Genomic DNA, 72,089 nt, shown 5'->3' with positions numbered 1-72,089 from the left:
AATTAGTGGATATAAACTTAATTCTCGAACCACCTGGAAAAAAAAAAAGAATAATAAAAGAGAGGGGACTTACACCTCACCTCTTGAGAAATGAAAAAAAAAATAAGAAGAGGAGGAGGGTCACAGAACTGAACGCCTCTAAAATTATATATATACTAAAAGAGAAAATGAACTGAAACACTGTTCATAGTACAGTGGATTTCTGATTTTACCCCTGATTATTTTATGGTATTCCGAGTTTGGCCTTTTGTCTTGCTGTCAAATTGGGATGAATTATGTGACACGTGGGACTCCCAACTTCCTCCACCTTTTCCGTCGCTCACCGCTTTTTCCACCTTTCAAGTTTCAACCACCGCTACCCTCCCACGCCTCAGCTCTCTTTCCTATCTGTACATCAAACCAACTCCAGTTCTTCTTCTTCTTCCCTAAAATTCTTCAATTTCCCCAAAACCTTCCCTTCCAAATCCCCCACGACCTCATTCTCCCTCGCAAAATCAGATTCCCCCAAATCCTTCCAACCCAAGGGTCCAATTTTTCAATTTTTACTCCAAGAACTAGCCGTGAGCATCCATTTCCCATTTCGAATTTCGATCCTTTAGGTCAATTTTTGAACCTATAGTTATTGTCATTGATTAATGTAGTTGTAATTTAAAGTTTGATTTTTGGGTAAATTACATAGTAGCCCCTCAGGTTTGAGCTTTATTGCAATCTCATACAACATCTTTAAAACATTTCATTTTCATACCTCAAGTGCTATTTTATTTCAATTTCATACAACCGTTAGATTTTCCATCCATGGATCTGTTAAATGCTGACGTGGCTGCCACATATATGACACGTGGCTGCCAAATGTCTGCCACGTGGCAAATAAAAATAATTTTTTAATTTTTTTAAAAAAAACCTGAAATTGGAAGAAAAAAAAAAGGTCCGAATCCAGAAGAAGAAGAAAGAGAAAGAGAAGAAGAAGAAGAAAGAGGAGGGAGGAGAAAGAAGAAGAAGAAGAAGAAGAAAAAAAAAAGAAAAAAGAAAGGGGTCCGAACCCAGAAGAAGGAGGAAGAAGAAGAAAGAGGAGGAGGAGGAGGAGGAGGAAGAAGAAGAAGAAGAAGAAGAAGAAAAAAAAAAAAAAAAGGGACCGAACCCAGAAAAAGGAGGAAGAAGAAGAAGAGAAGAAGAAAGAGGAGGAGGAGGGAGAAGAAGAAGAAGAAGAAGAAGAAGAAAAAAAAAAAAAGGTCCGAACCCAGAAGAAGACGAAAGAGAAAGAGAAGAAGAAGAAGAAGAAGAAGAAGAAAGAGAAAAAAAAAAAGAAGAAGAAAGGGACCGAACCCAGAAGAAGGAGGAAGAAGAAGAAGAGAAGAAGGAGAAGGAGGAGGAGGGAGAAGAAGAAGAAGAAGAAGAAGAAGAAGAAAAAAAAAAAAAAAAGGTCCGAACCCAGAAGAAGAAGAAAGAGAGAGAAGAAGAAAAAGAGAGAGAGAGAAAAAAAAAAGTGGCAAATATGTTATTTTTTAAAAAAAAATAAAAAAATTATTTTATTTGCCACGTGGCAGACATTTGGCAGCCACGTGTCATATATGTGGCAGCCACGTCAGCATTTAACAGATCCATGGATGGAAAATCTAACGGCTGTATGAAATTGAAATAAAATAGTACTTGAAGTATGAAAGTGAAATGTTTTAAATATGTTGTATGAGATTGCAATAAAGCTCAAACCTGAGGGGCTACTATGTAATTTACCCTTGATTTTTTTTCAGTTTTGTTATTTCCTGTGCAGGACAGCTTTGATCTTCCGGATGACTACTTGGCGTAGCTTCCGAATGATTTCCGTCTTGATGTGAATTTGTTTTTTCAATCTATGTTAATTAACCAGTTGTTGAATTTGATAAAGAATGTGATTTTTTAGATGGCAAAGTTTTCTCAATAAGAAACAAAAGATAGGTTCATGTAGAATATATTACATAGCAAAAGTTGGGGATTAAGCTAGTTGCATTATTTGGTTAGGAAATTGCTCAATGTTGTGCTTTTTGTGTGATTGTGTTTATCCATTAGGTTTGCAAATATCATAGTTTCAATATTTCATATGATTTTGTTGTTGGGCAGTTCTTTCAAATAAGTTTTAGCTCTGTTATTCTGTACTTATTTTGGAATTTGATGGTGTTTAGTACAGTTGCAGGTGATTAACAAAAAATCTCTTTCGAGTGCACAAGTAGGGAATAGTCCTTACTTCTCTGCTTTAAATCCTTACTAATTTATCATACGTAATGATTCAATTGAGTTGTGTATTATGCAGGAGGATTTGTGCAGACTGATGGACTTGGTATTGCTTAGGGAGTAACATGCTAGGACTTTACTTACTTGTAAGTGTGATCCCGTTTATAACATGGTGGAATAAATATTGGATGCCTGATGATCAAAATAAACGGAGGTATGTAATTGGTCTTTGTCCTCTATCTTTTTACTATTTTGTTGATTTGTGATTGTGTGAATTTAGATATGAATATGCGTTTTTAAGTTATTCAAACATTACAATTATAAATGTAGGATTAAAGCAGGTTTGGTTCTTCAAGACTCCAGCAAAGTGGGGAAATAACACGGCATTCTTAGGAAAATGGTTGGCTGGAAATTAAAATAAATGGATCTCCCATAACTCTTTAGACATGATAAGCTTATTGTAGGAGTATAAGTCCAGAAAATTAATGTAGACATGAAAATTTCACTTATTTAGATGATTGTTCGATGGAAGAAACATAAACACACACACACACACACAAATGAAGCGAGCAAGATATGGGAACTATAGATTTATAACTCCACAAAGATAAAGAAGTTCCCTTAGAGCAAATTAAATGAAATAGAAAGAAAGAAAGAAACACTATGTGAACATTTGAGATAAAAGTGATAATGGTGGCTGGGGTGTTAGAAATTGCATATAACTTTCTGTTTTGATTGAAATGGTTCTTCAAACATTTCAAGAAAATATGCTATACATGCATACGTACTCATTTCTCTACAATTTTCGAAGATCTTATAAATCTTTTCCTATATTTATGCTTAATGTTTCTCTCAGTTTACAATTCGGCAGAAGGTGTATATTTCAGTCAACCTTTATTCATACTTGCATGTTGAGAATTGTGGTAGAAGAGTTACTGGGGAGATGAGCAATTCAATAAGTCTACTTCTCATATGTTGCTCTTAACGTATGTCGGTTTTAATTATTCATGAGCAATTGAAAATTTATTTTCACCGATGGTACACTTATATTCATAGATCAATATATGTTTGTTTTTAACGTATCTTATTAAATGCATTTGGAGAAAGTATACAAATTTTTTTAGCAATTAAGAACATTGCTCCCTCCTCAATAACTACACTTTCCTTCATTCATCTTTACTAAATCTAAATGTCAAGATTTACATTAACAATCTTTTTTTTTTTTCAATTTTGTTGAGGGGGCTTAATGTTACCATTGAAGAAGTTTGTGAAGCGCTTTTGGAAGGTAAGTAGTGATATTCAATTATTGCTTATTGCATTTTGTCCAATTTTATTGGAAATTTTCTGAATTAGGTGTGTTCTTTATCCAAAGAAGTCTCAGAATTTGCATTTTGTCCAATTTGGAAGGTAAGTTGTGATTATGTAACGATGTATTGAAGAGCCATTTGTTTAGTTCGTCAGTGAAATTTCGTTGTTTATGTATTTCCGAAATACTTGATATAATTGATAATTAAGGTTTAAATATCATAAGGTTCCTTTTGTTTAGCATAAACAAATAAGAAGGAATTGAAGAAGTGGGTTTGGGTTAGTGTAGAGAACTGACACAGAATTGTACTTGCTATTATTGCAGGAAAATGAAACAGAATTGTATCTTTTGCAAAATTATCGAGTGGTAGCAATTTGCGGATTGTCTAATCTTTTGAAGTAATTTCATTTCCAATTTTATTTGTCTTCCTGTAATTTCAAGTCAGATTACCGGGGACTGCCTAACTTTTTTGGCTGTTAATTTTTGTGTTCAATCCATTTTCTTTGCTACTGATGTGTTAGGATTTTAAACTCAACCGTGAAATTGAGTATAGGCCTTTTTGGTTGTACATAGGTTCTTATTGTGGAGTAGATACAAATATGACATGTACATATTCTACTATTTAAGTAATGAACAAAACTATTCTCAATGTTTCTAGCTAATCATTTATCAACTTTAACGTTTTTTTTAAACCCGCAGCGAAGTGCAGGTATTCTTACTTGTAAAGTCTAAAAGATAAAATCTTTCAAAACAAAAAAATAAGATTAGGAAAATCTATAGGTCTCTAAAAATTTAAGTAATTAAGTTGCATAAAAATCATGAAATAGCCTGCTACTAGTTGTCGACCCAAGATTAACATTAACAAGCTCATCGGTATCATCCTTAACCCAAAGCCAAGGTGAAGGATGCCATAAAAGTAAAACAAAGCAAACATGCACTTGGACCAAGGCCAAGGTGAAGGATGCCACAATTGTAGGAAGGGATGCATGGCCAGTCTCAGGTCATTAGGAAAGAGTCGCTAAAACAAGTATGTAGGTGTTTAACAGAGATTAAGTTCACTGAACACAATGAACATTGACTTCTTGCATTGTGTCATATTTACATTTCAAGCAAGCAACTCCGAATTGCAATTATGCAAGTTAATCCCAAGATTTGAGACATCATGGTTGGCATATGGATATGTCGGTGACTTCGTTACATGTACTATGCTAGAGCTATGAAGGTGCTACATCTAGGTCATCCGTTTATTGATAGTGGCATATGAATGTACAACAATAAATCTATAGCTTTCTACAAATGAAAGCAGAATATTCTATCACGTAATCAAGGTATCCTTAGTCGGAGTACTAAGTATGATCACGTGTAAAGTCTCAATAGCTTGAGAATAGATTGATGTATGTAAAAATGATCACATTTAGGTTTAACATAGACTATCCATGCCCATGATAAAGGTCGTACCCAGTGCACAAGCCTCCCGCTTTACGCAGGGTCTGGGAGAGGTGAATGTCGACTATCCATGCCCATGATATACCCCGATAATGCGATTGAGGGTATTGTTTACAGAGAGATTGTATTGTGTTGTAAGTTTCAATTAAATATGTTGCGACCTGTCCCTGAATTATAGTATTTTAATCCTCAATGTGTTAAATGACCAAAATGCCCCTAGTGGGTATGTGTTGTCTTTTGTTGACTTACTAGTTGGGACACATGTCACATATTTATTTGGATAAATTATATTTTACTACCTTAACTTTAGGTCACATAACAAACTCATATTTATCATTTAAACATTGAAATGTCATACATCAACTTACGAATTCGTTGCAATTTTATACCTCTGTTAAAAAATTCATTAATTTATCTTTTAACTGTTAGCGTGGCATATGTAAGTCCCATATGATCGATGACATATCATTAATTTTGTGCCAAGTGGCAAAAAATGATTTTCTAAAACTTTTAATGATTTAAGAACAAAAATAGAAAACTAAAATATAATTATATTAATTAATTTAAAAAAGATTGCAATAATAAAAAGAATTGAACAACCATCAATCTCAATATCATAATACCGCAACAACTTCATCTCAAACCCAGTTGCAATCTCACAAACCCTGCACTTCACCTCTTCAGGGTCGCCCCGCCCTAACTTGTCGTCTTCAACTCTGTTCACTTTCCCAATGGCATTGGCTCCAACCAGTGCGACTAGCAGAACTGGGCGCCATTCTTGACAGCACCATCGTCTCCCAACAACCTCACCCCCTCTACAAACTCCCTTGACAAGGGAGCTGGATCTCGAAATTTTGACAAGCCTCGATGTACTATGGCTCACAGATTGCAACTTAGTCGGCGAGATTCCCGACTCGTTGGGTTGACTCAAAAACCTCAAGAAAATTATCGAAATTGGCCTCTTTAAATGCCTTGGCGAGCTTGTCGGCCTTGGCGAGTGTGAAATTGTCAAAATTATCCTTGAGCTTTTGCTGGGACTCTTAGTCGTCGGGGTTCAGGATAGTCTTCGACGGGTGAGAGACTGATTTTAATTTAAGGGATAGACTTCTTTTTCAATTAAGTTTAACTTTAATTCTTTTATTAATATTTAATTAATTTTTAATCTAGCTGGGCAAGGAAGTGGGCCCCGCTCTTAGCACGTTAGCAGTTAACAGATAAATTGACATATTTTTTTAACAGGTCTTGTAACGGCCCTTCCCGAATATTATGGTTTTTATAATCTTAAAGCGTAAATTTACGAAAATGTCATTCGAGGTGAAATCATGGACTTTTGTTGACCTCGTATGGTGAGATGTATAACCCAATCTGTTAGCGTATCCTTGTAGTTCTCACCTCTACGAATGCGTGAGCATGAACAAAATTAAATTTGGAGATAGAACGAAGATTTTACGAAATTCGGAACATAAGGGCATTTTGGTAATTCTATGATTTGCGAGATATTTTCCCGTTTCGTTTTTTTTCTTCTCATGTTTGGTGAGCCAGTGGGACCCACCCTTACCTTGTTGTCTTGCGGTTCTCTCTCTTTCCCTTTTTTCCTCTTTCCAGTAACCCTCTCACTCTCTCAAACTCTCTCTTCTCTCATCTCTATCACCTCTTCGTCTCTATGTGAACCACCATCCCCGAAGGCACAACATAAGCAAACAACAAACAACAACAACAAAAGCGTCACCTCCATCACCATGAATCCAGAAACGAAAGCGTAACCTCCATATACACAACATGAGTATGTATACGTCTATGGCCATAAGACACAATTGAGGATATTTATGACATACTCCCAGCTTCACTGGAGAAACCAGTGTCGGGCAGCTTCACTAGCCACGGCTAGTAACGTAACCCAAAGTCGTATAGCTTCATCTTCTGGTGATGGGACCTACCATATTTCTTCACTAGTATAACCCAGTGTTGTACAACTTCACATTCGGGTGATGGTTATGTCTTCGGGCGACTATGATACCCCTAGTTGAGTACATCATTGTTTTGATTTACAAGATTATTTGGATTTGCCTTTTATTGTTTATGAACATTTTTGGCATGTTAGAGTTTTTAGAAAAACCTATTATGTTGTTCTATATATATGTTTTCAAAATAGGGGGTTAGTATGTTCAGAAAGAAAATGGTTTCTTACTATTGTTATTATTATAAACTATGGTCCACTCACCTTTTGTTTTGAGCCCCTTTTAGGATTTAGAATCGAGGCATACAATCCCGGCGTCAGGGCACTCCCACATTGGTATCTTCAAGTCTTCTCAGTATAGGACCCCTTTCCTTTGTTCATACCTTTTTATAATAATTCTTTCACAGTATTCTTGATTAGTTGTATGCTCTGAACACGTTCATGCATTCGCATATTTCATTATATTTAAATTTACCTATTTTATTTACATTTGTTCTTCCTTATAAATTGCATGCATGTTAATATGGCTTCGTCACCCTCGGATGACGGCTAACACGTACCCATCCTGGTATTTGGGGATATCAGGGTTGATGCGTGTCAGTTTGGTATCAAAGCATTGTTTGTTCAGAGCATGCTTAGGATCTTTTCCTACTCTAGTAGTGTGCTAGCCTTGATATCATTTGGATGTCAAGGCTTCTGTTTATTGATGTCTTTTGACACATTTATGCAATCCTCATTATGCCTGAATAGTCACATCCTATTTGAAGTATAAGAAATTCGTGTTGGAATTGTACCTCAAGTTTGACGTATTTGATAGATGAATGACTTTCAACATTAGACTGATACTCTGCGTCATGCATTCCCTAGGAATAACGGGCAAATTCGGATCTACATAAAAGTGACATAAATTAAAGGAAATCTTAGTTGGATGAAGTCTATTTAGGACCAATTAAAGATTGGAGGCATACCTGTTGGGAGATTGCTAAACACATCTGAAGTTTGGGTTAGAGAAAATCAGGGAAGCACCAATTGTAGGTGAAGTTAGCATGTACATGTGGGGTAGACCGAATCAGTTTCCTCAGGCTTCTTGTTCCGTTGAGGGAATTTGTGTGGACCTTCAGAAAAAATTTCAATGATTGTTTCACCTATAATATCCTTGTCTACTCCAACCACGAGGTTAGTTTATTAAACATTAACAGCCAGCCTTATACCAAATTCCTCAAATGACAACCTTACTTAGATTTCATACCTTTTTGGGAGATGTGAGCGTAACAGAAGATATTCTTACCAAATCCAAGGTTATGATGGTTGGAAATCGAAAATCCTCTCAAGTGTCATGAATTACTAAATACCATTAGTCTTGTCGATTTTTACCAACAGTTGCCAACGATTCTTTGACCATAACCCAAACCCCATTTTCGGCTAGGAAACAAGTCAGTTATGTTAAGATATTGAGTGTGAACAAAATTTCCAACAACTGAAGTATTGTCTCACCTGACTATTGTTCTTACACCTTTCGTTGACGTCTATCAATTTCGAATCCTACGGTGATGTTTTATCGAACGTGTAACCATGTGCTAATGCAGCATGATTAGGTAACGCTTATGCCTTTCGATTTTGGAACTGCATGAAGGGTTGATCCTATCTATTACCTAGAGTCAACAGCTACCATCCTAGCTTGAAAACTGAATGACACCCCACCATGGAGAAATGCGTCAAATCTTTATTAACATTATAAACTTCTTAGTTATATCTTCACTTCAATGCTAAGTCTCTGGCAGTAGTAATTGATAGGATATATCAATGTCTACGACTGCACCATCACGTACTGCCCTGATTATGCAAACGTAGTTGCTAACAACCTCAACAGAAAAACACATAGGTACCTGAATTTTCTTCAATCAATTATATTTCCATCTTATGTGGAACTCTCGAATACTTTTGCGACGTGACTTTCAATCATCAGGAAACCGAGTTAGCCAATTTTCAGGTTCGACCATTTCAAATTGTTATTACCCAATCAAGTTAGGTACTTACATGCATTCAAGCATCAAAGTTTTATATTCAATCCAGATATCTTATACTTTAAATTTAATGGATTTGTTCTAACCCTTAAACTCTTTGAGTGTTCTTTTGGCCTTCTCGACATGGTTTCTCACTAAACCTTTGAAGAATTCACAATGGATCGACTCGGCTGAAATGTACACCCAATTACATATCGGTACCAGCGGGAACATTAGGAGTATAATCTTTACACAAACTTATCAGATTTACTAGAAAGAATTCCAGGTGGTTTTAAGGATTGTGCAGTATTTTAGTAAAGAATTGGTGAGGTAGAACAGTAGGTTCCGACCATGGTGATTGTGAGGCCAGTTTCTGTGAATGGTTTAAAGCAGCAACCGTTATTCGAAGGAAGTAGTCAGAGTGATAGTTCCTCCAATATAGGTTTCGAATCTTGTACCTCTTAATTAGGAGAGCAACCTTAGTGATTAGTCACGAAAGAAATGTTTTACGACAAGTGTTTGTCTCTACGCATCTTTCAACTTTTACGCTCTAGGATTTCGTTATTATTCGTGTGCACGTGGATGTTGAGGCACTTCTAGCAACTCTGATTGGTGCGCTTATGGGTAGTGCATGAGTGCGATCGAGCTGTAAATCAAACGATATATGCACATTGCCACAATGAGGGGAAAAATGGTATTTTTGCACCCTCGGGAATTGCTTGCTTGCTTATCGTGACAATGGTGAGTTGTCGGTATTACGGATTGCAGACTATAATATCGATGACTTTATCGTTGGGTTTGTTAAGCAAGTAGACAAGTAGGCCTGTCTACGGTAGTAATTACTAATTAGTTATGGTTTGGACTTAACCCAAAGACACACACACACTTCTTCTCAGAGTACGTGATTTTCATTTTCGGTTTTAATTTTCAGTGAAAATATTTTAAATTACATTTTTATGTTTATATATATGTATTTTTGTCATTACAAATTTTGTGGGACTCATTTCCACTTTCGGTTTTAAATTCAGTACAAGTATTTGAATCCTACATTATTATCTATCTATTTTTCACGTTATCATATTATACGTATATATTTTTAACCTTATGTTATTACATAATTATATATATTTTTTACTTTATATTTTATATAAGTATTATACTATACTATTATATTGAGGAAGGAAGAAGGTATAAGCTTGGATGCATGAAAGAGGAATCATTGCAATCCGATCGCGACGGAATGGCATTCTCTTTCATGCAATGAATTCCTAAGTTGATATATAACATTGCAATGTTCAAATTAAGGCATGAATTTGCTACATGACCCAAAATTAAGGTGATAAAATGTAATTTAACTTATTTTTTTTAGTATATTATTATAGTACTCATTATTACGAACGTGTAGGTACAAGTGAAACAAGAATTTGACTTAAAACAAAGCTTTTACGGGTCGTTATATGCAATGACATTTTTGTAAATTCCCTTCATTTCTTAAGGATTCCAATGTTTGCTAGTACAGTGGGACCCACAATTTTTTTTTTTGTTCCTTTGTTTTTTTTTTTTGTTGGGGGTGGGGTGTGGGGAGATTTTCTAGAATCTTGACTTCTCTCTTCCTCATCTCAAACCCCCACCTCCATTTCACTGACGTTAAACCACCAAATCACCTTCACCAGTGTCACCAACACCTCTTAAGCACCATTAAACTCATGGTTCAATGAGATAAGCTCGAACCCAGCGGGAAATAAAGCTTTAGCGAAATTCTGAGGATTTTTTTCCTCTTCAGCCACCACTTTAACCTAGGTAGGTTAATTTCGAATCCTTCATTCATTTATCATCATTTTGATCCAAATTTGGAGTGAGTTGGTTGAGTTTTGGCTTAGAACGGAGCCTCTGATATTTGCTGGCGAAAACTATGACCTTAAATCGGCTCTACTAGACCTGAAAAACCCAGTTCGAATATTAAAAACCAAATCCGACCCAACTCATGTCCAAATCTAGATTAGAACATTTCGTCAGTTCTAATGTAATATTCCACTGGTGTTGACCGTTGACTATTTTCAGATTTTGCCTCGAGACCCTTCCGAGGGTATTTCGATGCGCTGATTCCAAATTCGCACTCCGTTTCTTCAAATTTGATCGTTTGAACTCAGTTCTATGATTCACCACCACTTGAATTTGTAGTTGGTGAAGATCCATTGGTTGGATCATTATGAAATTGTAATATATTATTGTATAAGTAATGTGTTGGCCTTAGGAACTTATGGGTCGGAAATCTGATGTGCAAACCTTCCGAAATAAGAATCATTAGGGTGGATGACTTTAGCATAAACCATTTTGACTGAGGGTTAACTTGTGGCTAACATGTCTCGAATAATTCTTAAGTATTCACATTAGCATCACTAGAGACCCAATAAAGCCTAACAGGCAGAATCTGCCCATCGTCACTTTATTTTGTCATTAAGTGAAACATTCATTTCTACTAAGTACGATATCCGAACATTTGCGTAATGTATGTTGAATTTCTCATATGAAGGATGAACTACGATAGAGTTGATCCCTTCATAGGGTATGTAGGCAATCTAACACGAAGGTTAGATACAGCCATAAGATTAAATAAAAATAAATGGTGTATCATGCCTCGGAGTTCATGATGTGATATTATTGAGATTCATCTAGTTACAGTTTTTATGAAATTGACAAAGACAACACTTCTCAAGGGTAGCAAGTTGGAAGTATGAGTAACCTATTAGTATAGAACTATCTTCGGTATTAAATACTACGATGTCAATTACGTTCATGGAAAAATAGAAGATGTGAATTGGTATCAGCTCTTGTAGTGTATAGTCATGTGGTATTCAACTTACATGTGTATGGTTATGTTATTCAACTTGTCCATTCTATGGACACGGTATTCCGATTACACGTGTATGGTTATATTATTCAGTTTGTCCATTCTATGGAAATGGTACCCAACTTACATGTGTATGGTTATATTGTTCAGCTTGTCATTGCATCAAGATTACTCTGTAATGATATGGTTATAAATTTATACTTTCAACTTGGCATTACTTCGAGATAACTCAATAATGACATGATACACAATTATATTCTCAGTTTGTCATTGCCTCGAAATTTCGAGGCAATGAAATGGTTATACTTTCAGCTTACACTGATTATTACTGGTGTATGATTTGGTATGCCATGCCACTGGTAAGCAATAGCTTAGTGTATATAAGAATTATTAGTAGATGTCGAGGTATCTTCACATGCTCTGATATTATCTCACTTAGTAGGATACATGCTTCGCTTTATCCGTAGTACTAGTATTGGTGAAGTGTGCTATCTACCTATATTTATGTATGTAATAGAGGGTCAGAGACGCATTAGGTGTGGCCCTTCGGGAATGTCTTGGAATAAATGTGGTTGTTTGTAGGTGCTTTAATTTGGGATTATCTCTACTTTAAGGATGCTTTACCGAATATTAGGCAGATTTTAAGAGTTAAAAAACTTTTGTGATGATTTCATGCATACCATGGCTTTGTCATTGTTTCGGGTGATGGTCAACAAGCCTCAATTTTAGTGCCCACTGGAATTCGGATCGGGGTGTGTCCAAATAGGTTATCCTAATACATTCTATATCATTAGGTGTCACTTATAGTCAGTGAGAGTCCCTTGAGGTATTTATCCTCATTAAGAGGGTGAACCATAATTTGTGGCCTTTGACCTAAATTTTTAGTAGTGACTGTGCGTAAAGTTAGAAGTGCCTTAAGTGGTATATGCCACTAGTCAAGCCATGTTGTGGTTGTAAGCCAACAAGTGACTTGGTATCTACCCTCGACTCCATAGGCAACAGAGGAACTAGACTCATGAGAAGCTTCAACATCACTCTCCTAACTCTTTACCAACTTCATGAGAAGCTTACCAAGTCGAATTGAGTAAGGTCTGCTCTAAATTACATTCTATTGACCAACCTTTTTTGAATTCATCTCTTGTAAAAAGACAGGTTCTTGCTCAGTAACTTGAATCCCTTTTGGCCTAAGAGGAGACCTATTGGAGACAAAGGTCTAAGGCCGGTTGGATGCGTGATGGTGACCGGAATACCAAATTCTTCCATCGAAGGGCTTCTGTTCATAGGAGCAAGAATCGTATTGTTGGTTTAAGGGGTAGTAATGGTGTTTGGTATGATGATGATGCAGGAATAGCAGGTGTGGTCACTGATTATTTTTTCGACATCTTTTGTAATGCCTTGAAAATTTAAATATATGAATTAGATATTCATAATTATGAAAATGTGGAGAAAATTAAAAAATAAATCGATTTATGGTTATGAAAATTGAATTGAGAAATTTTAAAAATTTTGTTCCCTGAAATTATTATAATTTACGTCATAAAAATTTATCAATAGGTGAAAAAGATGAAAATGCCCTAGTTGGTTTAACGTAATTATACGATGACATATTTTATCCTTGTATATATTTTATTGTATTTCTTGATATATTTGGATAGAGCTCGATCTCACGAAGGCATAGGCGCAAACCGTTTATGAAACGAAGTTATAACGAATGAGTTATTAATGAAAGAATTTATGGGCAAAATGGGAATCTAATTATTAATCTGGAAGATTCCAGATTTGTTGGAGAATGGATATGGTGCCACATGTGTGGCTGAGATTGGAGGGAAGAGAAGAGAAAGGAGAGGGAGCTACCAATTGGGAGAAAGGGGGAGAAATGAGGACCAATCAGAAGAAAAGGGAAGGAGGAGAAAGGAGGGAAGGGAGAATGAGAGAACCGAACAACCCGGTTTCTCCACCCGACTCGATTCCTTAACCTGGTCCTATCTGCTCTGTCCGATGTCCATTGGAGATGATTTTTGTGTCTATGGAAAGCTCTTTTCTAGCCCAACGTCCTTGTATTGTTGGCTTTCCAAATTTCTTACCCAATTTACAAATCGAAGCCATAAGCCAACGGTGGTTCTCGGGGGGGGGGGGTTCTTCCTTTTTTGGTGATTCTGACAACGATTATCATCGATTTCCACCACCAATAGACTTCCCTCAATCCCAGGAACAAGGCCTAAGCAATGGTTAAGGCGTCGGGGTTCGAATGAGGGCGAATCAAGGAGCACTCATTCATAGGGTTCCGACAGAATCGAGGGAGATTTAAGGTGTTTACCAGCCGAATTGGACTTCCGTCTAGGTATGAAAATTGTTCCTCTCATTGAATTCTACTTGCCTATAAAATTTGGTAATTTTTAGAGTTCGTCAGAAAACTGGGTTTCCTTTCACCGTAAATAGCCACGCGCTGCCAGTGGGCTGATGCTGCCATTTTGTGCAAATTTTAATATTCTAAATACGAATTTGGTATCTGTTTGATGTGTTTGATTTATTAAAGCTAATGTTGGTTATTTTGGTTATTTGAATATAATTACAAATGAATTGAAAATGAAATGTGAACTACGATTGGCTTGATCCTTTCGTAAGGTACGTAGGCAGTCTAACAGGAAGGTTAGATGCAGCCATAAAATAACCGAGATTAATCTTTACTGAAAATTAGAAAGAAGAAAAAAGATTGGGTGTTTAGTTTAAGGATGGACCTTATGTTTTTGTTAAATAATTTTAGCTATAAAATTTGTGAGGAATTAAGAATTTATTAAAGAAATTGTGATTAATGGTAGTAAATAAATAAGAGTTTAAATTTGACCTATCACCATAATTAGTTTCGTAAATAAAAATTTCAAGGGCGTTACATCTTTGCCTTTAACCAGCCCACGGACAATGGAGAAATTCTGGAAGCTAATGAACAGCATGTGATTGAGGACATGAATAATTTCTTGATGCAGGATTTTGGACCTAAGAAAATCAAAACGGCTATCTTCCAAATGCAACCATCTACTTCCCCTGGTCTCAATGGCCTCCCTCCCCTGTTCTTTCAGAAATCCTGGGCTATTGTTGAAGATTATGTGACATATGCGATCCCTTCTTTCCTCAATTCTGGTAACCTTCTTAAGAAAGTGAACTACACCTACATTACTCTCATTTCAAAGGTGAAGACCCCCAAGGATATGGCTCAGCTTCGGCCTATTAGCCTCTGCAATGTACTCTTCAAGATAGCTTCCAAGGTAATTGTGAACTGCCTCAAGCCATTGCTCCAACATGTTATCTCCCACCACCAGAGCGTCATTGTCCCCGACCGACAGATTTCAGATAACATAATCCTGGCTACGGAGTTATCTCACTTTATGTTCAAGCGTCGCAGGGGAAAAAAAGGCTTCTTATCCTTGAAACTCAACATGAGCAAAGCTTACGATTGAATTAAGTGGGGTTATTTGAGGAATGTTCTTCTTCGACTCGATTTATGTCATAAGTGGATCGATCTGATTATGACTTGTGTCTCGACAGTTTCTTATGCCTTTCTAGTTAATGGCATTCCAAGAGGATATCTTCACCTGCCCAAAGGCTTGAGGCAAGGAAACCCGCTGTCCCCATACCTGTTTCTCCTTTGTGCAGAACGTCTTTCAGCTTTGATTGCCAAAAAAGAACGAGAGTGACTCATCCAAGGCATTTCTATTTGTTTAGGGGCTTCCCATAACAATCATCTTTTATTTGAAGATGATAACTTCTTGTTCGCAATAGCTACTATGGATGATTGCCACCAAATTTTGCTTATTCTCCGCAACTACAAAGTCACCGTAGGTCAAATGATTAATCTACATAAGAGTGAGGTCTCCTTTAGCAGAAATGTAAAGAGAAACATGCATGACTCTATAACCTTCAAACTTGGTGTAACTTAAGTGGCGAGACATGACAAATACCTGGGTCTCTGGAAGCGTCTCCAAAGTTGGAAAGGAAAACTCTTAAGCTCGGTGGGTCGGGAAATCCTTGTTAAGATGGTTGCATAGGCAATCCTTCTCTACGCCATTCGTTATTTTATTTTACCTAAATATTTATGTGATGAACTTAATGGTCTTGTTGCATGGTTCTAGTGGAATGAATCCAACGATGGCAGGAAGATCCATTGGTTGGGTTGGGACAAGCTTTGTCTTCCCAAATGTGATAGGGGTCTAGGCTTAAAAAAACTACATGCTTTCAATCTCGGGATGCTTGCCAAACAAGGTTGGAAGCTGTTAACTAAACCTAACTCTTTGGTGGCACACATCCTTTGCGCCAAATAGTTTCCCTCTTCCCTTTTTTTCCAAGCAAATGTTAAGCCCAGTGACTCTTTTGTTTGGAGAAGCTTATGTGCTAGTAGAGAGGTGCTCACTAGGGGATTGAGATAACAGTAGGCTCTGGATAAAAGATTAACATTTAGGATGACAAATGGGTTTGTATTTTCTCCCCCAAGTCTCATGCCTACCCCGTTTCTCTGGTCAGTGATCTCATTGATGTGGAAGAGAAATGTTGGAGAACTAATGTCATAAGAATTTATTCTCAGATTTAGAGGCCAACCTTATTCTCTCTATTCCCATTAGCCATCGTCTATCGGAAGATAGACTCATTTGGCACTTCGACAAAAGAGGTTTATTTTCTATGAAAAACGCCTATCGTGTGGCACATGACTTGGTTTCTGGCAGGATCAGTCGGGATTCTTCCTCAGGATCATCTGGGGAGCCAAAGTCCCACTGAAAGTTCGAATAAATGCGTGGCGTCTTTGCAAGGACATTGTCCCAACAAAATCCAATCTGGTAAAGCGTCACATAACCTCTGACTCTCTATGTGTACTTTGTGGCAGTGTCAGTGAATCAAAAGTCCATATTCTTTGTGACTGCTTTTTAGCAGCCTGTGTGTGGAGTTTCTCTCCTCTAGGTCGTCTACCTTGTGGCCCCTCATTCTTATCGCCTGTTATTAAATGATGTATCTCCTTCCCAAACTTGACAAACATAATTTTGATTTAATTCTGATGCTCTCTTATGTTATTTGGAGCACTAGGAATATTATGCTTTGGTCAGGTAAATGTGATCCCCCCTAACATCGTGGTATCTCACACCATCTATTGGTGGCAAAACTTCCAACTTGCCTCCACTCCTACTTTCACTGCTAGCCACTCTTCGGACTCATTAACGGTGAAATGGGTGAATCCTAGGCTTGGTTTTTTGAAATTTAACGTGGACGGAGCTTGGAATGCAAATTGTCTCATTTGTGGTGTAGGTGTGCTTCTCCGAGACGTTGCAGGCAATTTTGTAGCAGGCTTAGCTAAGTATTTCCCTCACGTTCCTTCTCCTCTCTTTGTTGAGGCTTTGGCGGTCAGGGAAGGTCTTGCCTTGGCATCTTCCAGATGTCTTCACAATATAGTTATTGAGAGTCATTTGCTCTAGATCACCCAATCTCTCCGATCTTCTTCGTTAGACCTTTCTCTTATAAGTCTCATCATCAAACACTCTAGAGAGCTTTCCTTGGGGATCATTGGAGTTTGTTTTACCGATATAAGACATCAAGCAAATGAAGTTGCTCATCGACTTGCTCGTTGCAATCTTCGTCCAGCAGCCCTTCATGTGGTCTGAGGTGTTAAGGATACTGAAGGACTATCTACTAATCATGAACACAATGTATCAGATTAATACCTAGATACTTAGCTTAGTTGTTAAGTTTTGGTTTGTTAGAGTTTGTTGTATTAGAATGCTTAGTCAACATTAGTGAGTATTTATGTATAACATACACCTTGTACTGAGTGTGGAATTAATGAGATTTATTCTTCAACAACTCAATCTCTCTCTAGATTCTTTCTCTGTCTAAACTCTCTCTAGAATCTTGTTTTCTTTACAGATCTTTGATCTTTAACATGGTATCCTTCGCCGCTGTCTAACGACTTCGATCTTTTCCTTCTGTTTGTGTGCATTTTCTTACTTCCCAAACAGATCTTTCTCCCTTTCTTTTTCTGCGAATTGTTTGCTGCTTTCATGGCGACTTCCTCTGATTCTCCTTCTTCTGGTCCTACTTCTCATGGCGAGGTGTCTAATCTACTTCATCCTTCGATTGGATCGATTACGGTTCAGAATGTTGCTGGCATGATTCCGATTAAACTCAATCGTCAGAATTATATTACCTGGCGTAGCTTGTTTCTTCCTGTTCTGAAACGATTCAAGCTTCTAGGTCTCGTCAATGGCGACGATCTATGTCCACCGGAATTTGTTCGTGATTCTTCTGGATCTCAAATTCTCAACCCTGCTTATGAACTTTGGTGTGAACGTGATCAGATTCTGACGATTTGGATCAACTCTACCCTTGCTAAGGATCTTCTTCCGTTGACGATTGGGATGGCGGATTCAAGATCTCTTTGGTAGTCTCTTGAGCGTCGTTTTGCTGGTGCTTCACGCACTCATGTGCATAGTCTTCGCTCCAAGATCCAGACTATTCAGAAAGGTGACTCTTCGCTGACCGACTACTTCAACTCCATCAAAGAAATCTTCGATAAACTGGCTACTGCTGGTGAGCCGATCTCTGAGAAGGATCTTGTAGCTTATATTCTTTCTGGCCTGCCTGATGAGTATGAATCATTTGTTGATTCCATTGAGACGCGATCTGAAGATGTGACTACTGATGAACTTCACGGGCTTCTCCTCAGTAAACAAATCTCGCTCCAGAAGCGTAAGACTCGATCATCTTCTTCCTTCTCAGCACCTTTTCATGCTTATACAACACAACAACATTCATCTGGTTCCAATTCTTTTCGAGGAAATTCTAAAGGAAAGTTTCAGAATCAAAATCGTTCTCATCAGCCTCGTAACTTTGGTCAGAATCGTAATTTTGGTCCTAATCGCATTTTTGGTGGTGTTCTTGGTTCTGCTCCGAATCCAAATCGACCTTCATCCTCTGGTTTTATTCCTAATCACTATCAAGCGAGTTCTTCATCCTTTTCCTCTGGACGTTCTCTTCCTTGTCAGTTGTGTAATCAGTATGGTCATGGTGCCCTTTCTTGTGGCCGTCTTTCTCAATTTGCTTCTTAGCAATCTCCAGGTTTCACTAATCCTCCTGTCGGTATGTCTGCCATGACTGGTTCCCCTCATCCAAGCTACTGGCTTACTGATAGTGGTGTTTCCCATCATGTGACTCCCGATCCTGCTTCTCTCAACTCAGTCATTCCATACACTGGCACTGACCAACTATTTGTTGGTGATGGTAAAGGTCTCTGCATTTCTCACGCTGGATCTGCTCTTATTCGAACTGCTAATGTTGTGTTTAAACTACATGATGTTCTTTTAGTTCCTCAAGCATCTCATAACTTGCTCTCCGTATATCGATTTGTTCATGATAATTGGTGTTCTCTGACATTTGATCCATTTGGATTCTATGTCAAAGACCTACGCACTGGGATGATGCTTTTCCAGGGCCCCAGTGAAGGAGGTCTCTATCCTTTATATTGGAATGCATCTAATGGCGTATCTGGATTGCTGTTTCTCCTCATGCTCTTATGATTGCTCAAGCTGACATCAATATATGGCACAGAAGGCTTGGACATCCTTCTAGTGTTGTTTTAAATAAGATTGTTAATAAAAGTCAACTGCTTGTTGCTGGTTCAGTACATAAACAATCCTTTTGTTCTGATTGTCAATTTGGGAAAGCTTCTAGGCTTCCATTTTCTGTTGTACCTTGTACATCCACTAGGCCATTTCATATCATTCATGCTGATGTATGGGGTCCTTCTCCCACTCCTTCATGTACTGGCTATAAATACTATCTTGTTTTGGTTGATGATTTCACCAAATATAGTTGGTTATATCCTTTGCACTTCAAATCTGATGTTTGTTCTGTTCTTAAAACATTTGTTTTGAAAGTTCAGAATTGGTTTGACAGTAAGATCCAGTGCTTGCGATCTGATTCAGGGGGTGAGTTTTTCAATTCTGTTTTACAAGGATTTCTTAATACTCAGGGCATTATACACCAGCTGAGTTGTCCTCACACTCCACAGCAGAATGGTTGTGCCGAAAGGAAACACAGGTATATTGTTGAAATGGGTCGGAATTTGATATCTCACAGTGGTTTGCCATCCAGGTTTTGGGTAGAAGCTTTTCAAACTGCTGTGTATCTCATCAATCGACTACCTTCTCAGTTTTCATCATGTCCCTGGGAGTTATTGTTCAAGGCTGCACCTAAGTATCACACCTTGAAGACCTTTGGTTGTGCTTGTTACCCTTGGTTGCAACCTTATAGTTCTCACAATCTGGACACAAAGAGCAAGCTCTGTGTATTTTTGGGCTACAGTTTGAATCACAGTGGTTACCGATGCCTCGATCCAGTTACCAACAAGCTGTACATTTCCCGACACGTTGTCTTTGATGAAAATTCCTTCCCCTTTAAGCACCTCCCTGCTTCCCATACTACTTCTTCTTTATCCTCTCTTACACCATCCGCTCCTTCCTTTTCCTTTACCATACCAGTTCCTCCTTCCACACCTTTACCCGTTCCTACTTCTTCTTCTCTAGAACCTACGGAACCTGTATCCATTGCTCCATCTCCAGACTCTACCTCCATTGCTCATTCTCCAGAATCTGCATCCATTGATCAACCTCCAGCACCTTCTATTCCAGTTAATACTCATACCATGGTTACAAGGGCTAAGGCCGGAATCCACAAGCCTAAAGTGTTCACTGCAACTAAACATCCTCTTCCTCCCACGCTTGATTCCCTTACTGTTATTCCTCCCACTCCAACCACCTACCTCCAAGCTTCTAAGAATGCAAACTGGTTGGCAGCAATGCAGGTTGAGTATCAAGCTCTCCAGTCCACCGGTACTTGGGTTCTAATTCCTCATAATCCTCAATATAATTTGGTAGGCTGCAAATGGGTGTTCAAGCTCAAACATAAAGCTGATGGTTCTATAGAGCGCTACAAAGCTCGGCTTGTGGCCAAGGGATTTCATCAAAAAGAAGGCCTTGATTTCTCTGAGACTTTCAGTCCTGTAGCTAAACCTCCTACAATTCGTCTTCTCCTCTCTATTGCAATTACATATGGTTGGTTTATTCACCAGTTGGATGTGAGTAATGCCTTCCTTCATGGTTCCCTCAAAGAGACCGTCTACATGGTGCAACCACCTGGTTTTATTGATCCAGCCAATCCTCATCACGTTTGTAAACTGCAAAGATCACTCTATGGTCTCAAACAGGCACCCCGAGCCTGTGCTATTCTCTCATTGGGATTTGTTTCTTCCTCATCTGATACTAGTCTTTTTATCAAGAAATACTCTACTATTACTTTTATACTAGTTTATGTGGATGATATTATCATCACTAGGAGTTCTCCTACTGTTTGCCAATCCATCATTTCGAAGTTGCAATCTTTGTTTCCTGTCAAAGATTTGGGAGATATTCATTATTTCCTTGGCATTGAGGTTCACAGATCCTCTACCGGTCTTTTTCTTCATCAATCCAAATATGCTTTGGACTTGCTTAAGAAGACAGATATGCTTGGTGTCAAACCTTGTTCTACTCCAGTGAGTTCCGCCAAGTTGGATCATTCTGGCACTATTCTTTCTGATCCTACTCTTTATCGCTCAACTGTTGGTGCTCTTCAGTACTTGACATGGACTCGTCCTGATTTGGCTTTTGCAGTGAATCAAGTGTGTCAGCACATGCATGCTCTTCGTACTATTCATCTCCAGGCTGTCAAGCGGATCTTACGCTATCTCAAGGGTACTATTGACTCCAGTTTATGGTTTAAACCAGGCAATTAGTTTCTCACAGCTTGGTCTGATGCTGATTGGGCCGGTTGTCCAGTTGATCGACGATCTACTAGTGGCTATTATGTTTTCTTGGGTCCAAATCTGATTTCTTGGAGTGCCAAGAAGCAAACCACTGTGGCACGATCGTCTACTGAAGCAGAGTATCGATCTTTAGCCAATACTGTTGCTGAGATCACTTGGGTGTGTAAAATTTTGCAGGACCTCTCTTTTCCTCTTCTTCGCCCTCCTGTGATTTTTTGTGATAATCAAAGTGCTATTGCATTAGCTAAGAACCCTGTTTTTCATGCTCGAACAAAGCATGTCGAGATTGATTACCATTACATCTGCGAAAAAGTTTTTCACGGTCATATCAGCATTCATCATGTTCCTACTCTCTTTCAGATTGCTGATATTTTTACTAAGTCCTTATCTGCTTCTCGTTTTGCTACTCTCAGTCACAAGCTTTCAGTTTGTTCTCCTCCCTTCAGCTTGAAGGGGTGTGTTAAGGATACTGAAGGACTATCTACTAATCATGAACACAATGTATCAGATTAATACCTAGATACTTAGCTTAGTTGTTAAGTTTTGGTTTGTTAGAGTTTGTTGTATTAGAATGCTTAGTCAGCATTAGTGAGTATTTATGTATAACATACACCTTGTACTGAGTGTGGAATTAATGAGATTTATTCTTCAACAACTCAATCTCTCTCTAGATTCTTTCTCTGTCTAAACTCTCTCTAGAATCTTGTTTTCTTTACAGATCTTTGATCTTTAACATGAGGAACCACCAGACTTCATTTTAGATATTTACTTGCATATTGTAATTCTTAACAATGACTACTCCCTTTTTGTAATCTTATTTTTTCCTTACCAATATATCTCTCTATCGCCTTTGATTCAAAAAAATAAAATAAAATAAAAAACTCTTTACCAACTTCACTTCTTTCGAAGTACCTAATGATATATATGCTTGGATGCTTGGATCTCACAACTTCACTTGTCATTTTCTAATTTTTAGTTTGGCACTGCTTGCTTCTTTAAGTGTCAGAAGTAATTACATTTTCAATGATGACGTGAAATAATTTAATTGTACAAACATCATAATTGGAAACTGTTCATTTTTTTTTATCATCGTCTAAAGATCATTATCTAAAAAAATGTATTCAACTTGAAGATCATTTAGTCATCCATATGAATCAAATTATTGATGATTCATCACGAAGGTGTAACTTGTACCACAACTGTCAATTTGTTTGGCACATATGGATGTGCTAAACGGTCTCCAATTGCTTGAATTTTTCTAGAGATGATCTTTAAATGCTGACAAAGATAATGAACGGTTCTTATTTGTAGGGTGAATGATGTTGAAGGAAGAATGACTCTTTTCATGTAAAGATCAAGTATTGTCCTTTTAGTTTTCATTATGTATACTCGAGTAAGAGTGAAAGGATATTAGAAAAATGAGGAATTGAGAAGAAATAAGAGAAGATAGAGAATGAAGTTAGATAATAAGAAAATGAAAAAATAAAAATGAAAACAACTTAAAGTATTTTTAATTTTTCATATTGTGTGTTACTCCTCCAGTCCTTCTTGCACATTCCTTTCACATTTCTTCCACCAATCTTCTTTTACTATTTTTTTTTCATTCCTCATTTCACACACACTCTTTTTCTTTATTTATAACATAGAGAATAAATAAACTATTTGAAAAATAAATTCACATTCTTTAATATACCATTATGATTTAGAGATGTGCCACACACTTTTTTTTTTACTTCTTACATTCCTTTGTTAATTTTATCTTTTGATTTTCTTTAAGGCTAAATAGCCAAAATGGTCCCTGAGATTTGCATAACTCATCACTTTGTTCCCTAACATTTCAAATCGATAAAATTTGTCCCTGAGATTGTCCACCATCCATCATTTTGGTTCTTTGGTTAAAAACTTCGTTAAGTATCCCAGAGCTCTTGGCTAGAAGTTTGGGCAATTTTCAAAGCTTCGTAACTCAATCGTTTTTTAACCAAATTCGACCCATAATATAACAAAATGAAAATAGGAAAATGTAGAATAAGATTATACCATTTATAAGCGCAATGGCTGACGGAAAATAGCCTCAAAGTTGACTGGTCCAAGGGAGAACTGGAAAACTCGCTGGAAATTGAGTAAACTTTAAACGTTCATAACTTCTTCAATACTCAACGAAATCAAGTGATTCAAAAACAAAAATCATACTTCTCGATGAGACAAAGAGAATGCTACCTTTGTAGATGGCTAAACCACCGTAGTTTGGCCAGAAAATGGCTCAAAAGTGGCTAACTCGAGACCAAGACAGCCATTTTCGAGCTGTTTTCCAGCCAAACTACGGCGATTTAGTAGTCGAAAAATGTACCATTCTCTTCATCTCATCGAGAAGTATGATTTCGTCTTTGAATCACTTGATTGCGTTGAGTATTGAAGAAGTTATGAACGTTTAAAGTTTACCCAGTTTCCAGCGGGTTTTCCAGTTTTCCTTTGTACCAGTCAACTTTGAGACTATTTTCCGGCTATCTCCGGCAGCCATTGAGCTTCCAAATAGGTATAATCTTATTCTACACTTTCTTATCTTCATTTTAATATATTATAGGTCGAATTTGATTAAGAAACGATTGAGTTACAAAGCTTGGAAAATTGTCCAAATTTCCGGCCAAGAGCGCCGGGACACTTAACGGAGTTTTTAACGGAATGACCAAAATGATGGATAGTGGACAATCTCAGAGACCAATTTTATCGATTTGAAATGTTAGAGACCAAAGTGATGAGTTATGCAAATCTCAAGGACCATTTTGGCTATTTAGCCTTTCTTTAATTCGTTCAATTCGACGATAGAAAATTAAATAGGTGTGTGAGAAGTTAAAAAAAAATATGTAGCTAACACACTCCTATGATTTACATTTAGAAATTTCAAGATGTATTTCTTTCAGTGCAGGACAGGAGTGCAAAAATAACGGCAAAAATGCCTAACTGGAATTTGCACACGAAAAGTGAAGTTGGTGAAGCACCAAATTAAATACATCAATGTCAAATCAATGCCAGAATGCCACGTGTTTTTTTATTTTTTTTATTTTATTTTTCATTTTTTACTTCCAATGCTATTGCGGTTAGCCTGTTAGTGTCTGTTCGGTAGGCTAGTTAGTATATGTTGTGACTAATTCAAATCAACTTGAGTTCAGTCTATTATTTCTGTGTCAAATGTGAAATGGACAAAACTAGATATGATTGATTATGTATCCATAATAGAATCATTTATTTAACATATCTTTATATATGAGTTACAAGTCATATCTTACATATCCTTGCCAATTCAATCATATCACTAGATTCAATCATATTCAGCCCACCAAACGAACTCTTAAGCGTTACTATGTACCCAAAACATGCATCAATGGAATGCAGTTATCACAAACCCATAAATGTCCAACCCACATTATCCAAATTCTACTTTATATTTACTTACTGGTGTGGCTTATCTAAATATGTTTGCAGGCAAAATTTTGAGTTTAACCGAAAGTATATTTATTTTCTTTATTTTTGAGATCATTTTTCAGCGGAGAGATGCAGAACTGAATTGTAAAAATCATACGTATATCTCAGAGTCTGAGGGGTATGAATGCGGATTTTAGGACAATCTATTGTGTTTGAGTAATATTAACAAGCGATATTAAAGATAAAGAAAAGGGGATAAACTCATACCTGTATAGCAGAACTTCTCAGTGTTTTGTATTAAATTAAATAGACAGATATTCGAAGATGATGTGTCCAGGACCACCAAAGCTCGGTTGTGGCTGTGGGGGAGCTTCAATTATTCTGGAATTTTCAACTGTATACATAGTAAAAGCCCACCAAATACATCAGGCTTTCAATGAGCTCTTTCAAATTTAATTGCTGATTATTATTACCTCACGTATCTTCTAAAAAGTGAATAGTGATTTTTGTGTCATCAAGTTTCAACAAAAATATTTGGACAAAAATGCCTTCAAGACAAAAAACTTCAAAGTCATCTCAAAATAATGCATCAAATAAGGAAAGGGCATTTTCATCATTTTAACAACATTTTTTTAATAATTAATTTTTTTTTTGTGTTTTTTTTTTAATTAGTACCTCACGATAGGTTAGCAATAATGTGATTCAATTTCTCTATTTTTAAACACATTCAAAACATCTTAAGAGGCATGTAGGTTATAAAAAAGGTCATTCGCAAGCGGATAATAATATGATTAAATTATTTGTCAAATGATTGTTTTTTTTTCTTCAATAAACGATATTATCTACACTAAGGGGAGGGGGTGGGCTTAGCCTCATAATTGGTTAGCAATAATGTGATTCAATAAGTTTTTTATTAAGTATTATTTTCTCTATTTTAAACACGTTCAAAACATCCTATGAGGCGTGTAATGCCAGTTATAAAAAAATTCTTTCGCATGCAGATAATAATGTGATTAAATTAGTTGTCAAATGATTTTTTTTTTTAACAAATGATATTATCTACACTAAGGAGGAAGGGGTGGGTTTAGCCTCATAATGGGCTATCAATAATGTAATTCAATTAGTTGTTTATTAAATATTATTTTCACTATTTTTAAACACTTTCAAAATATCTTAAGAGGCGTGTAATGCCTGTTATAACAAAAATCTTTCGCGCGCGGATAATAATATGATTAAATTACATTAAATTAGTTGTCAAATGATTTTTTTTTAACAAACGATATTATCTACACTAAGGAGGAAGGGGGTGGGCTTAGCTTCACAATAGGCTAGCAATAATGTGATTCATTCAGTTGTTTATTAAGTATTATTTTCTCTATTTTTAAACACGTTCAAAACATTTTAAGAGGCGTGTAATGCATGTTATAAAAAAAGTTTTTTCGCACACGGATAATAATGTGATTAAATTAGTTGTCAAATGATTGTTTTTTGGGTTTTTTTTATTAACACTCCACTTATTGTTGAATACACTCTACATAAAAGTTTATTGTTAAGTGGCTTATATACCTAATACAAAATGACTATTTAGGCCTAAAAAATTAAAAAATAAATAAATAAATAAATAAATAATTTTCTAAATACACCCCAAGTTAATTTAGACTTGTATTCTAAGATTGTTTTTTCTTCAAGCTCTCAAAGTCACTCACTTCTTTCATTATAGAACAAGACCCTAACTACTAAAAGCACAAAACATGGAAAAAGATTATTTTTCATCCTTGTTTTGTAGATCTTTAATTTGCTTGATTCTATGATGATAGAAATTTTAGAATTGGAGCAAGGAAAAGGAAACTGGTTAGTTTAAAGCCAGCAATACATTTTTTTTTTTTACTTTGCAGGTGCAACCTAGAAGAACAAACTTATATAATAAAATGCAATGTGTTCATAAATTTTGCTTTGACCATGTTAGAACACCAAATAGTTGTGCATGTGAATTCATATATATTCGGACAGAGAAGGAACAGTACAATCTTATATGCAATCCAATTATCAAAGAATAGATCGGCGGAAGGTATGAACTATTTAACCCCACCAGATGACAACGTTATAAATTCAATAGAGAACAGGGAAAAATTTTGTTTCATACTTGACTCCAGTTCCTTTGCTTGTTCATCGCCTTCTTCGTTCTTCGTATTGATGTGGGGTTTAAGTAGAGCATGTGGGGTGTACATATAGCATATGGGGTGTATTAAGATAAATTTTGATTTAAAAAGTATATGTGGGGTGTATTAAGTATGTGGGAGGTAGTTAACAAAACGTAGGGTGTCAATAAAACAACCCTTGTTGTTTTTTTTTTTTTAACAAACGATATAATCTACACTAAAAGGGAAGGAGGTGGGTTTAGCATCACAATGGGCTAACAATAATGTGATTCAATCAGTTCTTTATTAAATATTAGTTTCTCTATTCTTAATGTAAATTCCATAGAGACCGATTTTATTATGTGGATTCAACAGTTTTAATTGGTTTAAGAGGGGTTTGTTCTAACATGATATAAGATTATTCATTTACTTCAAATATTTGACTTTCTTTTTGTCAATTTACGCATATAAATACATTTAAAAATGTATGTCGCACGTAGCATGTCATGATTCATAAAATGCCTTTTGCAAGCGCATGAGTGCATGCATAAAGAAATTATGCATCAAATAAAGCATGGGCATTTTCGTAAATTTAATAGTATTTTTTTAATAATTAACTTTTTTGTGGTTTGTTTGTTTGTTTTTTATTAATTAGTACCTCACAATAGGCTAGCAATAATGTGATTCAATTTTTCTATTTTTAAACATGTTCAAAACATCTTAAGAGGCATGTAATGCCGGTTATAAAAAATGTTATTCGCACGTGGATAATAATGTGATTAAATTAGTTGTAAAATGATTGTATTTTTTTAACAAACAATATTGTCGACACTAAGGGGGAGGGGTGGACTTAGCCTCACAATGGGCTCGCAATAATGTGATTCAATCAATTGTTTATTAAATATTATTTTCTCTATTCTTAATGTAAATTCTATAGAGACCGATTTTATTATATGAATTCAACTGCTTTAATTGCTTTATAAAGGGTTTCTTCTAGCATGTTTGCTTGTTTTTTTTTTTAATTAGTGCCTCATAATAAGCTATGTCACATCCTGTCACGGGCCCCCACCACATCTCGGGCTTGACTCCACCGTACACGATATTGTTTGCTTTTGGCCCCAACCACGCCCTCACGGTTTTGTTTCTGGGAACTCACACGAGAACTTCCCAGTGGGTCACCCATAATGGAATTGCTCTCGTGCAAACTCGCTTAACTTCGGAGTTCGAATGGAACTCGAAGCCAGTGAGCTCCCAAAAGGCCTCGTGCTAGGTAAAGATGAGAATATACATATAAGGCTTACATGATCCACTCCTCTGGGCGATGTAGGATGTTACAATCCACCCCCCTTATGAGCCCGACGTCCTCGTCGGCACACTTCCGGTTAGAGATTGGCTCTGATACCAAATTGTCACATCCCGGCTTGGGCCCCCACCACATCCCAAGCTCAACTCCGCTGTAGCACGATATTGTCCGCTTTGGGTCTCGATCATGCCCTCACGGTTTTGTTTCTGGGAACTCACAAGAGAACTTCCCAGTGGGTCACCCATCATGGGATTGCTCTCGTGCGAACTCGCTTAACTTCGAAGTTCGGATAGAACCCGAAGCCAGTGAGCTCCCAAAAGACCTCATGCTAGGTAGAGATGAGAATATACATATAAGGCTTACATGATCCACTCCCCTAGGCGATGTAGGATGTTACAGGCTAGCAATAATGTGATTTAATCAATTTTTAAACATGTTCAAAACATCTTAAGAGGCATGTAATGCCAGTTATAAAAAAGGTCATTCGCACGTAGATAATAATATGATTAAATTAGTTGTCAAATGATTTTTTTTTTTAATAAACGATATTATCTACACTAAGGGGGATGGGTTGAGTTTAGCCTCACAATGGGCTAACAATAATGTGATTCAATCAGTTGTTTATTAAATATTAGTTTTTCTATTTTAAACACTTTCAAAACATTTTAACAGTCGTGTAATGCCCGCTATAAAAAAAAGTCTTTCGCATGTGGATAATAATGTGATTAAATTAGTTGTCAAATGATTTTTTTTTTTTTTACCAAACGATATTATCTATACTAAGGGGGATGGGGTGGGCTTAGCCTCACAATGGGCTAGCAATAATGTGATTAAATCAGTTCTTTATTAAATATTATTTTCTCTATTTTTAAAAACGTTCAAAATATCTTAAGAGGTATGTAATGCCAGTTATAAAAAAAAGTCTTTCGCATGCGGATAATAATATGATTAAATTACATTAAATTAGTTGTCAAATGATTTTTTTTTTAACAAACGATATTATCTACACTAAGGGGAAGATGATGGGCTTAGCCTCACAATAGTCTAGCAATAATGTGATTCAATCAGTTCTTTATTAAATATTATTTTCTCTATTTTTAAACACGTTCAAAACATGTTAAGAGTCGTGTAATGCCTTTTATAAAAAAGGTCATTCGCACGCAAATAATAATGTGATTAAATTAGTTGTCAAATGATTGGTTTTTTTTAAACAAACGATATTATCTACACTAAGGGGGAGGGGGTGGGCTTAGCCTCACAATGGGCTTGTAATAATGTGATTCATTCGGTTGTTTATTAAATATTGTTTTCTCTATTTTTAAACATGTTCAAAACATCTTATGAGACGTGTAATGCTGTTATAAAAAATGTCATTCACACTCGGATAATAATGTGATTAAATTAGTTGTCAAATGATTGTTTTTTTTTTGGGAACTTTAACGAAAAGCTCCCGGTACTGTTCACTTTAACGAAAAACCACATTTTTACACTAAAAAGTCAATTCTGGTACTATTCACTTTACCCTTTATTTTGTCCTTATCATTAAAACTCAAAGTTTTCAAACCCTTTTCATTAATTTTTTTTTTTTTTTAATAAACAATATTATCTACACTAAAAGAGAAGGGGGTGGGCTTAGTCTCACAATGTGATAACAATAATGTGATTCAATCCATTGTTTATTAAATATTATTTTCTGTATTCTTAATGTAAATTCTATAGAGACAGCATGATCTAAGATTATTCATTTACTTCAAATATTTAACTTTTCTTGTCAATTTACGCATATAAATACATTTAAAATGTGTATGTCGCACGTAGCACAAGATCACCGCCAAATCCTTTTCCTAGGAATCCTCAAGATCCTGTGATCGTGACCGTTCATCATATATCGTACGGTTAGAAATCGTTAGTTACTATTTATATTTAATTTTAAATTTTAAAATGATTTCTAATTGCACGATATACAATGAACGGTCACAATCACAAGATCCCTAGGATTCCTAAGAAAAAGATCCGGCAAGGATCCTTTTCCTCGTATTATTACCTCACAACATGAGATGGTCAGAATTTCACTTAACAAATAAATTACTATAAAAAATTAACTATGGTACAAGGTAAACTTCCAAGAAGGAACTTTTACACCCATCCAATGCAATGGAACTTTCACTGTGAGTAAATTCAACAACACGAATATGATGAGCTATGGTGAAAACAAAAAATGTTGTATAACCGGAGGGACGAAAGATCTGGCTTAACGTTGTCAAGAAACTCCTCGAATCATCTGACCACAATGCGCTCTCTATTTCTTTCGATTTACCTCCAACTATTGTCATACCTGTCACTGAATTCTAGACCTTCTCATCCACATCAGAAGATTCTGATAATAAGCCACTGTTCCTTTGGGATTTGCCGCTTGGAAGACGCTCCTTGCCTCCTGGCTTGGACGAGGCATTGCCGTACCATATCATTCCCAATATTGCGATGAACATACCTATGACTACTTGATGATTGAGACCCTCTTTCCCGAAGAATATGAATCCTAAGATCAAGACCAGGATTGTCTTCATATGGCCAAGGACTTGAAATGACACAGCAGTAAATCTACCAATGCAGATGAACTGGCTGAGGTTGGTTCCAACCGCAATGGTGCAAGACAGGACAATCAATGACTGCACAAAACAAATAGCTGCTGAAATCATTAACCGCAGTGACAAAGTCATTTCAGCTGTAAGCAAAATGCAGGCAGTCATATGTCATAATAACCGCTTCAAACTCCACCCATTTTTATTTGTCTGAAAAGACCTATCATATAATGGTCTAACTAAAGTTTGCTTAAAATGCAAGAATATTTGTGTCAATCAGGCCCTGTAGAGGGGAAAAAAAAACACCAGAAAAAAGAGTCATGTGTATATTATAAAGATTATCATAAAGAAGAAACTGTGGATTACATGAAACATGAAAATTAATTGACTATACTTGAGAAGTGATAACTTTTTATTCAATTTCATAGGGAGAAAAAGAACAATTCATCAATAAGGTCAACAGTTATTGCACAGTTAAATGAGGGATGCTGCAAATCTTGCACAGTTATTGCACAGGAAAAACGTATTTTGAAACTTGTTTGGAAGTTCTTTCAAAATAACTTTATAAGCGCTTTTGGTGAAAATGTTTTTACAACCAATTCTTAGCCAAACCCTTAAGGGAATCCTGGAAAAGCACTTCAAGTGCTTTTGGAACTCAAAAACAATTTCTTTAAAAGCACTTTCTACCATTATACAAGCACATCCAAAGGAGCCCTATGTGTGCACTATTGTTGGCTTGAAGTAGTATAGAGTTTTGTGCACTCATATTGGCACCTTTCAGGTTGATACAATACAGAGAGAGGAAATATGGTTTCTTTTCCTGATAAATAAAATTTTCCAAAACTAATTGATTTGGCACCATAAATCTCTTATGGAATTTGCCAAGAAAAACTTTAAGGCTCACCAGATTAGGAGCTGCCCACATTTAAAAATATCATGACGTTACTAACACACAACCACACAGTTAGAGCCTGACACCACAATTGAAACAACAATCAACATAATACATTGGAGAAACCAAGGATCTAATAAATATCGTGCAAACTTGTCATGGAATACAAAGAAATAAATCTACTATTTTGAAGGGTTAGCTATGATATTGAATATAATGAACATGCTGCGAGATGCAATCACAAGAAGATGTGGGCCTAACATTCAGAGCACATGCAACTGAGCATGAATAATGGAAGAATATTATTCATATAAAGGGTACTGAAACATTAAGTAATTGGGCCCCACTGTGATAAACATGTATCTATCAATAATAAGATTATCATATATAACTTACCGTAGATATCAAATGATAGTCGTACGAGTAAACTGTTTTATTTGTCAACCAGTAGTCCAAGAAGGGGCCTAATATCAGCAAAGATGCAGCCTGTACTGGTGCAGTATGTCCCAATAAGTTGAAAGACCCAAGAGAATACTTCCGTTGAAGAGAGTGTACATACTGCACAAACTCAGATAGTGAACAATGTTGCAAGGCAAGGGACAAACAGAATAAAAAAGGGAACTTTAACGAAAAGCTCTAGATACTGTTCACTTTAACGATAGAGGTATTCATTAATTCCCCCCCCTGAACTTGTGACCATTGGCCAATTTCCCCCCTCAACTCTCATAATTAGTCAATTTGCACCCTACTGTTAATTTTTTTTAATTTTCCATCTATTTTTTTTTTCCTTTCAATCTTTCTAATAACTTCCAACAAAGTACTAAAATTAACATAAACTCACTTACATAATATAGGGTAAAATGTACAAAAACATAATACAATGTGATATGGGTTGATTATAAGAAAAAGTTATGAACCGGGTTTAAAGCATGTAGAAGAAGAAATAATAATCCTAAACTCATGGATCAGACCTATTTCAATAAAATGGGTTATTCTTAATAAGGAGTCGAAAATTATGAATTGACTAGCCATTTTTGCAATAAAGCTTGATTCTCCGCAATTTACTTGAACTTAGCTTTCACTTTTATAAAGAAAATTGTATTCACATACAAAAATGTACACATCAATCCTTTTCGTTATCAATTTTGTATAGTAAAAAATCAAATAAAATTACTCCATATTGATTTATTATGACTAATAATACTATCTATGATAAATTGTAAAATTCTAAATTTTAATCTATTTGTAATAGGATAAAGACATAGGAAAATGATTAACATACATCTTATTTAGTTTCTTACACACACTTGTTTAATTATGATCAAATTAAAAAATTAACAGTAGGGTGCAAATTGACTAATTATGAGAGTTGCAGGGAGAAATTGGCCAAATTAAAGTTGAGGGGGGAAATTGACTAATTATGAGAGTTGAGGGGGGAAATTGGCCAAAATTAAAGTTGAGGGGGGAAATTGGCCAATAGTCACAAGTTCAGGGGGGAAATTGATGAATACCTCTTAACGAAAAACTACATTTTTACACTAAAAAGTCAATCTTGGTACTATTCACTTTACCCTTTATTTAAAACTCAAAAGTTTTCAAGCCATTTTCATTAGTTTTCCTAATAAAAAATGGCTAAAGTGGGGCTTGGAGTTGACCAAAATTAGTCAATCCACATCTAAGAACACATCCTATACACAAACTGATCTGGACACTCAACATCTCACAGCCCCAACCCATTTAGAAATAATATGGCTATTGATTAAGGTTAGCCGGTTAAACAACTTGAAAATTTCTTAAGTAGATGCATGTTAAAAATAATAGATGGAAACATCACTTGAGTTGAAACTTCATATGTCGAGCCTCAGGAGACCACAAGACCAGGAGACCAGGACTTGCTGAATGACCATAACCCATTCCATCATATCCTACTGTATCTATATAAGATCACGAGTTTCAGTTAAGAGGTACTTACATGCTGTTGAAGGGCAGTGCTCCAAACTGCTACTAAAGCAGCTATAAAGCCCTTGGCATTGACACTGACATCAGTAACCGTACAAACTGCAACACCCAGGAGAACCAATGTTATGCTCAGCTTTGTGCCCCTTGAGTAACGCACATTGTCCAAGACAACTTCAAGAAAACATGATACTGGGATCATAGTCAGCTTCGCGATCTGACAATAATGTTTGAAAACAAAACCACGTTAATTTTTCAAATCTATATCACGAAAAAAAAAATATGTGGTGTTCACTAGTTTACCAACACTAACCTGATAGAATCCCACAGAGTTCCACATTAAACTCACATTCATTCCAACTATGGAGAAATTCGCAAATAAAACAAATTTCAATAGATCAGGTAACGGTAGCTGAGAGGGCTGGATATATCCGAGCCATTTAAGAACAACGGTCAGTAAGGTTGTTGTGGCAAAATGCAAACCCGTTAATGTTGTAGCTGCATTATGTAGAGAAAAATGTCAAGATTCATGCTTCTGCTACAGTTTCCCAAAATAAAATCTTCTGTTTCATTTAAAGCAGCAGTGTGTTAGATTACATATGCAGAGCCATTCAAGGTCCAAATGTGTCACCTGACCCTTCTCAAATTTTGCCTATTTTGCGTTCATTCGTACTGTATCTTAATTTATTAGGAAAACTAATGAGAAGGGCTTGAAAACTTGAGTTTTAATGATAAGGACAAAATAAAGGGTAAAGTGAATAGTACCAGGATTGACTTTTTAGTGTAAAAATGTGGTTTTTCGTTAAAGTGAACAGTACCGGGTGCTTTTCGTTAAAGTTCCCTAATTTATTTGATTTTATATTAGAGCTGAACCTTCTGAGCCCTCACCCTTTGACTCTCTTTTCTTACATTTGATCCATGTGTGCCACTTAATGCCTCAATTTTTACTTAATTTATCCTCCTATCTAAGGCCAGCTCTTAAAATCTTTCCCTATTCGTTATCCCTATCTCATTATTGTGTCAAATTGCGATTACTTTTTATTTCACATTCTCATTCGGATTCTCATTTTGGAATGGTAACAGATGGGATATCAAAATTGCAGTAATTATAATGATTGCATTGCATATATAGATGAGTTTATTGTTTTGGCACCTTAAATTTCATTATCACTGTTTGCTATTTAAAGTTGGTTTCCTTAGGAACAATCTTGGCTCCACCATTGTAAGATTATGAACCATCCACACTACTAGATGGTTGCCATGTCGATGACATGTTAAGAATATGTCATGCACACTACTCAGGTAATATCACTTAAATAATATTATATTTATGATTATATTTTTATCCGGACACGCTTGTAGACTTGTAATTTCTCCTTAAGGAAAAGAAATATGGCCAAAATACGATTTAGAGGACTTTATTCTAATTGTGGACTGGATAAAAGTCAAGCTCCTCTTTGAGAATTATTTAGCAGAAGAGAATAGTTCTTTCTGCACCCACCGCATGGTTGTGTGATTCTCTTTGAGAAATTTTGGGCTACCTTGCAACTGGACTAGAACGAAACTTAATAAAAATGGTTTGATGGCAATTAGGCACCACCATCAATCCATCTTGTTTAGCACGCCAAATTGTTTCACCATCATCCCCACGTTTTGACTCTTGCTACCAACAAGCACAAGGGGCCTAGAGACCAGAACAAATCGGAGAAAGATCATTACAGGGTTAAGGCCTACAATTCTACAGTGAATTGGAATATCTATGCATTTTCGTTTTCCTTTTCTGCACCACCTTTCAGTTATAACTATTAGAACCTAAATCATTAAGTAGAATTAACATTTCAAAGAAAAATATTTGTCCTCTTTAGTCAACTTTATGCAATGATTTTCGGGACCATCTTTAAGTCATAGAGGTTTTGTTTATATCCAAGATCAAATAGATCCTTCTCCACACACCAATCATAAAATGGTGCAAAGTTTAATACCACCTTCCAATATCTAGTTATCAATCGACCATTATAAGCTATGTCAATAAACTCCCCCAATCCTGTGATCTATATTCATCGAGTAGAGTATGGCTTTGAGGTTAGTTACACTCCCTCGGTCTTTAAATTTAATTGGCGGAAAAGGAGGAGCAATAACAATTTGAAAACTAAAAAAGGTAATTTTCCAAAAAGCAAAGTGAGAAAATTTACCAACTCACAAGAGGCAACCCGAAACCCGAAAGACAAGAATAAATATTTTCATAACGACTTCAAAAAACATAGCAATATATAAAAGAAAAAAGAAGCGTCCTTTACGACATTTCAAAGTGATTCTAAGAAGTAAAACACTCAGAAATTTGATAGATGTTAATAAAAAAATAGGCATCAAACTGATTACTGATTTTATAGGGGAATGCAACTGAAGAAACTCAGCGAGCAAAACAGGACAACAGAAACTTACCGAAACTGAAACCGTGAGTAGCCATCAACGATTTATTGACAATGATTATACCAACAGATGTTACGACATTGAACAACCATGACGCGGCATCAAGAGAAGCCTTCCGATCAGCTTTGCCTGCTGAAGCCATTTTTAACCTACAGCTCCTACTTGATCACCAGATTCTTCACTGCTTACTTAGTCTTCATAAATCAATCCGCCCGCCCGAATCGTTATCTGTGCAGCATTAGGGCATCATATTACACACAATGAATACTAAAATCAGCAATTTTCAAATTAACCACCGAAGAAGCAATTAAATTTCCAAATTGATCCCAGATTTGAATTTCTACACAGAAGAACCATGAATTCAATACAATAATATAACCCAGAACACAAATGAGAAAACAATTTCCAAAATCTGAACCGCCATTGCTACAATCCCAAACAGATGCACGAAAAAATCAGAGGGTAACAAAATATGATAAAATAAAATTTGGATTTCAAACTGCATAACAGATAACAGAAAATGTAAGTCAAATCCAAAGCAGCAGCCAGCACCCCAATTAAACAAAAACTCCAATGCTTCAATTTCCCGGGAAAACAATGGAAAACGAAAAGCGAGTGGGAAGCTGAAAGTGGAAACCTGAGAAACGAAGACGAAGAAGAAGAAGATTCAGAGAAGGCCTCGGGATTTGCGCACGTAATAAAAGGAGGAGGAGGAGTTTGAGAGAAGAACAACGCCCCGAATTCGATGGCGCTTGCGGAATTGAGCAACGCCGTCCTCGTCGCCATTAAAGACAGAGATGGAGACGTAGACTGTGAGAAAGTAAATCAACCCTCTCTCTCTCAACCTTTTATTTTATTTTAATTAAGATTTATCTTAATTATGTTTGGATTAGGAGAAGGGTCCTTCAGGTGCGATTGGTACGGGACGGGACGGGACGGGACGGGACGGGACGGAACGAAGGTGTAATTTTTGAGATGGGACGGGACGGGACGGGACGGAACGAAGGTGTAATTTTTGAAAAAGACATGGGGTATATTTGTCTTAAAATGGTAAAACATTGTGTTCCACAAACGTGGAACAAACCCGTTCCAGGGGGGAGGTGGGACGCAAAAACACCCAAAATCTGTCCCGTGGAACAGCACGTTCCACCCATTTTTGGCGCACCAAACGCGGGACGGAACGCCTCGTCCCGTTCCGTCCCGTCCCGTCCCACGTACCAAACGCACCCTCATTTTGGGAGGTAGATTTTCTGCCCTCCTAATTCCGTGCCTTTTTGTTTTGTGTGATCACGGTTAAGTTACATCAAACTTTTATATTATTTTTTTTATAGAGATAATAAGACAAAAATGAATAGTAATATAAAATATTGACGTGGCTTAATGATGTGGTAAAAACTAACACACAAATTAAGTCCTATTAAGATAGTTGTAGTACACGTAATTAGGGATTGTTTTGGGCCGGAGATTAGTTAGGGATACTAATCAACACAAATTTAACCTAAAAACTGAAAACTAGACTCAAACAACTCAAAACAAGCTAAACTGATTCAAATAACACAAAACTAAGTTAAATTGACTCAAAACAAGAACTAGACGGTGATTTGGACGAAAATTAAACTACAAATACTCAGAATACTAAATGGGGGTTGTTTTGACGAATTTAAAGTAAACCTAAGTACTTGCAGAAACAAACTAAAGGTAATACAAAATTGGATGTTTTTAGGGGTGTAAGGCTAGTTAGAGGGTTCTTCTCCACACATGGCACATATGCATACAAATTGATTTCCAATTATTATTCCTATAAACCATGAATGACAATGCCCCCAAATTAATCGTGAGAAGCACAAATTAACTTTCAGATTTTCCTAAATTCATTGAATTGGACTCGGCGACGCAACCAAATTATTCTTATCAAGTTCCCTATATGATCAACATGATAGAGATACATATCAAAGATCATTAAGTTCTATGAAAATCATAAGCATTGACAAGGCATTCATAACTATGAACTGCATGATATTCCTGCCAGGAAATTACTTAACACAATCATGACTAGTGACTATAAGTTCATAACGATTAGGTAAAATTCTCTTATATTCTAGCATTAAATTCATGCATGCAATCTAAGTATGCATCCTTAATTAACACACAAGAACAAGTTCTCCATAAAACAGATAAGTAAATTGCATTCACAATTCATGAAACAATAACTGGATGTAATCAATTCATATCACATATATGTTCATGGCTTTGAATTCACCTCTAACTAAAATGAAATTAGTTCCACATGTTCATCATAATTGAAAACCAAATTAAAATAAACATTGAACTAAAACTAAGGATAGAAAGAACCCATAAACGCTCTAGCACTCCAATGGCAGATTTGGCACAATCCTTGGCTGCAGGGTCACGGCACAAGTCCTTCTTCTCCTTGCAAGCACGGCACAAGTCTCTAAAAACTCTCAGAAACCTGTGGCACTCTTTTTATTTTTCTCTCTGGTACCCTGAATGGTGTGAATTTGATGTGTGTATATATATATATATATATATATATATATATATATATATAGGGCTAGGGCACGGCACAAAGGTTGCAAAGGAGAAGGATTTGGCGTGACAGATTCCTAAGGGGAAAGGGATAGGGTAATTCAGCACAAATCTTCTAGAAAGGGGTGTTGTGGCAGGTTATTAGGGGAACGAATAAGAGGGTGCGGCACCAATTTAGGGCAGAGGATAGGGTTTCTAGAACCAGATATTTAGGTGATTTAATGTGAAATTGATTCCCCCTTGCAGCTGGAATTTAGGTAGACTAGGATTAGGATAAGGTAAGATAAGGTTTGTTTGGATAATGTTGGATAAGATAAGATTTTGGATAATGTTCCTTCCTTTTAACTGATTCCTTATCTTCCAAGTCCTGAATTAATTTCTCCATCTCTTTAGCACATTCCTAGCCTCTTTTGATCTTCAAAAACGTCCATCCACCTTGCTCCATGCATGTGCTATCCATTCTTGGCCCAAAACTGCTCTAATATGCTCCAAATTGCCTTTTCTTGCCACTTTTGCCATTTGGACCTACAAACACACGAAAATAGCTTAAATCACTATAATAAACAGAAACTAACTCACTAAATGCAAAGAAACAAGCTAACAAAGTCGCATAAATATGCTCCTATCAAATTCCCCCACACTTAGCTTTTACTAGTCCTCGAGCAAAACAAAACAAACAAAACATAACCTAAACCTTCCAATGTTTGCCTCATGGATTTCCAATGAAACCTGACATGTTAAAAATCATTACTGCCACATATTTTAGCTATCTTTACCCTCGAGCTCATACTTAATCGTAATCACCACTCACTAGCTCGCATTTAATCAATTAAAACAATGTTTTGAATGTAGTAACTTGCCTTAGAGAATTCCCTCAATTCCTCACTGGATATACTCTCTATTTTCACACAGATTTTCTGACTACACTCCCTATACTAAGTATATGTGAGAAGATTGATGTAAATATGTAGACTAGCACTCACATATGTTATAATAAAGAAGACACTTTCTGGAATTATTAATATAACATGTATATGATCTCATGAATGAAATGCCACTACTTAGAAGCCAGAATCAGGGATTCTATATGCTCGTACCAATTTCAAACTCCACATATTGAAACAAATAACAATCAAGATAAAAGTCTAAGGGTTGTAACGGGCTAAGGTATTGGCTAACAAAGAATGGTCAAGGATAAACAAAAGTCCTTAAAGCGATAGTAAGCAAAGTAATGAAATCAACATTTAGAATTCAACTTTTGAATGCAACAACTAACTTTAAACACAAGGGAGAGATTCTTACAACACTTAGGGCCGGATTCAAACTTTTGGACCCTTTCTTCAACAACCAATACTTGTGAGCTCATTCTCACTTATTTCTCAACTTTTTCTTATTTTCTTTTCTTTTTCACGTTTTTTTTTTCTGTGCCCTTCTCTTTCTTTGGCACACTAAACGTACAACCTTATAGATTTCCAACGAAAAACTTTCCCCCACACTTGTTTTCTGCATAATGTTGATCAAAAGGAATTCCCTCTAAATCATGCTCCACTATTCTTTAAGAACAAGGGTATGAATAGTCCTATTCTAGGCTAGGTAGGGATAATGTAGGCTAAATAAGGCTCAAAGGGGTTAAACCTACAAAACATATGCAAGGGAATAAGGCTTTTTGGTTCTAGTTTAACTAAACAACTTCATCTTGTTATATGTTACGCAATCAATTTTAAGCTTTGAATGAAACGGGCATGAGTTCTAGTATTTGGAACTAAAATGATGAAAAAAAACATTCCAACCAAGCAAAGAAATAATGAGATCATGCAACGACTTTAGAAAACAAGAATTCACAGATTAATAACTCTCCAAACAAGGAATAGGCTCAAGTCTCTCAGGGTTGTAGCGTTAGTTTGAGTTCCTTCCTTCAAGCATGTTACAAAAACTGATTTTTTTTTCTTCTTTTGTGATTACATGTGAATTCGTTAATGACAACTACAACCAAGTATTAACCAAAGAGCATATCAAACTTCCACCCATGTTTGTAATTTTCTTTAACAATCATGTAATTAAAAACCAAATCCTCATCATTGTGTTGGAAGGTAGCCTAAGACACAAACAAAAACAACTCTAAAAACGACTTTTTTGGGTTTTTCAAAACTTTTTCGATTTTTTTTTTCAAATTTTCATATTTTTCTTTCAAAACACATTAAAACACTTCAAAACACAATAAAAACACTTAAAACAATGAGTAACAACTCGAGAAGTGCTAGGTGGTTAAATCCAAAGAAAATTCATGAAAAACACTTTGTTTACCCCCCTCCCCCCCACACTTAAACCAAACATTGTCCTCAATGTTTCAAACATAGACCTCACGCAAGCAATCAAACAACACAGCTAACAAACATGACATTTATGGCAAAGTAAAAGCAATAAAGAGTAGGGTTAAGGAACGCAAATCTGGTTTTGGAGCCGGAGATTCCTAGGTCTTCTTTATTTGAACGCATGGGTTGCCTCCCAAGAAGCGCTTTCTGTAACGTCTTTCAGCTGGACGATACCTCCTTTTAGGCTCCATTAGGGTCCACAACATGGAGGGGTAATTCCTCCACGACATGCTCCTTAAAATTCTCGTAGTAAGACTTCAAACGGTGTCCATTCACTTTGAATTCATGTTCTGTCTTTAAACTTTGAATTTGGACTGCACCATAGGGAAAAACATTAGTAACAACAAAAAAACCAAACCATTTATAACGCAACTTACCTGGAAACAATCGAAGGTGGGAGTTGAAAAGTAACATTTTCTGCCTACAAAAAACGTTTTACTTCGAATCATCTTGTCATGGAATGCCTTCGTTTTCTCCTTGTAAATATGCGTTCTCATAAGCCTCATTCTTAATCTCCTCAAGCTCATTCAATTGAAGCTTCCTATGAATGTCAGCCGCATCTATGTCCATATTGAATGTTTTGACTGCCCAATATGCTCTATGCTCTAACTCAACCGGAAGATGGCACAGTTTCCCATAGATAAGCTGAAATGGAGACATCCCAATTGGTGTTTTGTAGGCTGTACGATACACCCATAGTGCATCATTCAAGCGCAAGCTCCAATCTTTCCGAGTTGGCTCAACTGTCTTCTCCAAAATCTGCTTGATTTCTTGGTTAGAAACTTTGGCTTGCCCACTTGTTTGAGGATGATAAGGTGTCAAAACCTTATGTGTGATATTATACTTCTTGAGCAGCGCCTCGATGGTTCGATTGCAAAAATGGGAACCCCCATCACTTATAAGTACTCTTGGCATTCCAAATCTGGCAAATATGTTAGTTTTGACAAAATCTGGAACCACTTTGGAATCATTAGTACGGGTGGCTCTTGCTTCCACCCATTTCGACACATAATCTACAGCAAGTAAAATATAATTGAAGCCATGTGAGGAAGGAAAAGGACCCATGAAATCGATACCCCAAACATAAAAAATCTGAATAGAAAAGATAGAGGTTTGCGGCATTTGATCTTTTGCACCTATATTGCCCATTCTTTGACAACGATCACAAGTCATACAAAAAGTTCTAGCATCCTTAAAGATAGTAGGCCAATAAAATCCACATTCTAAAACCTTAAGTGTTGTGTGTTATGTACCAAAATGACCCCCACATGCATAAGTGTGACATAAAGTTAAAATTGAATTAAATTCAGAATCATCCACACACATACGAAGAATTTGATCAGTGTAATATTTCCATAAATAAGGGTCATCTCATACATAAAACCGTGCATCATTTTTAAGTTTGTCACGTTGGTGTTTGTTTAGGGTGCTTGGAATTTGTTTAGACACCAAATAATTCACTAAATTAGCATACCATGGCTCACTTACCTCAATGGACAGTAGCTGCTCGTCTAGGAATGCTTCTAGGATGGGTAAGGGCTCCTCATTGTGTATCAAACAGCTCAAGTGGTCAGCCACCACGTTCTCACTTCCTTTCTTGTCCTAGATTTCGATATTGAACTCTTGAAGAAGAAACATCCAGCGAATAAGCCTTGGTTTAGTCTCTTTCTTTGTGAGTAAATATTTCAAAGTTGCATGATCAGAATAAATGATGACTTTAGTACCAAGTAAATACGAACGAAACTTAACTAAAGCAAACACAACAGCAAGAAATTCTTTTTCAGTAGTGAAGTAGTTTAATTGAGCATCATTCAAGCTCCGAGAAAACATAGTAGATGACATGCGGTTGCTTGTCCTTTCTTTGTCCCAAAACGGCCCCTAATGCATAATCTGAAGCATCGCACATAAGCTCAAAAGGAAGACTCCAATCTGGTGGAACTATGATAGGTGCCGAAGTGAGCATCTCCTTGAGGTGATTGAAGGACTTCTCACATTCGTCATCGAACACAAATGGCACATCCTTTTGCAGGAGTCGGCATGGAGGTGTAGAGATCTTTGAGAAATCTTTGATAAAACGTCGATAGAATCCTGCATGTCCAAGGAAAGAACGAACCTCTCTCACCGAAGTGGGAGAGGGTAAGAAGCGTACAAGATCTATTTTCGATTTATCAACCTCAATTCCCTTTTCTGAAACTATGTGGCCTAAAACGATGCCTTGTTTTACCATGAAGTGACATTTTTCCCAATTTAAAACAAGTTTAGTTTCGATGCAGCGTTTTAAGATTAATGTGAGATTAGTTACACAATCATCAAACGAATCACCAAAAACACTAAAACCATCCATGAAAACTTCAATAATCTTCTCAACAAAATCTAAAAAGATACTTACCATACATCTTTGAAACGTGGTTGATGCATTACATAAACCGAATGACATTCAACGATAAGCAAAAGTACCAAATGGACAAGTAAAAGTAGTCTTTTCTTGATCATCTAGAGCTATAACAATTTGATTATATCTCGAATGACCATCAAGAAAACAACAAAAAGAATTACCAGCTAACCTTTCAAGCATTTGATCAATGAACGGCAAAGGGAAATGATCTTTCCTTGTGGTAGCGTTGAGCTTCCTATTGTCAATGCAAACTCTCCAACCTGTTTGGATACGAGTAGGCACAAGTTCATTCTCTGCATTCTTCACCACAGTGACTCCATATTCCTTTGGAACAACTTGAACGGTGAAACCCAACGGCTATCCGAAATTGGATAAATCACTCTACAATTAAGAAGCTTGATAATTTTTTTTTTTCACAACTTCCATCATTAGAGGGTTGAGTCGACGTTGAGCCTCTCGAGTTGGTTTACCCCCTCCTCTAGAAGTATGCGATGCATGCATGTTGTAGGGCTAATTCCCTTAATGTCGGCTAAGGTCCATCCAATGGTTGTTTTGTACTCTTTCAACACCCGAACCAATTTCTCCTCCACCATTACTGTGAGTGATGAAGAGGATATGATAGGCAATGTCTCTTTATCTCCCAAGAAAACATACTTCAAATGATTTGGTAATGGTTTAAGCTCGAGGGAGGGTGCCTGAATCACTGAGGGTAACAACTTATTAGTAGAAACGGGAATTGGAATTGGGATTGGAGGCTTACCAATATGTTGTGGCAAAGACTCAAAGGCAGCCACCATCTCGCCAATTTCTGCAGAATTAGGCACGGCTACTTTGGGTTTAAGTCTCATTCCTTCGGTAATGGTTATTTCAAGAGGATCCCTCTCCAAGGAGTCAAGATATTCCTGCGCCAATGAATCAAATAAATCAATAGAAAAACAAGAATGATCGTCTTTAGGATACCTTATAGCTTCAGAAATGTTAAAATCAATAATCTCGCCATCAAATTCCATTGTTAAATTCCCCTTGAACACATCTATCTTGGTGGGGGCTGTTTTCATGAAAGATCTCCCAAGTAGGATCAGCAATGGTGTAGAATAGGCCAAATCTTCCATGTCAAGCACACAAAAATCTGCTGGAAATATCAATTGGTTAACCCGCACCAAAACATCTTCCAAAACTCCTTTCAAATATACATTAGAACAATCAGCTAATTGAATATTAACCCCATCATTTTTAAGCTCTCCTAGGTTCATAGATGCATAGATAGAGTATGACATGACATTAATGGAAGCACCTAAATCTAGCATAGCATGTTCAAACTTAGTATTTCCAATAACATAAGGGATTGTGAAACTACCTGGATCTTTGCATTTAGGAGGCAGTTTCTTTGTAAAACTACTGAAACATTCTCACATACTCATACCACTTCCTTGTTCGAAATCCTTTTCCTTGTTGTGCAAAGCTCTTTCAAAAATTTAGCATACTTTGGAACTTGCTTGATTGCATCAAGGAATGGGATATTGACTTGTACTTTCCTGAAGGTTTCTAGAATGTCTTTTTCATTCTATTCTTTCGTAGATTGCTTGAACCTGCTAGGAAAAGGCACATTTGGTGGAATAGGGTTAGAAAAAATCGAATTTGAACCAACCTTACCTGAATTGGACAGTGTGGAAGGTTTAGAGGGCTGCAGCAAGGGTTGTTCTACCCTTGCTGTGGCTCTTTCTTCTTGTTGTAGCAACTTTTCGTCTTCCTCTTGGCTTGGTTTGGACGTTTGTGGGTTGGTTCCAACCTCATTTCCAATTTTCAATGTAATGGCCTTGGCAGTTTCAAATCCTCCCTTTGGATTTACAACGGTTAAACTATGAAGTTTGCCTTGTTCTCTAAACTGTTCCATGAATTCCACCATTTGCCCCATTTGATTTTTTCATTCGCCCATCTCCTTGGCTTGATTTTGTAGGCCCTGCGTTAATGAAGTTAGTACTTGAAGAATTTTATCGTTATCCATTAACAAACCTGCATTTGGTTGGGCAAATTGTGGATGAGGTTGTGGTGGTGCGTATGGCCTTGGAAAGAGCCCCGGAGGTGGCTGTCTAAATCTTCCTTGTTGTTGAGTTTGAGGTTCCCTCCACTTTATATTTGGGTGATCTCTCTAGCCCAGATTGTAAGTGTTGGAGAATGGGTCGTTCCTTGGTTGATAACCTATGGCATTAGCACTTTCCCATCCCCCATTCTCTATCACATGAGGACGTTGATCATTAAGATGTTCTTGCATAGAGCACATGCCACAAGTAATTGTTCTTTGCCCTTTGGATCCTTCAACAACCTGTGACACAAGAACAGTGAGATTAGCCAATTGAGATTGAATTTCGGCCATTGAACTTACCTCATTAACTTGGTGTTGCCGTGGGGGGTCTCTTTGTCCAACTCCCTCGTATTGTTGTGCATTCAAGGTGTGGTTCACTATTTAGATCTTTGTTGCAACTGGGGTTTTGTCAACCAAAGCACCACCTACCAAGGCATCTAGTATTTGTTTCTCAATTGGAAGTAGTCATTCATAGAAATATTGAATTAAAAGCTCTTCCTTCATTTGATGTTGTGGGCAGGATGCAACTAACGTCTTAAAACGCTCATAGTACGCTAGAAATGATTCTCCTTGGCTTTGTTGAATTCCACTAATTTTCTTCCTCAAAAGAATAACTCTTGAAGTTGGGAAGAATTTCTCTAAGAATGCTCTTTTCATGCTTTCCCAAAAAGTGACGGTTCCAGGTGCTAATTCGTAGAGCCAATCTTTAGCCTTGTTCATAAGAGAGAATGGAAAAGCTTTCCATCTTCAGAATATTGCCATCCACGTTGATTGATGTCATGCTTGAGCACACCACTTCAAATTCATTCAAATGCTTGTTCGGATCTTCCATGGATAGCCCATGGTATTTGGGAATTGATGCAGCAAATTAAACTTCAATTCAAACTCATCGGTCTTGCCTTGAGCTATTGTAAGGTATTGAATGCAAATAGGCACGACATTATCCAATCCCGAGGCTGAAAGTTCCTTGATTATTCTGTTGTCAACAACCATGTCTTGTTCCTCTTCGAATTCCTCTTCAATTTCAACTTCAGATTTAGATTCAGAACTAGAACTAGGTGGATTGGGTTTTAGCTGCTTCATTTTCCATCTCAAAGTTCGTTCAAAATCGTCGTCAAACTCCAATATGTGTGCACGAATAGATTGAGAACTTCGAGTCATAAACTAGCACCTAAAACAAAGAAAACAAAACAAAACAAAATCAGAAACACAAACAAAACAAAAACAGAAACAAAGGGAAGATTAACAATTTTGCTAATCCCCGGCAACGGCGCCAAAATTTGATGTGGTAAAAAATAACACACAAATTAAACCCTATTAAGATAGTTGTAGTACGCGTAAGTAGGGATCGTTCTAGGCCAGGAATTAGTTAGGGATGCTAATCAACACAAATTTAACTTAAAAACTTAAAACTAGACTCAAACAACTCAAAACAAGCTAAACTGACTCAAATAACACAAAACTAAGTTAAATTGACTCAAAACAAGAACTAGAGGGTGATTTGGACGAAATTTAAACTAAAAAGACTCAGAATACTAAATGGGGGTTGTTTTGACAAATTTAAAGTAAACCTAAGTACTTGCAGAAGCAAACTAAAGGTAATACAAAATTGGATGTTTTTAGGGGTGTAAGGCTAGCTAGAAGGTCCTTCTCCACACATGACACATATGCATACAAATCGATTTCCAGTTATTATTCCTATAAACCATGATTGACAATGCCCCAAATTAATCGTGAGAAACACAAATTAACTTTCAGATTTTCCTAAATTCATTAAATTGGACTCAGTGATGCAACCAAATTATTCTTATCAAGTTCCCTATATGAATAACATGATAGAGATACATATCAAAGATCATTAAGTTCTATGAAAATCATAAGCATTGACAAGACAATTCATAACTATGAACTGCATGATACTCCTGCCAGGAATTTACTTAACACAATCATGACTAGTGACTTTTACTACTTGTGAATATAAGTTCATAACGATTAGATGAAATTCCTTTATATTCTAGCATCAAATTCATGCATGCAAACTAAGTATGCATCCTTAATCAACATACAAGAACAAGTTCTCCATAAAACAGATAAGTAAATTGCATTCACAATTCATGAAACAATAACTGGATGTAATCAATTCATATCACATATATGTTCATGGCTTTGAATTCACCTATAACTAAAATGAAATTAGTTCCACATGTTCATCATAATTGAAAACCAAATTAAAATAAACATTGGACTAAAACTAAGAATAGGAATAACCCAAAAACACTCCAGCACTCCAAATGACAGATTTGGCACAATCCTTAGCTGCAGGGTCACGACACAAGTCATTCTTCTCCTTGCAAGCACGGCACAAGTCTCTAAAAACTCTCAGAAACCTGCGGCATTCTTTTTATTTTTCTCTCTGAATTTTTCTCTTGCGTGTGTGGTACCCTGAATGGTGCGAATTTGATGTATATATATAGGGCTAGGGCACGACACAAAGGTTGCAAAGGAGAAGGATTTGGCATGATAGATTCCTAAGGGGAAATGGATAGGGTAATTCGACACAAATCTTCTAGAAAGGGGTGTTATGGCAGGTTCTTAGGGGAAAGAATAAGAGGGTACGACACCAATTTAAGGCAGAGGATAGGGCTTCTAGAACCAAATATTTAGGTGATTTAATGTGAAATTGATTCCCCCTTGTAGCTGAAATTTAGGTAGACTAGGATTAGGATAAGATAAGATAAGGTTTGTTTGGATAATGTTGGATATGATAAAGTTTTGGATAATGTTCCTTCCTTTTAGCTGATTCCTTATCTTCCATGTCTTGAATTAATTTCTCCATCTCTTTAGCATATTCCTAGCCTCTTTTGATCTTCAAAAACGTCCATCCACCTTGCTCCATGCATGTGCTATCCATTCTTGGCCCAAAACTGCTCTAAAATGCTCCAAATTGCCTTTCTTGCCATTTTTGCCATTTGGACCTACAAACACACGAAAATAGCTTAAATCACTATAATAAACAGAAACTAACTCACTAAATGCAAAGAAACAAACTAAAAAAGTCGCACACTTAACGTGACCACACAAACAGAAGGGCACAGGAAGTGGGAGGGCAGAGAATTTGCCTCCTTCATTTTGTGCTCATCGTACAAGAGAAGGGACAAGGGAAGGAAGTAGGAGAGAGGGTATATCTTTACACTATGTTTGGATGAAGAAATTTAAGATTACCAAGGAATTTTAAAATAACAAAAATTGAATTGACGGGATTTTATTTTCTAGAATTTGTGAATTTTCTTGTTTGGTTAGCCGAAAAGAACAATGGAATTGAATACGGAATTTGTTATTTTTAAGCTCTGAATCATAGAAATTGGGAAATGACACTTATTTATATGGAATTTAAACTTGGGAATTGGAGGTCCCAAATTCAAAGTTTTTTTCTATGCGGAAATTCTAAATTTCTATGTTTATGAATCCAAACAAGAGAATTCGTGCATGTCAATTTACAAATTCTGACTTTTATCCAAATTCCAAGTTTATTTCCCTCATCCAAAAATAGCGTTATGGATTTGGATCCTCTTCTGAGCCCAAGGAGAGCATCCTCCTGACCAAGAACTGTGGGCCGTTGGATGTATTTTAATTAAGATTTATCTTAATTAGGTTTGGATTAGGAGAAAGGTGCTTCATTTTGTGCTCATCATACAAGAGAAGGACAAGGGAAGGGAGCAGGAGAGGGGGTATATCTTTATGGATTTGGATCCTCTCTTGAGCCCAAGGAGATGATCAATTGTGGGCCATTGAATTTTTATCCAACGGCTATAATTATTATTATTTTAAGGGAACCCCCTTGTTTGTAGTCGTTGGATAAAAATCCAACGGCCCACAGTCTTTGGTCAAGAGGATCATCTTCTTGGGCTCAGGAGAGGATCCAAATCCTATCTTTATGGATCTTTTACAGGCTACGAGAATGGTAAGGAATGTATTCAATTGGAATTTGAGCAAAATTATACTAATGTATGTCCACACATAAAGTGTGTGTGAAGTGTTTTATTTTTATTTTTTTGTATAAAAGAAATGAAAAAAATTGAAGGAGAGAGGAAGAGAGTGAAAGACAACGTGGGAGTAGGTAGAGAGGGTGAGAGGTTTTTTTTTGTTTTTTAATTTTTATTTTTTACAATTAAAGATGTTAAAATCACCTGTAGGTGATGCTTAAACAAAAAACAGAAAAATTTTGTTTTGTGAAATTACGTTACTGCTCTTAACTTTTTTTTTTTTTTTTTTTGGTGATAGAATACTAAATAGTCTTTTCACTCTCTTTTGGTTGACAAAGAGGGTTATATTAATATGCAGTTTAGATGATTAATATAATCGTTGTCTGACGATCATATATAATTTATGTAATATATGTATTTAATACAATCATTATCTAACCATCTTGATGGTGATTACATTAAATCCATATGTATTGTGGTCATTTTCGTAATTTTGATGTCATTGATTTACAAAGGTTTTATGTAAATCTTTAGTGAAATCCCTCATAATCTTAGTGGGAGATTCTGTCCAAGGCTTACTTTTTTTTTTATTGAATGGAAAACGATAGCTTTATTGATAAATCTCATCGAGATTACAAATCTTGGTTGAGTACATCCCTATTGACGTATAGATGTTCCTCAAACCAAACTATTGAATCATGACAATATAAATGTGACCTCTTGACTTGGCGAGGCAATAAGCCACACCATTACAACTTCTCAAGGATATACTGTTGGAAATGTGCCCTAAAACCAATCATATGATGATACTTTACAGACATTTCACATGTTAAACTGATATATTTTAATATAAAGGGTAAAGATTATTGTTTGAAGCCGTCTCATATAAATGTTATATGCTTAAACAATAAGTCCAAGGAGTATGTGATTGGGAGAATGAGATCTAAAGAAGTTAGATTCATGAGACCATTCTCTTTCATATACATATCCTAAATGTTCCTGATCATAGGATTGCCAATTAGGCATAGACAGTCCGTTAAGATCAGTACGTGCTATGTCTTCTCTTAGGGAGAGTGACTGGTCTCGAGTTATTTGTATGACTGACACCAACACAAGTACGTAGGTGCTCAATAGAGATTGAGTCCACTGAACGCGATCAACAAGGAGTTCTCATACTCATGTCACATGAGAACTCATGGTTGGGATAATGCAAAGTAGTCCTTTGATGTGAGGCATCATAGTTGTCTTGTGGTTAGGTCCTTGATCTTTGACTATGTCAAAGTCACTTCGTCAGATAGTGTCCACAGTATGGTTGGGGTTAAGCCACTTAGCTATGGAGGCAAGTGAATGCGCAACAAGGGATCTTTAACCTTCAAACCGTTTGAGGGAGAATACTCTATGATATGATTAAGATTCTCTGGCCAGAGTATGAATGAGATTTAGGAAGTCGTTCCAAATCACGTTCAAGGTAATCATATAAGTAAGAGAATCACATTGGATAGTAGACATGAATAAACTATCAAACCAAACAATGTGATCAAGAGTATTGTATTAGAGAAAGGTCGTATTGCATTGTAATCCTAAACTGAATAGGTTCTCCACATCTTCTTATTAGCTTGGGTAACCATGACATACTGCTAGGTGTCACTCATGGTTTGTGGAAGCCCTAAACATGTATAAACACTAACGAGAGAATTGAAAGTATGTTTCAACTCACAATCAATTCGAAGGGATCTAATCGCCCACTGCCTCGCTAAAAGGAACCTAATGGATCGTACACCGTGTAAGGTAGAGATTGAATAAACAATGGAGATGAGTAAGAATAATTAAATGATTTAGTTATTTATGGCTAAGATTAATTAATATGTTAATTAATCAAACGAAAATGTTTGTTATAGACCTCGGGTTAGTTTTGGGCCGCAAGACCCAATGGGATTTGAATGTCAAGCCCATTAACTCAAGTTGTATGACAACTTGAAAACACAAAGGGCTTGAAGGCCTAATGAACCCTTAAGGCTGGCCATATAGAGAAGGGTAGGGAACTTGCCTTAATTGCAAGTTTGTCACTCCATTGTGAGATGGTATAACGGAAACTTTATAGCCATTTCATCATTAAGGTTTTTCTTTGAGGAAATTGGAGAGAACACAAACTCTCCCTTTCTCTCTAAGAGGTTGGCCACCCTAGAGGAACATAGCTAGCAATCTTCCTTCATTCTTCATCAATGTTCTCCTTGGTGTGGAAAAATTAGAGGTTCTCTATTTTGGGAACTTGGAGAATCCTTTCAACCATCCTCCTCCAAGAAATCCATGGAGCTAAGAAGCAAGGAATGAAGGCCCTCTCCTTGGGTGATTAGCTTTTGCTTATGCAAAGAGGAATCAACAAAAGTATAAGATTTCTCAACTCACTTTGTTCTTGAGTTGAGTCTTGGTTCAGCACAACAACTAGGCTTTGAATTTCATGGGTTAAGTTTTGTTTTTGAGTGCATACAAACATGATTTCGCCTTTTAATTGTCAATAGCATGCATAAATGTTGCTCAAATGAACTTGTTTTTACAAATTTTTTCCTTCATATACGATATTGTACCCATAGACATCAACTCCTGGATATCAGTGGCAATAAAGCTGAGACTAGATAGATCCATACTACTACCATTATAGGTAGCCATAGTTTCCATAGAATCAATCTCCACTACAATTTGATCGCATCTAAGAGACTTCGCAAGGTGCAAGTCTGCCCTAATAGCAAGAAGTTCCACTTGCTTGACTGAAGCAATGCCTTGAAACCTCCACACCCCCGCCACCTTGAAACTTATTCATTCCCTGCGTATTACCATTCAGCATCTCCAATTTCCTCATTCAGTTGTACAACACCATCAACTGTTCAGTTTAAGCCACCCATCACTAGGATAACCACCAATCCTATTTTGACTCCTACACTCAGCTAGGTTGCTAGTTGACCACCTAGAAATCATGAAGCCAGCTAAACATCCTTTGAACCACCTCCAAAGGTTCAGAAAATTGCGCCTCCCATAGCACACCATTTTGTTCCTTCCAAATGGCTTAAATCACCATCCGTACTGCATCAAAATTCACGCTTTTGTCTTCCCAAATTTAGAACAGCCATTCCCTTAGCGACTCATTAGAATTCACTATCGTCACCAAGCCTAACCGTGCAACAAACCATACCGCACGGGAAAAACTGCAATCCTGTAGTACATGTTGCATTGTTTCTCGAGCAACATCACATCTCAAACACGAAATCTTGAGCCTCACTCCCTTGGTTATAAGGTTGGCTCTCGTCAAAAGAGTATCAGTGCAAATGCTCCACCCACACACTTTAACTTCTGGCGACACGTGCCTTAAAAAATTCTTATTATAAACCCCAATATGCACCCCCGTCGTTAGAAGAAGACAAAGCCATTAAAGTCGGAAAAACACAAATTGTTCTTGCCACCTTATAAGCACTCTTGCCAGAAGAAGAAAAAACCATTTTTTTTTATCATAATGCCACATCAACCTATCAGGTGACCTTCAAATGCTAAGTTGAATCAAACAAATGTAATGAACTTCTTCCTTTACAAATAGCTATTGCAACAACTCAAATCTCCAAAGCATGTCCTCTAATACGATCTAGTCTTTCACCCTTAACTCTCCAAGTGAGGAAGAAGCCAATGTAATAATCTTGAAAATAATGGTCTCGGTAACCATCTATCCTTCTATGCCTGAACGTCTTCGCCATTGTCGATAGCCCATCTCGAGCCCTACTCCAACACACATTATGCCTTCAAAATACTCTTCCATACATAGGGAAGCAGTAGGATGTGCAACGACATTCCAAAAAAAGTCATTATGAAAGTATTTTGCCCTCAACACTCGAGCCACCAGAGACAGTGCGTGATGGACAAACCTCCATCTTTGCTTTGCAAGGAGGGTTAAGTTAAAGGCGTAGAGATCTCAAAAGTCTAACCTTCCCTTGTGCTTAAGACAACACATTTTCTAGTAAGACATACAATGATTTTTTTAGGATTTGATGACACTACTCCACCAAAACCTTGCCATTAGTTGTTGAAGTTCTTCACAAAAGGATTTAGGGAGCAAGAAACTTTGCATGGCATAATGCAACACTACTTTTATGAAAATTAATCATTCGGCCAGAAGCTTGATAATATACATACAGTACATGTTAAACAACACCACAGTCCTTAATAGTAGCACGACCGAAAAAGAAATTGTCATCCGTATACAAGAGATGGTGGAGACTTTGTGTCGAATCTACAATTTGAATCCTATGAAGAACCATTTCCCGTTCATTCAAAGAAATTAGAGTAAATAACCTTTCACACAAACAAGGAAGAGATAGGGTGAAAGAGTTTCACCCTACCTCAATCCTTGCGATGGAATCAAATACCTTTTCACCTCCCCATTAACCTGAAAAGAGTATGGCACGAAAGACACACAAACCACAACAAGTTTAAACCAAGCATCAACAAAACCCATTCGAGTCATCATAGCTTCCTAAAAACTCATTTCAACTCAGTCATAAGCTTTACTCATATCCAATTTGAACACAAAGAAACCTTCATTTCCACTCCTCTTACTATGGAGTAAATGTCCAACCTCAGCCGCCAACAAAGAATTATCGGAGATTAAGCCCCCGGGTCCAAACGTACTTTGAAACAGAGAAATCAATGAAGATAATATTAGCTTTAACCAATTTGCCAACACTTTAGCACATATCTTATATAAGATGTTGCACAAGCTAATCGGATGTAACTGAGACATGTCATGAGGCTCATTAACCTACGGTATCAAAACCATATGCGTATAACAAACCTCTTTCAGTAGCTTACCTGTGTCAAAAAACAACCGAACAATTCTCACTACATCACCACCAACAAATTGCCAAAACTTTTGATAGAACAAAGATGACATCCTATTAGGCTCTGGTGAATTGGAAGAATGCATTTGAAACAACACACCCTTGACTTCCTCCTTTGTATAAACACGCATTAGGGAACACACCTTGTGAAGTAAAAATATTCTTAAAGTACTGTAAAACAGCTGATTCAATACCTTGCCAAGAGTCTTGTCAAATTCCATCCTCATCTCGTAAGCTTATGATAAAGTTGTTTATGTTTCTATTCGACGCTCTTTTATGAAACCACTTCGAATTTCGGTCCCCTTCCTTCAACTACATAGCTAGTGATCTTTGTCTCGAATAGGTTTCTTCCTAAGTGATTAACCAATCCCACATTTCCATTAGATCCTTTATCTGCAAAATAACCTCCTCTGTGTAAGGCTTAAAAATCCCCAACTTATCCCTTACGACTCCAATCTCTTTCTTTGTATTACCAAAAGTACTCTGTTGCCAATCAAGCAGTGCCAGACTAGTTGCTTTGATTTTGGAATATACCTAGAAGAATTTTACCCCCCAACCTCATAGCTCTATCCTTCATTTACCACATCATCACACCCTTCTCTATGCAAGCACGTTTCCTTGAAACAGAAACATTTAGTCCTCATACGTACCATCGAATTTAGTGTACGAATCTCAACCAAGATTGTTAGATGGTCCAACTTAGAGAGGTTCAAATAAACCACGCAAGAGCAAGGGAATAAGTCTCCCTAATCTCGCGTGGCAAAGCCTCTATCCAAAAGACATTTCACGTCATTTTTGCTATTTTCCCCCCAAGTGATGGAGTCGAGATCCACCAAATTGCATGAATTCACCACCTCCCTAAATATAGCCATATGTCTCTCCCCATGCATTATGGTCATTGAAAATATCTAACATGAATTTTAGGAAAACCTAATTGGCAAAAAACAAATTGAGCCTTTGGATCTGTAGAAGCACCTCCTCCACGAACCTTTAGTTCCTTAGTGTCAGGCTAAAGCATGCTGATAACGTGTTGTAAGTCTATCTGACTAAATAATTATAGGGCAGAGAATAAGGGGTGTGGCAAAAAAAGAGAGATGATGTAATTCTAGGGTGTGTTTGATCTCAACTCATTATGCCTTTATTTATAGTAGTAGGAAGGTAAATTATTTATCTCAATAGGATTACAACTCTAATAGAATAATATCTAAAGAAAAGATATGGTAGAATTCATAAGGATTTCCTAGAATTTATACGATCACATTTCTAAATAATTAGGACAACAACATGATCAATCACAAAGCAATATTATTTGATTAATGTACATTTTTTAGACATCATGATTGACACACCCCGATCCTAGAATCAAGGCGTGCTGGCCGTCACGTGGACGCGACGTAACCAAAAGTGCGACGTGGAAGCAATAAGATAAGAGAAATACGAAGGAATAAAAAGCAACTACTAGCAATAATAACCAACTAACATGCTAGAGTGAGTTTAAGTGTGAAACACACATATTCAGAGCGTAAGTACTAAGTGCAGTCGAGTAGGACTATAACTAAATTACAACACCCAAAGGTGAGTCCTACATTTATGTAGTCTGTCAGTACGCCGTGGGAATCCTCGTGGGCCGCCAACGCTGCTAACTAGAACCTAGAGGGGCGTAAAATAAGATTGAGTGGGTCAGTAAAACAAAACTTTTCGAAAACATTTCATTTAATAACATTTCTAACCCCTCGCTGTAAAACCTGTATACTTTCCCAGAAAATAACATAATATGCATATAAATCTTCAAATATCTCAATTCACCAATCTTTATCAAAAACTAGAAAGTATGCCATGCTATAAACGTCAACAACAGAATAAGAATGCATCAATATAACATGTGGAATAATGAATCAACCGGAGACCCTGCAGCTGTCCTGTACGGTTAATTCTATAGCTCAATATCTAATCTAACCAGAGTCACCATTGTGACCTGTACGGCGCTACTCTGCACATAAATCGGAACTACCTGAAGTAGTCAGTACGATAAGAAAGATGTAAGAATACGCTCTAGTGCTTCTCTCATCAACAGCTGTATAATAATCTAAAATCACCTACAAGTCGGAACCACCTCTAATGGTCTATACGACATGTCGGAACCCTCTAATGGTCTGTACGACATGCACCTACTTGGATCCAAGGTGAGCGTGTGGTGCGGGGTGAATAATATAAGCACTAACACCAGGGGTGCAGGTTATGAGCTCTCAATACAATTCACATTATCAATGAACTATACGAATAACATAAAACTCACCTGATACTCACCTGTGCGTCCACAGCACCATTTCACATATGTGCATCAAATACTAATTCATATATTTCAGATAATATGCATGCATGGCATTTTAAAACATACTTTCATTTATATTCGATTTCTGGGAAAAATCAATAGTATATAAGTAAATACAGAAATACTGCCCACTCACTGGTAAGTCGAAGGGTCGTAACCCCCGTGATGCCCTTGAACGGGCTCGTCCTCGGGATAGGTCTCACCCATATGCGAAACAATTATAAAAACGTTATTTAAAGCATACAACCAACAATACATAATAACTTCTCATACGATGCTCAATTTGGGTATATGAATATACCACAGTGATCTACACAACCTCAGGATCATCACCCAATTTTTAGAAAAAAATTTGGACTTGCCATGCGCTCTCACGCGCCAGGAATGGTACGGACCTACGCGTCCCCACGCGCGTCGTCCCCTACCTCCAGTCGTCGGACTGGTTTCGCCGGCACTGGAAAAGTAGAGATTTTCCAATCTCCTTGTTCTCCGTCAATTCTCAACCATTTTTTATGCATTTTATATCAAAATGAAGCCCTAAGCATGTAGAATCACGTTATACTTCTTTAAGGCTAAAAAACATACGAAATCTCACCGAAGAAAATTCAAGAAAACCGGCCAACTTCGAACCCTACGATCTCGACGTCCAAAACCTTCAAACTAAGTACTCTGAGATTCCTTGGGACCTCACTAAGCTCCCTGTAAGCTTAGAATCCCTGGAAATCAACAATTCACGTGTGCATGAACAATGACATCAAACTGGGGTTCGGATTTCACGTGATTTCGAGGGTTTCCAGTTTTAAAACTAGTACTAATCGACTCAGGAGGTTGCAAGGATGAAGGAACTCACCTTTTTGACGTCGATCCGTGATGTTTTGAAGGATTTTGGTGCTCGTCCGTACAATTCGAAGGGAGAGAGAGAGAGAGAGAAACTAAGAGGGAAGAGAGAGAAGGCACGATGAGGTGCTTGTCCCGTGTGTGTGTGTGTGGTCCACCCAAAAAAAACCATACTTTAATTCCCTAACCACACAATTTGTATACCATTTAATCTACTTAATTAAATTTTCCAAGAACTTAGGAGAGTATACATTTATTTGAATAACATGCCACACGTACCTTAATAGCCTTTAAGGGAATTCCGTCATTTCACATCCAAGATAAATAAATTTCGGGACGGGCTGTGACAATCTCCCTTCCTTATAGAATTTCATCCTCAAAATTCATACAACACCCAATCCACTAATAGTCATAAAATAACCTTGGATACATCTCTCTCATTCGATCTTCCGTCTCCCAAGTAGCTTCTTCCACTGAGTGGTTCCTCCACAATACTTTTACTAAGCTCACTGTCTTATTCCTTAGAACTTTGTCTTTCCAATCCAAGATAGTCACTGGTTCCTCATCATACGTCAAATTTGGATTAATCTCCAAAGGTTGAGGAGGAATCACATGTGAAGGATCTGAGACATAATGTCGAAGCATCTAGACATGAAACAAATTATGTACCTTAGATAACTCTGGAGGCAACTTCAATCTGTAAGCAACTTCACCAATCCTTTCAGTGATCTCATAAGGTCCTATGTACCTAGGACTTAGCTTGTCTTTCTTTCCAAACCGCACTACACCTCTCCAAGGTGACAATTTCAAGAATACCAAATTACCCACATCATATACTCGATCAGTAGAATGTCTATCTGCTAAACTCTTTTGTCGATCCTGGGCCGCTTTCAGGTTAGACTTAATCACCTAAACATTTTGAGTAGTTTCATCCATAATCTCTGGACCCTTTAGTACTCTTTCGCCAACCTCTGACCAACACAATGGCGTACGACAAGCTCTACCATAAAGTGCCTCAAATGGTGACATACCAATGCTCGATTGAAAACTATTATTGTAGGCAAATTCCATCAAGTCTAGGCGATCATGCCAAGAATCCCCAAACTGTAACACTGAAGATCTTAGCATATCCTCTAACGTCTGAATAGTCCTCTCTGATTGTCCATCTGTTTGAGGATGATAAGCAGTGCTGTAAAGCAATTTCGTACCAAGAGCTTCCTGAAAAGCTATCCAAAACTTAGAAGTAAATCTTAGATCTCGATCAGAAATAATATTCACTGGAACTCCATGATACTTCACAATCTTCGTGATGAACAACTTAGCCAATTTATTTAGGGGATACTTTTCCCTCACTGGAATGAAGTGTGCTGACTTGGTAAGTCGATCTACAACCACCCAAACGCCATCAAATCCATTCTGTGTACGTGGAAGCTTATACACAAAATCCATAGTTATATTTTCCCATTTCCACTGAGGAACAAAAAGTGGTTGCATCCGTCCAAAATGCTTCTTTCTTTCTGCTTTGACTTGCTGGTAAACAATACACCTACTTACATATTCTGCAATTTCCCTTTTCATACTCAGTGCATCAGCTACCACATTTGCACAACCTGGATGATACTCAATCGTGCAGTCATAATCACTTAGTAACTCTGTCCACCTTCACTGACGAAGATTAAGATCATGCTGAGTAAAAAGATACTGAGACTCTTATGATCTGTGAAGATCTTACATTTCTCGCCATAGAGACAATGTCTCCAAATCTTCAAAGCAAAGACAATGGCTGCCGACTCAAGATCGTGAGTAGGATAATTCCTTTCATGAATCTTCAACTGCCGAGAAGCATAGGCGATCACTCTATTATGTTGCATCAAAACACATCCCAAACCATTCAAGGAAGCATCACTATAAATCTCAAAGTTACCGCTATCATCAGGAAGTACCAATACTAGAGCATGGGTGAGGCAATATTTCAGCTGCTGGAAACTTTGCTTATAATTCTCGTCCTACTCGAATTTAACATCCTTCCTGGTTAACTTCATTAGTGGTAAAGCAATCATAGAAAAATCTTGAACAAACCGTTGATAATAACCTGCTAGACCAAGAAAACTCCGCACCTCAGTGACGGTTCGTGGCTGTTCCCAATTCTCCACTGCTGCAATCTTTTGAGGATCTACTTGAATTCCTTGTGCTGATACTACATGTCCCAAAAATGCCACTTGATTCAACCAGAACTGGCATTTGCTAAACTTGGCATACAACTGATGCTCCCTCAATTTCTTTAATACCAAGTTAAGATGTCGAATATGATCTGCTTTCGACTTAGAGTATACTGCAATATCATCGATAAAAACAATGACAAACCTATCAAGATATTGTTGGAATACTTCGTTCATTAGCCTCATGAAAGCTGCTGGTGCATTAGTCAATCCAAATGGCATCACCAAAAACTCATAATGTCCATAACGGGGTCCTGAAAGCCGTTTTAGGTACTTCATCATCTTTAATCTTCAACGATAATAGCCAGATCTCAAATCAATCTTAGATAACACACATGCACCCTTGAGCTGATCAAACAAATCATCGATACGAGGCAATGGATAACGGTTTTTAATCGTTACCCGATTCAATTGCCTGTAATCAATACACAATCTCAAGGTTCCATCTTTCTTTCTTACAAACAACACTGGAGCTCCCCAAGGTGAAGTACTAGGTTGAATGAAAGGTGAAGTACTAGGTTGAATGAAACCTTTATCAGTTAATTCCTGTAACTGAATTTTCAATTCTCTCAATTTAGCTGGAGCTATTCTATATGGAGTCAAAGATATAGGATCAGTACCTGGAAGCAAATCAATTGAAAATTCCACATCTCTGTCTGGCGGCAATCCAGGCAAATCATCTGGGAATACATCAAGATAGTGCCTGACTACTCCAACTTCCTCCACATTGCTAGGAACAACATCATTTAACACCACATGTGCTAAGTATCCTTGACAACCTTTCAATAACAACTTATTTGCTCTCATGGCAGAAATAACACCATGTCTCACCCCACTTCTTTCACCCACAAAAGTAACTTCTGGTAGTCCAGGATGATGAAAGGTAACTGATTTCCCGTAACAATCTATATGGGCATGATTATAATGCAACCAATCTGCCCCTAAAATCACATAAAAATCTACAATATCTAACGGGATAAGATTAGCTGGCATAACTACACCATCTACCATCACTGGACACCCTGGATAAACACTATCAACATAACATTTGTCCCATCTAGGCATAGCAAACTCTAAATCAAATCCTAGAAGTGTAAGGTGAGGTTGTGTCATTTGAGCAAATGTATGAGAAATCACAGAATGTGTAGCACCACAATCAATCAAAACTCTAGCAAAGTGACCAAGGATATTTAATGTACCCATAATCAAATCTGGATGGTTCTGAGCATCTTGCAGTGAGATGTGATTAACACGTCCCTGAGCTTGCTGTCGTCCTCCACGACCTCTATTACCTTGATTACCTTGTCCTTGAGAAGTACGTCCCTGTCCTGTCTGGCTAGACTGCCTAGACGGTCATGCACTGCTAGCAGCAACCTCTCCCTGTCGGGGCTGGCCTCCCTGATACCACTGAGATCCACTAGCTGGCATGGAAGGAAATGAAGTATAACCTTCAGGATCTTGGGAACAGTCTGAAAATAAGGATCCTAGGAATACTGATTCTGTCCGAAAGCATAGGGAGCAGCATCACCCTGATAGTGGTAAGCACCACCACGACCCGTCTGACCATAACTGCCTGATCCAAAGTTCTGCTGAATCGGCGCTGAAGGTGGCATAGCAGACTACTGAGACCTCTGCTGACCTTGGGACACTGAGCAGCTCTATGTCCCATATGTCCACAAGTGTAACAACCACCACCACTTCTCCTACACTCTCCATGATGTTTGAAATTACAACGGTGGCACAATGGAGCACCTGAACCACCAACACCACCAAAGTTTATCTGCCTCTGAAACCTGGGTCCACCAGTAAATTTCCACCTCTCTTTGGGCCTGTAACACTAAATCCTTCACTGGAAGAACTCGAGCTCTCTCTACTTCTCTTGAAATTCTGTGTCTTGCGGGGTCCCTGAGTGGAGATACCTTTACCCCTGTCATCTTTCCTCTGATTATCATTCTTATCTTCATCTTCCTCACTATTACTAGGAAGGTTTTCGGAATCCTCCATCCGAACCAAAATCTCAGAAAACTCATGATAAGTGGTGCAAGGAATTGCACTAGCAAAAGTCTGCTGTTTCCTCTTAGTTCCCTGCTTAAAACAGCGAAGCATCTCTACCTGATTACCAGCTGTATCAGGATCATAGTGAGATAAGTCTGTGAACTTCCTGTAATACTCATGCGCCGACATATTCTTTTGCTTCAATTGAGTGAACTCCTGCTTCTTACGATCAATGTACTCCGGGGGAACAAATCTTTTCTTAAAATTCTCTTTGAGTACTTCCCAATCCGATGCCATCTCAGGTGACATAAACTGAGTTTGATTTACCCACCAAGCTGCTAGCTCTCGTCCTAAAAACTAAGTAGTGGTCTCAACCCATCTACTAGCAGGAAGATTCTCTTGACTTTGCATCACCTGAAAGGTCTTCTCAATATGGTCTAACCACTTTTCTGCCCCTTCATGACCCTCATTACCCATAAAGCGGTCTAATTTCAGATTGTACATAGTCTCCAGGGGTGTTCTCTGAGGAGGAGGAGGACGGATTGCATTCTGAAAGGTACGGGCCATCGCTTCCCCTAATTGAGTTATATCAGGGAAATTAGGCTCAGAAGCCCGATGTGATTGCCTACGAGGCGACATAGTTCTGACAGAAGACACCAAAAGATCATTAGAGCATTAACAATTTATACAAGACTGTAAACCTTTGCTCTGATACCAAACTGACACACCCCGATCCTAGAATCAAGGCGTGCTGGTCGTCACGTGGGCGTGACGTAACCAAAAGTGCGACGCAGAAGCAATAAGATAAGAGAAATACGAAGGAATAAAAACGAACTACTAGCAATAATACCCAACTAACATGCTAGAGTGAGTTTAAGTGTGAAACACACATATTCAGAGCGTAAGTACTAAGTGCAGTCAAGTAGGACTATAACTAAATTACAACACCTGAAGGTGAGTCCTACATTTATGTAGTCTGTCAGTACGCCATGGGAATCCTCGTGGGCCTGATGCGATGAAAGTTAAGCACTCAAATTAAACCCTCTTGTTGTCAAATTGTAGTAAAAATGCAAGTAGGGATCGTTCTAAACCGAGGATTAGGAGGGCTTGCTAAAACCTCTAAACTAACTCAAAAACATAAAAACAACGTTAAAAACGTTTGAATAGACTCAAAAGACTCAAAACAGATTCTAAAGACGCAAAACAACTTAAAAACACTAACGAAAGAGAAATTTAATACTTTGAAACAATAAAGTAAAAGGGGGATTTTGGTTTTGACGAATTCGAAACAAACAAACAACTTATAAAATTAGATAGATTGTAAAGCGAATTTAAGAAATGAGATGATGGATGGATTAGTTAGAGGTCCGTTCTTCACACATGACACACATGACACACTTGTACATGAATCGATTTCCAATTGCTTTTCAATAAACTATGATGCTCAACACCCCAGATTAACCGTGATGCACAAATTAACCCTCAGATTTTCCTTTACTCATTGAATTGGATGAATGCATGCGACAACCCAAATCATTCTCTAAAAGTCCCCTATATGAATGCATAATAGAGATACAATCAGAGATCATTACGTTCAATGAAAATCATAAGTGTTGACGAGGCAATTATAACTATGAATGCATGATACATTTGCCAAGAATTCAATTAACGCGATTGTGATAGACAACCTTCACTACTCATGAATATAAACTTGTAACCATTAGGTGAAACTCATTTATATTCTAGCATCTAATTCATGCATGAAAACTAAGTATGCATCCTTAATAAACATACAAGAATCAGTTATGAATAAAATAGATAATTGAATTGCAATCACAACTTATCAAATCACAATTGGAAGAAATCAATTCATATCTCAAGCATGTTCATGGCTTCAAACTTCCCCCTAACTAAATAGGGGTTTAGCCACTCATAATTGCAACAAAATTAGAAAATAACAAAGTAGCCATTGAAAGTAAGAATGAAGTACACCTAAAACGCTCCAAAGTTCCAAGCTTGAAACGCCAAGGACATTTGTTTTCACCACCTTGTTGTAGCACAAGTGTCTAGGATGTGTATGGATATATGGATGGAATGGATTTGCACGGCTAAGAGATGAAAGTGTATGGATTGGTGAGATGTAGTATGGCTAGATGAATGGATGGAGGTCACGGCAAGGAAATTGTGTTTGTGAATGAAGTTGTGAGATGTGAAATGTAGTGTCTTTGGATGATGGCCCCCAAATTATGGTGAAGGGTACATGTATTTATAGGCTAGGGAGAAGAGTGTATGGAGTTGTAATGAGTGGATGTAATGAGTGTAGTGGGTGAGTGTTGTGGTAATGAGTGGATGTAATGGGTGTAGTGGGTGGATGTTGAAGGAAAGTTTGTGAAAAACATGTTCATTTAAGCAACATCTATAGCATGCAATTAACAAATTAAAGGCGGAATCATGCTTGTATGCACTTAAAAACAAAACATTAACCATGAAATTCAAAGCCTAGTAGTTAGGTGAACCAAGACTCAACTCAAAACAAAGTGAGTTGAGAAATTTATACCTTTGTTGATTCCTCTTTGCATAAGCAAAGGATAATCACCCAAGAGATAGGGCCTTCATTCCTTGCTTCTTAGCTCCATGGATTTGGATGGAAGAATTGGTTTCTCCAAGTTCTCAAAGTTGAGAACCTCTAAGTTTCCACACCAAGGAATGATTGATGAAGAAATGAGTGACCTAGAGGAAGTGAGATTGCTAGCTAAATTCCTCTAGGGTGGCCGGCCTCTTAGAGAGAAAAGAGAGCTTGTGTTCTCATCTTTTCTCCAAAAGAAAACCCTAAATGAATTTTGGCTATAAAGTCATATTTATACCTACATTCATTTGAGTGGCAAACTTGTAATTAAGTCCAAAACCCACTCCTTTAACTAAATGGCCGGCCATAGGGTTTCATTGGGCTTTTAAGGCCTTTGTGAATTATTTGTCATTAAGTTGTCATACAACTTAGGTCAATGGGCTTGACGTTCGAAGCCCATTGGGCCTTGAGGCCCAAAACTAACCCGTGGTCTTTTAACGAACTTGATTCGTTTGATTAATTAACATATTAATTAATCCTTGCCATAAATAATTAAACCATTTAATTATTCTTACTCATCTCCATTGTTTCTTCAATCTCTGCCTTATACGGTGTACGATCCATTAGGTTCCTTTTAGCGAGGCAGTGGGCGATTAGAACACTTTCAAATCGATTGTGAATTGAAACTTACTTTCAATTCTCCCTTTAGTGATTATACACGTTTAGGGCTTCCACAAACCATGAGTGACACCTAGCAGTATGTCATGGTTACACAAGCTAATCAGAAGAGGTGGAGAACCTATTCAGTTTAGGATTACAATGCAATACGGTCTTTCTCTAATACAATACTCTTGACCACATTGTTTGGTTTGATAGTTTAATCATGTCTACTATCCAATGTGATTCATTTACTTATATGATTACCTTGAATGTGATTTGGAATGACTTCCTAAATCTCATTCATACTCTGGCCAGAGATTCTTAATCATATCATAGAGTATTCTCCCTTAAACAGTTTGAAGGTTAGAGATCCCTTGTTGCGCATTCACTCGCCTCCATGGGTAAGTGGCTTAACCCCAACTATGCCGTGGACACCCTTGAATGGAGTGACTTTGACATAATCAAAGATCAAGGACTTAACCACAAGACAACTATGATGCCTCCGGTCAAAAGACTACTTTGCATTATCCCAACCATGAGTTCTCATGTGACATGAGTATGAGAACTCATCATTGATCGTGTTCAGTGAACTCATTCGGTATTGAGCACCTACATGCTTATCTTGGTGTCAATCACACCAATGACTCGAGACTAGTCACTCTCACTAAGAGAAGACATAGCATGTACTGATCTTAACGGACTGTCAATGCCCAATTGGCAATCCTATGATCAGGAACGTTTAGGATATGTATACGAAAGAGAATGGTCTCATGAATCTAACTTCTTTAAATTACATTCTCCTAATTACATATTCCTTGGACTCATCGTTTAAGCATATAACATTTATATGAGACGGCTTAAAACAATAATCTATGCCCTTGATATTAAACTAGATTAGTTTAACATGAGAAATGTCCGTAAAGTATCATCATATGATTGGTTTTAGGGCACATTTCCAACAATCTCCCACTTGTACTAGAGCCAATCAGCTTGGTCATCAGTGATGATACCTCTTCTGTAGTCATTTCAAAAATGGCTGAGTAGTAGGCCTAGACAATGGATATCTATATGTTATCCATAGAAGCAACCTTGAGAATCACGACGTCACCATTATACATGATTCTTAATCATGTGGTTCAATCTTTCAATTGAGTTCGGATCTTGATGAGACCTTGATTCCCTGGCTTGAGCTATCGCCTCATTAGTGTCGTAGTGTCGGTACACTAGAGACACTTTCTGGTTGGAACCGAATAGAGAGTTCATAAATGAACTTTCCCATCCAAACAACATTGTTGTAAGCTTCTATATGGCAATATATTTTGCATTCATAATGGAACACACTAAAGTCATTACTTTTAATGTTTCCATCCAAATATCTCTTTAGTCATAATAAAGAGATATCTGATTATCTCTTCATTCATAATCTAATACATTTACGCTTCCTTTACGTTACTCTAATTCTTCCTCATTCTTTGAGGAATCTATCCTTTAGTATTTCTTAAATACTTAAGGACTCACTTGACAGTTGCCATGGTTCTGATCCTGGGCTTGCATTGATATTGTCTTGTACCGATCTAGGTACAATTCATATCAATGTTTTTCATACAATATGAAATACGTAAATCACCTTTCTGCGTATGCATAAAGGATTCTATTTATGCATTATGTTTCTTTAGGAGTCAAAAGGGTACGTTTGAGAAGAGCTACCTCCTAGTCTTACTAGAGTTGTTCTTCTGATTGAAGTTTATCATCATATGAGAAACTTCCTAGCATCTTTTGTCTATCATTAGGGATTGATATAATCCAATTGTATCTTGAAATCTATTATTGTAGATTTCCATCCCATGTATATAGACTATGTCTCCCATATACATTCTATCGTTATAGAATGTTTAAAGTCATAACTTTAACGAAGAAGTATTCTTTTCATTTCCAAAATTAATATATCATATATATATTCAAATTTAGGAATTTGATTAACTCCCACTAATCTTTTGTAAACCTAGTAAACAAAAGATTCATTCACATCTTTATGAGAAATCAAACAATTTGATCTTTCTCTCATAAGACGTTTATAGCTCCCACTAGCTTGCTAAGATCCATGATGGATGGATCTCTACAACTTACATGTCTTGTGATTCATAGTTTTAGACATATATTATCAAGACTATCTTAATAATGGTTTCGGAAACCCATATTATGTCCAAACATTGAATCACCATTTAGTTGTAGCTAACAATCTTCGAATTAATTGAAACTAAGACTACGTCAAAAATGGTTTCTTCAAAGTCAACCATTCTCTTTGATTGTAGTCACCTTAAGCTACCAATTAGCTATAAAGGTTTCATTATTTCGGGTCAAATGGTACTTTACCATTTCCTTGAGTATATGTCGTGTATACACTCAATGTAGTCATAAGGATTTTCATTCTTATTTCTTTCGAATTAAGAGGTGTAACTCTATGACATAGTCATAAAGTTCAAACCATTCAACTGAGACAGTTTATAAATCCTTCTCGACTACCTTGGAGCTTATGGTGTAGGAACTAGGTTGTTATATTTGTTGATTATCATCTTGTCTCTCAAAGAACCCATTCTTTGAGTTCTATCTCTTGTTCATTTGTGCTATCTTAGGCAAATCCTAGTGTAGGATTACAATGAACTACCCAACAAACAACATTTGTTAGTTGGTTTATAGAAGTGATATCCAAATGTTAATTTAAGGATATCCACAAGATAATTCTCAAACAAATATTGCTTATTAGCACACAACCCCAAATCTTAACATGATTAAGATTTGTCTTTCTTTCCAACTACATCTTATGGAGTCATGAAAATTTTGGAAGATCTTCTAATTGACAATCATATTGTCTTAGAAGCATATATCCTATATATGGGTGATAACATCCAACGAACTAAATCTTATTCAAGTTCGTTCTTCTCCTAATGGAGAAATCCATTATCTTTTTATGCTTCTTTCCTTGATATTTTTCAAGGAAACTGTTCTAAAGTGTTATCTTTCCTTGGATCAAATCTAAGGAGGCAAATACTTTAGACGTCTTACTCATCAACTTACATTTTATTGAATTCTTTGAAACCTTTTGCAAAGTATTCGGACTTGTGTTTATTCAAAATAAACTATAGTCCAACCGAGAGCGATCTTCGGTGAATGTCATACAACATGAGTAGTATTATGTTGTGGACAAGTGCCACTAACATCTAAGTGAATTAACCTCAACAACTTTGTGATTCTTTCTTCCTTTCCAAAAGAATAAAGATTCGAACATTTCGCCTCTATACAATTTTAATAAGAAGGTATTGGATCCGGATCTAACGATCCAGAGCATCCATCTATGACCAACTCGTAATTTATGTTTTAGAGGTATCACAACTCAGTTGGGATTAGTCACTACCTTGCAACCTTTTGGGTTTTAAGCATCGTTATATTCTAAACAGTCAACACTACCATATCATCTCTACTATAGAGACAATCAATTAGATTACAATAATCTAATCATTAATTAATAAAGAACAATGTTTTGTCAAACAAAACATTCATCCATCCCTTATAGTGATGGAATTAAGTTCCTTAAAATTGGAATGTAATGACAATCTTTGGTTTTTCCAATTTCTTTGGTAGTTCATATGAGAAAGTAAGTACCATCTGCTTTCGCAGAGATCTATATTTGATTCACATTCCGAATGTGAAGTACTTTCTCTTCTCTCATTAATCTTCTACTTTTTATTAGCCACACTTTTACAACGATTGTAAAACATAGTTACTAATATGGAATCAAGCATTCAAGTAGAAGAACCAACTGTTTTGAACTTTTTAAGAACAATTTACAACACCTTCGAAAGGTGTGTTCTTGACACTTGCAAGACATTTCTTGCAAATACCCCTTCCAATGTCCATCCTTTCATAAAGAAAGTTTGTTCCCTTGGAGTTTATTTCGCTTTCTTCATTTGACTTCTCCTTTTGACTACAATAGTCATGGTCCCTAAACTCCCACTATCTCTTTTGAAACTTATTTCAATTGTGTTATACACATAAAATGATTTGGAGAGTGTGTGGTTATTGTTCACTATATAGTTTACAATAAACTTAGTGAACCATTTGGATAGGGACACAAAGGTGAAGTCCTTGCCTAGTTTCCGTTTCTAGAAGTGGTTTAACACTTCAACACTCAATGATTCAAAATCATCATAAGTCCATGTTGATGGACTATTTTTGTCAACCAACCATTATGTTCTAAACATAATTACAAACTTTCAAGAGTTGTTCAAGGCAACTCTCATTTCTTCATACAACAATTTGTAAGTGAAGAATCATAGCACATAAAGTGTCCATGCCCTTGTGCTTTCTTCTCAAGTTCTTTGTTCATTTAACAAAGAAACAAGCACTAGTGTTTGCATTAGCTAAGGGTTGTTCAAAGCAACTCTTATTTCTTCATACAACGATTTGTAAGTGAAGAACTATGACATTAAAAGTGTTGTCCTCTTTATGATAGACTTATCTAACATGTTCATCCAATGATACATTATCAATAGGAAGATTGTGAGGATTAGACTACTTAGGTACATATACAATCCATTTAAGACAATCTTTGGGATTGTGGTACCAAGTCCGGAAACTAAAGCATTCGGCTTTTCTTAGTCAAGTTTTGGATAGCGTTTGCAAATATATTGGTAAACAAATACATAACGAATATAAATTGATTGATTTTAAGCCATTTGATTCGGGTCTTTAAATCAAATAGCACCACCCACTATTTTAGGCAAATTCCATATCCCTCATCGGAATTCGAGAGTTTTGGAGGAAACTCTTAGTAGGGTATGGGAGACTCATCATTACCAAGCCCACCTCACAATGATATGATGTTGGCTAGCATCAATAATAATGAGAGAGTACAATTACTCATTTGCATCTCTTGCAAGTACCCATCTTATTTGGCCTCTAGAGAATGAAGCCTCACAATGATATGATGTTGGCTCCATTGCACTTAGTTAAGTCATTCCCACCATGCAAGTTCAGGTAGGGGTTCAAGAACAACCTCACAATGATATGATGTTGATCATTCTCGTTGCCTACCTTCACAACATCATGTATGCGTATAGGATTCATCTTGAGTGTAAGCACACACTTTGTACTCCCCCATGATAGGGTGAAGTCGGTGTACGAGTCACAAACGATCAGAGCCTACCACGGTGGAAGGCCACGAAAGAGTGTTCAAAGCACTCTCACGCTTATCAACTTAATAATAGTTTGGTTGAGGGTTTTAGGTCTCATCATATATAAACATTCATTTTAATCTTATTAAAACAATTTGGTCCTATTACAACTATTGGTCCATGTGATTGATTTAGTAGTATATAATACTCCCACTAAGCTTGTAAAACGGTTTTTAAAGCAAGAGTATATGGTACTACTAACATAAGGTTTGCATTCATTGATGGACTATATAGTTGCCTTAGGGCCTTAGGATGACTATGAACCTTTGATTAGATCCAACACGAGCCTAGTGTTGAATCTCGGTCTAGGGATGGTGATTGATTTTAGTTACGCGTTTAATCATATTAAGGCGTGTTTTTCCTATTGGGCGTTGGACCCAACTACTCCAATTTCATGCATATCAAATAAAATAAGAAAATGAGTACTTCAAAGTAAAGATGAGCTTAGGTTCTTTACAACATTTGAATAGTACAAATTACTTTAAAGTAAAGAAGAGCTTATGCTCTTTTACAACATTTGATCAAATCAAATTACAACCAAAATCTAATCTACACATTCCCATGGTTCAAACAAATTGAAACGGCCTTTCACATAGCTCAATTATCGTAGGCTTAGGTTCATAATCACCCTTTAATTAATTAACGCTTTAACTAATTAAACTTGAATGCAACATTTTCATTTGGTTTTTGTATCCATAAAATTGATTTAAATGGAGCTAAATGAAATGAAAATCCACTTCTCATTTAAAGAGACAAAACAATTTTGTTCTCAACCTAATTTGGGCCAAAATGCAATTACCTTAACCTTTTGGGCTATGTTGCAAAACTTAAACTTTTGAGCTCATTTTGTAAAAACACAAAAGTCCACTACTTCATGTAATTACAACTAGAACCCAAAAATTTCAACAAATTTAAAAACTCATTAAAGGAACAAAACAATTTGTTCTTTAATGATTTTGGGCCTTTACGTAAATACGTAAACTTTTGGGTTAAACTACAAAATACACAAAAGTACCAAAACTTTATGTAATTGCATAAAAGCCCCAAAAACACCCCACTTGTAGGGTGGCCGGTTTTGGAGAGTGAAACCACAAAAATTTTGAAATTTTTTCAATTAAGTCATAAAGTCATGCAAGTGGAAATAGGTTGGTGTGAATATAGCCATGCAAGTGGTGTGTGTGTAAGAGAAGTACTTCTTACACACCCATCACCATTTCTATCACCTTTCAAAAATTTCATTAAATGTTTTGTTGATAGATAAGTCACACCCACCAACACAAAACAAAGACTTTATGAAATAAATCAAAACTATGAATCAAAACAACAAACCTTTTTGTTCTTGGTAAGAACCTCAAGAACAATGAAGAACACCCATGAAAACCCATAAGAGTTCCATGAACATTTTCACTCAATAAAACTCAAATTTTCACTACTCAAAATGGGGTTAACATCCTAGGGTACTTAGGGGTTCCAAAAGTCACCTTAAAACACTTTTAATAAGACAAACATGAACCCAAAAAATCACCCTTTGGATTTGGCCGAAAATCCCCAAAAACTTGGCACCAAATTTTAGCTCCAAAATTCATGCTCATATGAACTACATCTACAACATTTGAGATGGCAAATTTTCTAACAAAATTTACATTCAAAGAAGCAAGAATA

General features: G+C 36.8%; 1 protein-coding gene and 1 long non-coding RNA gene across 2 annotated transcripts; one reads left to right on the top strand and one right to left on the bottom strand.

The window, feature by feature from the left end:
* The first annotated feature begins 17,155 nt into the window (after positions 1-17,155).
* Positions 17,156-22,503, top strand: LOC126602586 (uncharacterized). The gene is made up of 2 exons (XR_007616163.1): positions 17,156-17,411; positions 22,346-22,503. It is a non-coding gene; the product is annotated as an uncharacterized LOC126602586 (long non-coding RNA).
* An 8,031-nt stretch (positions 22,504-30,534) lies between these two features.
* On the bottom strand, positions 30,535-37,155 carry LOC126602585 (UDP-rhamnose/UDP-galactose transporter 4-like). The gene is made up of 6 exons (XM_050269482.1): positions 36,965-37,155; positions 36,340-36,555; positions 34,211-34,395; positions 33,914-34,114; positions 32,338-32,499; positions 30,535-31,136 (listed from the first exon to the last, which is right to left on the bottom strand). Exons 2-6 carry the CDS (start codon positions 36,467-36,469, stop codon positions 30,816-30,818), a joined length of 999 nt encoding a protein of 332 aa, XP_050125439.1. The 5' UTR covers positions 36,470-36,555; positions 36,965-37,155; the 3' UTR covers positions 30,535-30,815.
* Between the last annotated feature and the right edge of the window lie 34,934 nt (positions 37,156-72,089).

This window comes from Malus sylvestris, chromosome 15 (assembly GCF_916048215.2).
Source record: "Malus sylvestris chromosome 15, drMalSylv7.2, whole genome shotgun sequence".
NCBI lineage: Eukaryota > Viridiplantae > Streptophyta > Magnoliopsida > Rosales > Rosaceae > Malus > Malus sylvestris.
This window is presented reverse-complemented; position numbering and strand designations above follow the sequence as displayed.

What these genes read in the sequence shown, in the direction of transcription:
- LOC126602585 (XM_050269482.1), bottom strand. Translation starts at nt 36,469, where the DNA reads ATGGCTTCAGCAGGCAAAGCTGATCGGAAGGCTTCTCTTGATGCCGCG. An exon ending in ACTCTGTGGGATTCTATCAG is followed by an intron (nt 34,115 to 34,210) that starts GTTAGTGTTGGT and finishes CATTATTGTCAG; the next exon opens with ATCGCGAAGCTGACTATGAT. An exon ending in ACTATCATTTGATATCTACG is followed by an intron (nt 31,137 to 32,337) that starts GTAAGTTATATA and finishes TGTTTTGTGCAG; the next exon opens with TCATTGATTGTCCTGTCTTG.